Source organism: Malania oleifera, chromosome 4 (assembly GCF_029873635.1).
Source record: "Malania oleifera isolate guangnan ecotype guangnan chromosome 4, ASM2987363v1, whole genome shotgun sequence".
NCBI classification, from domain to species: domain Eukaryota; kingdom Viridiplantae; phylum Streptophyta; class Magnoliopsida; order Santalales; family Ximeniaceae; genus Malania; species Malania oleifera.
Genome location: NC_080420.1, coordinates 344986 through 405933, shown reverse-complemented (window position 1 = coordinate 405933; position 60948 = coordinate 344986). Strand labels below are relative to the sequence as shown.

The window sequence follows — 60948 nt, the reverse complement described above, 5'->3', positions numbered from 1 at the left end:
GATATTAATGAATTCAATAGAGTTATGGCATGTAAAACAACAAAGGAAATTTGGGATAAACTAGAAGTAACCTACAAAGGCACCGTAGATGTTAGAGACAATAGGATTGATATGTTGACAAGCGAATATGAGGCTTTCAAAGTGAACCCAAATGAAACCATCACTAATATGTAAACTAAATTCACACACATAATAAACTCCCTAAATGCCTTATGAAAAAAATACTCCACTTATGAGATGATCTGCAAAATCCATAGAGGACTTCCTCTAACATGAGAACCAAAAGCCATAACTATAACGGAAGGATGAAATCTTAAAAATACATCTCTAGATGAACTCATAGGATCCCTTCTCACCTATGAGATAGCCATGAATGAAAGAAGTGGTAAATCTAAAGCTCAAGAATCTATAGTCTTTAAAGCATCAAAAGAAAACTCTAGCAGTGAAGATGAAGAAGAAGAACTAGCCTTCATATCCAAGAAACTTGCAAGAATACTAAGAAGGAAGTTCAAAAGAAAAATCCAAAACTCAAGTTCAGATGAGGAAGAAACTAAGAAGAAAGAAACAAAGAAAGAACTACCTACATGCTATAATTGCAAGAAAGTAGGACACCTAAAACTGGATTGTCCAAAACTTAAGAAAGATTCTAAAAAGAAAAAGAAGAAGGCAATGAAAGTCACTACTTGGGACAATATGAGTACAAGTAGTTCCGATAACGAATCAAGTGACCAAGAGGTTGCTTATACTTGCTATATGACTTGGGATGATGAGGAAAGCGCCTCATCCAAATCTTTTAATAGTTCTTGTAGTGAGTCATCCGATGATGAAAGTATGCCTTCTTATGAAAAACTTCAAAATGAATTATTCAAAGTTCATAAGATCTTAGTTAATGTGACTAGATGATACACATCATTGAAAAATAAGAATGAAAGTGTGATGAAAGAATTAGAATCTTTAAAACTTGTTGAAAGTGAAAAAGATTTAAAAATCAATAAATTAGAAAGCAAGAATGAAAATGTGATAAAAGAACTAGAAGACCTAAGATCGCAAAATCATAAGAAAAACATATATATTTCTGAACTAGAAAATGAAATTACCAAGATGTCTCAAAACCAAGAAAAGCTACAAGAAAAGGGCAAAAATATACAAAATTCAGAAATCAGTGATCAAGCCAAAATAATTTACAATTTTTCACAAGAGGAAAAGAAAACTTTGATAGAATGATATGGAAATTAAAGTGCTGTAATTTAAATGAGATACGGTGAGAGAGACACACGATATTTGTTATTGAGGTTTGGCCAAACCAACCTACGTCCCTGCCTTGGGCATACCCCCAATGATTTTACAATCTTTGCTCATTTAAACGGGTGGAGCAGAAGCCGTTACAATCTTTCCTTATGGGGTAAGGTAAACCCTAACTCAATTATCAGGCTGAGCCCAATTAGTCTTCCTTACGGGGCGGAGACACCCCAGTTCAATGTTCGAGCTAAACCGAACTGGTCTCACTTACGGGGCTGAGACTCGCTAGTTCAATTTACGGGCTGAACCCAACTGGTATATTAAAAATATTTTTGTACAAGATAATGCTTCTGAAAATACAAGCAAAGATGTACACGTTAAAGTTTTACAATGCATTTTCTAATATGATATGAAATATGTTCAGTAGAGTAAGGGTGTTTTTCAAATAGTTAATGCACAAATAAAATATATGTGAATATTATAAATATGTTCTCTAGCAAAGATTTTGTGAATAAAAATATTTGGAGAATTTGGGATTTCAAGTTCAAGAAAATATTTGTGCTATAAATAATTTCTCCCAATAATATTTATCATGAAAATAATTGGGAGAAACCCAAGCAATCCTCTCAAAGATGATTTTCAAAATAAAAGCTAAGTGAGAGTAAAAGCTATGGATCAACAATACGAATGCCCAAAAATAAATGTACTCTCTTCAAAAATATTTTTGAAATAAAAGAATGGAAGAGAGTTGGAGAGATTTGTTTGAAAAAATTTTCCCCAAAGAAGAGATTTTTGTAATAAAAATGATTTGGAGGAACTTTGATTAACAAGAGATTTGAGAGAAAATTTAGGCTAATCAAAGTTGCTAATCTAAGTAAATGAAAGAGTATTTATAATTTTTCTGAAAAATATGACCGTTAGGGACATATTGGGGATTTTTGAAATTGTTTAATTAGAATTTATCCCCAATTACAGCGGTTAATTTTAGTGAACCCAAGAGGTTTGGTCACTCGGTTTATAAGATCGGTCGCCCGAACATACTCATAACCAAAGTTGGATTCGATTTGCCGTGGGAAGGACCAATTGGCTAAAGCTAAGGTGATTTTCCAATCATTCATGCTTTCGGTCGCTTGGTAAGTGGTTCGGTTTGCCGAACCTCACAATTCGGTCGCCCGGTGTGATTTTGAATTATAAGTTCGGTCGCCCGGGAACAGTGGAAAAGTGAATGACCAGGGTTTGGTGGATCGTGGAAGCTACATTCATTTTTGTTTCGGTCGCTCGAGGCTTTAGTCAACTATTTAACTTTTTAGCGAACAGTGTGTTCGGTCGACCAAGGGCTATAACACATAAATCAGTCGGTCGCCCAAGGCTTTTAATTAAGCCTAAAAACCCATTGTTGGTTGACTATTTTTGCCCAATTTAAGCCCTAAGGACATTTTAAAACCTTTGTATGATGTTAACTTTTATGAAAAAGGTTTTCGATGAAAAATTCAACGTCCTAAGGTCTGTCTATGGCCTTTGGTTCCCTACAGTCAGTCTACGGTTCTGTCTGAGCATTCAAATCATATAATGTAAGATGTATGCATTATTACAGACTAAATAATAAAAATTAAATGCAATTACAATAAGAAATAAACATTTTCTTCTTCTTTTTGCTCTTTTGACTTCATGGAATGCGTTTGATTGTATAGGCTTTAAGTCTTGTAAGCTTCCATCGCCGTTTTCTTATGTGTGGGTTGAATTAATGGGTCTGTTCACATGCTAAATACACACATAAGAAACATGTGCTTTGTTAGCATCAAAATAGGGATCAGACTCAAAAAGTCAACAGCTTCTGCAGTGGATTGAGCTATGACTTCTTGCTTCTTAAAACACCATGAAAAAAATTCCAGAACCAAAGCTAAAACAGTAACCTGAGGTGCTTCTCATATCATCATCACATCCAACCCAATCACTACCGAAATAACCACGGATACTAAAGTTTTTAACTTGACTGAATCTTATTCCATAATCAGTTGTGCCCTTAACATATCCAAGAATTCTTTTTGTTGTTTGAAAATGAATTTCACTAGCACAATGCATATACCTTGATAGCAAACTCACTGCATGCATGATATCTGGCCTGGTTGCAATTAAATACATTAGGCGGCCTATTAGGCTTTTGTACAACCTTTCATCCACCTTTTCAGCTCCATCATCTTTGCAAAACTTCTCCTTTTGATTCATTGGAGTCGTTGTTGGCTTGCACTCTTCCATATTGAATTTCTTGAGGACTTCCTGTAGAGACCCAGAGAATTATAGCAATTAGATAATAAAAGGAATGAGAGAAAAAGGGATTTCTAGAGGGGGACTCAGCAGGGTCTCATCGACGAATGCTCTAACGTTCATCGACGAACAGCCTTCTTGGGCATGTCGATGGGGACACATGTCTCGTAAACGAAAAGATACCGAGAGGGCTGATTTCAGGGCTTAAAGTTCGTCAACAAAGGTTTTGATATCGTCAATGAACCTCCTTTTTGGGTTTGTCGACGAGGCCATGTGTCTCGTCGACGAGGCAGCACTCTATAAATATGCCAAACTCGGGATTCAATGAGAATTTTTGCATGCAACCTCTCTCTCTCTCTCTCTCTCTAGAATCCGACTCTCTCAGACTTCTTTCTAAAATTCTGGCTTCGATTCTCGCCGGTTTGATGGTCGGAAGTCACCATGTTACTTCTGGGAAGATTCTTTACAATACTACCGGATCATAATTTTGATTTGGAGCATTTGGGCACCATCCCAAAATTTGGGTAAGTTGACTATTTTAAGTTTGATAAGTTATTGGGTATTTATGGACTGGGGGGAATGTGTAGAAAGGTATAATACTGGTGATTGTTGATTTGTTGGGAAATATAAATTCAGAGTGTTGAGCTGGGAACCCATAGGAGTAGGTTTGGTTAGATTTGTGAGCTCTCAGTAAGCTAGGTAAAGGGATAAATTAAGTCAGCATTTTTCATGAAATTATTTATTAATATAAAATAATTATTTTCAGAAATTATGTATGATATTGTATAATGTTTGAAAATACTACTATTGAACAGGATAATAAATTTAATACATTTTATCAGAAAATATGATTTTAAATCAGATTTTATGTTTAGAGTATTACTCACATTTGTGTGGCATGAGTATAAATTTTCATGAAAATTATGTTATATCAGAATAATATGATTTTTCTAGAATAAGCATGGTATGATAGTTTTCAGAAAAACCATAAAAATAGTACATGAACTATGGTTGAGAATATTATGTAAAACAATACATAAATTTTATGTTCAGTATGTTAAGATATGACCGATGCAAATGTCGTGATTTATATGTTATGATATGGCCGACGCAGATGCCGTGATTTATAAGTCGGCGCAGATGCCGTAATTATGCATGTTATGTCAGAAATCAGGAAAATAATATCAGGTAAGATATTACTTTGAAATATGAAACAATTATGTATCAGTAATATGAAATGTACTATATGTTATCAGAACTTGGATGACTTAGTCTAGATTTCAGAGCACGGTACCATAGCCATAAGTTTAAGTTCAAGTATAAGTTTATGTTAGTGCTACCACACATCTCAAATAGAGTGTGGGAGATGGCAGGTGATGTGGCTTTAGTGTAGTGTAGGTGTTCCCCTGGTAGTCCGGACCAGGTGGGGCAAGCCTATCGTACTTACAGACATATGTTTGACTTAGCGTGGTCAGCTAGCCATTGCTAGGTCCCGCCTATGGGCCGAACAACCCTGTCATGTGGGGGCTAACACATGACATCAGCTATCCATCCATCCTAAGTATTATTTCAGTATTGTACAATTATAAAAGATGTTTACATGATTATAGAATTTAGTACATTATTTATTATGATATGATGAATCATGTTTTACTCAAAATTTATATAGCCAGTTTTATCATATATATATATATATATACATATTATGTACAGTTCATGTTTAAGCACGATAAAACTCATATAACCACACACTGATATTAGTTTATCTCTCTTACTGAGAGGTGTCTCACCCTAGAATTACAAACATTTTAAGAAATTCATATAGAAAGGCGGATAGAGCTCCGCAGCAATAGAGGTTGACCAAACTACCCTATCAGAAAGGTAAGTAGTTGAGCTAGGGTCAGATTGATTTTTGGGTTATGACCCTAGGATGCTTTTTGGTCCATTTATGGATGTTTGTATATGTAAGAACCCAAATTTATGTTGTACAGGATAAGTATGTGAAGAGGGATAAAAATGGGAATTCTGTAGACTTCGTCGACGAAGCCAGAATTCGTCGATGAAGGTAGTGGATTTCTCGTCGACAAAATTTAGAGCCTCGTCGACAAGAAAAAGCCAAGAGGCGGTAAAAATTGGAAATATCAGGGCTCGTCGACAAGGCCACCGGTTCGTAGACGAATTTTGTGAAGACTTCATTGACGAGAAGACCAATTCGTCGGCGAAATCCTCCGGGTCAATGGTGTTATATAAAGATATTTTGAGTTTTCTTCATTCCTAAGTTTTGGAATTCTCCCTTTGTCTCTCTAAGATTCGAAGCTCTCTCTCTCTCTCTCTTTCTTCGATTCCTTCACCGTTTGTCGCCGGATTTACAAATCCAAATTGATAGCGAGGATCAGCGAAGGATTCTCTACGTTTCTACTGGATCGGAATCTCGATTCGAGCAATTTCGGGTTTCGGGCCAAAATCGAGGTAAGGTTTGGTTTTCATTTCTAATTCGGTATATGTGTAGTAGTACGGATTGTAAGTATGTTTAGTATTGTGGTTTGTAGATTTCAGAGTCTCGGTTCGTGGTTTTGAGGATCGTAGAGTTCGTAGTGGATTTCGGGTTCAGGTAAGGGGATTCTGTTTATGTCAGTACATTTTTGAAATCAGGATTGGTAAGCTTATAGGCTACGATCGTATGTATGTTTTGACTACTTATTTGGGGAAATCTATCGGATAAAAATACGGGATTTTCGGGTTACAGTTTTCGGGAAAGTTTGGGGATTTTAGGCATCATCTCTATTTTTGTTTGGAAAACTGTTGTTTGCGTTAAAATTGTATTATTGAGGTGACCGTAATCCATATTTGCATAAACTGTATACTTGGAATAGTAAACGATATGATTTTCCGTAAACCAAATAAGTGTGGTACGTATGAATGTATGTATGTTGTTCCAGATATTTGTGAAATAGCTATGTGGCGGTTTATTACTATACGCTGAAATGTATAGGGACGTGAGTTCCCAAAATGATTCCAGGTTGTGTGAAATTGGCTAGTGGCGGCTAATTACTGTACGCCAAGAGTGGCTGGCTTTATATCCAGGGTGTGAAATACCACCAGTATGGTTCGGCTGGTCACCGAAGGTGTGATCTACACCGTTTGTAGCAATGGATTCACAGTGGGCCTGGGTCGTCGCAGCGTAGTTGTCACATGGCAATGTAATCGGGGTGAGACTAGGTGACCTTGTGTAGTTGCGTATGTAACAATGGATTCACTATTGGGCTTGAGTCGTAGATCTTCGTAGTTGCATGTGTAGAAACGTAACCGCTGTGAGACTGGGTGACCTTGTGTAGTTGCGTATGATGCAATGAATTCACCATTGGGCCTTGATCGTCGCAGTGTAGTTGCGTATGTAGCAATGTAATCGTTGTGAGACGAGGTGACCTGGTGTAGTTGTGAACTAGTGTGACGACACTGACCGTATGTATGTATGTATGTATGTTGGGTATCGTATGAACTGGAATGAGTTTTTGTGAAAATACTAGAACTGTATGGAATTGTATGGAAACGTTTGAAACTGTACGAATTGTTTCAACTCTATCATATGTATAGTGTTGTGACGTATGTAAAATAACACTGGTATGCCACACACTGATATAAACTGGTTTCTTCCTTACTGAGAGGTGTCTCACCCCGAACGTACGTACAATATTTTTCAGGGCCTTCAGGTAGTGGTAAGTAGCATCCTAGCGTGTGGAAGCAAGGGTGTTGTAGCTACTGCTAGTACCTTCTAGGTACGAGTTTCGGTATCCAGGTTCTCAGGATGGTTTTTGTAGACACCTGGGGTATGTGTTGTAATTATGGGGATATATGTCCTAGTTTGTATAGACTATGGTATGAACTTATTTATTGTATGAAAGACCGTACTCCATTGCATATGTTGATGAGTATGGATGATTGTATGTGTGTATATGGGGCATCTTTATACCCCACGGGGTCGAATCCTCTTTGTATGATGTATCATGTATGTTTTAATTGATACAGAGACATGTTAGGTTCCTAAATTCACCTCCGGGTCCAGTTTCCGGGTTCGGGGCGTGACAGCTTGGTATAAGAGCAAACCCAGTTCTTAGGTCTTGTAGACTTGGTTAGGAGTGTTGTTGAGTACATACCAGAGTATAGGATGTAGGAAATGGGTAGTGTGGATCGAGGGTTGTTCTGTTGTTAGATTGGGATTTGTCGGCGGTATTCCGTGTTTTCCTAGGATGACGATTCCAGTAAAGGCAGGGCAGACCATTGATGACTTTCGTGTCGGTGTGATGGGACATGCTTAGATCTGTGGGAGTAGTAGTTGACATGATTAGGTCTATGATTTTGTTAACTGTGTACGATATAGGAATTCTAACCGATTCCTATTTTGTTTTCAGTATGGAGGCCAAGGATAACAACTTGGAGAGTGGTTCCGAGGAGACGGCTAGTGATGAGTCTCCTTTTGTGTCTCGCGGTTTGGCGAGACAGGTGATCCGAGAGATTGGGCGGAGTGTTAGGAGACACGAGAGTTCTCCTACTGATGCGGGGTATACCATCGAGAGGTTCACACGCATACACCGTCCGACATTTACGGGAGGATCTGATCCGATAGTGGCGGAGGAATGGGTCGAGAAGACCGAGAGGATTTTGGAAGTCCTCCACTACACTGAGAAGTAGAAGGTTTTGTATGCCATCTTCCAATTAACTGGGGAGGCTGGGTGATGGTGGACGGCGGTGAGCCTGCTGGAGAGGCCGAGAACTGGTCCATCTAGCATGAGGTGGGGCCGTTTCAAGGAGGTATTTTTCGAGAGATACTTTCCTGTCTCCACTCGGAATGCGAAGGCCGATGAGTTTTTTAGTCTTGGTACAGGGTACTTTGATGGTGTAGAAGTATGCTGCCAGATTTATCGATTTGTCTCGATTCGCACCATACTTGGTTACGAATGAGCACGAGAAGGCTCGGAGGTTCGAGAGGGGTCTGAGGAAAGATATCCGCCGTCTTGTGGGGATGTTGCAGTTCCGTGAGTTCTCTGTCCTGGTGGATAAAGCCACCATAGTTGAGACTGACCTTTAGGGAGATGAGGTAGTACAGGTTTAGGGGAAGAGGCCAGTTTCTTCTGGTCCTCAAAGTGGTCCTCGGCAGGGACGTTGGAAGAAGAAGAAGAGCTACGATTCTGGTTATCGGCAGAACACCGATCGGTTGAGTTCTCAGGGGGATCCATCCTCCGCACCGTGTGCTAAGTGCTGTAAATGGCACGAGGGCGAGTGTCGGCCCTTTTGGGGTGTTTGCTACAATTGTGGCGAGTCGGGCCACATGGCGAAGAATTGTCAGGAACCGAGGAGGATTATGCCTGCACCGAGTCAGAGCAGTGGAAGTAACCAGGTGCCTCGGGTGAATTACCATGCAACCACGGCTTCGGCGAGAGTATATTCACTTACTCCAGTAGATGCGGAACACGCTGGGAACGTGGTGACAGGTACCATGTTATTGTTTTCGAATAAAGTTGTTGTTTTATTTGATTCAGGGGCAACCCATTCGTTTATATCTTCTAGATTTGTGAAATTGTGTGGGGTTGAAACTGATGTGATGAATGAGATGTTGTCTGTGACTACGCCGACTGGGAGTATAACGATTTGTAGTAAATTGTTAGGAAACTGCCCAGTTGTGATTCAGGAGAGACTGTTACCGGCAAATCTTGTAGTATACGACATGTCAGGTTTTGATATCATACTGGGAATGGATTGGTTGTTCTCCAGCTATGCGGTAATTGATTGTCGTAGGAAGGTAGTAGTGTTCAGGTCTCCTGGGAAGCAAGAGTCTGAGTTCGCTGGATCGTGTGTGCGTTCTACGCCACAGATTCTATCAGCGTTACAGGCGAGGAGGTTACTCTTGCATGGTTGTCAGGGGTACCTAGCTTGTGTAAAGGAACCATCGCGGGATGAGTTGAGACTCGAGGACATTCGGGTGGTCAACGGTTTACCTCCGGATCGTGAGGTGGAGTTTACGATTGAGTTGCTGCCTAGTAAGGCACCGATCTCTAAAGCTCTGTACCGGATGGCTCTAGTAGAACTTCGAGAGTTAAAGGAGTAGTTGCAGGAACTACTGGATAGGGGATTCATTCGACCTAGTGTTTCGCCCTGGGGAGCTCTAGCATTATTTGTGAAGAAGAAGGACGAGTCGATGCGTATGTGCATTGATTACCGTGAGATCAATAAAGTGACGGTGAAGAACCGTTACCCTTTGCCTCGTATAGATGATCTTTTTGATCAGCTGCAGGGAATGCAGGTCTTTTCGAAGATTGACTTACGATCAGGATATCATCAGGTGAGGGTTAGAGCAGAGGATGTATCGAAGATGGCTTTCCGAACTAGATATGGCCACTACGAGTTTTTGGTCATGCCGTTTGGGTTAACCAATGCTCCGGCAGTGTTCATGGATTTGATGAACAGGGTTTTCCATGAGTACCTAGATCGATTTGTAGTGGTATTCATTGACGATATTCTGGTATACTCGAGGAGTACGGAAGAGCATGTGGAACATTTGAGGTTTGTATTACAGATTCTACGAAAGAAGAAGTTGTATACTAAGCTGAAGAAGTGTGAGTTCTGGTTGAACCAGGTCGCGTTCTTAGGCTATGTGAAGTCTGAGGGCGGTATTTCCGTTGATCCCAGTAAGATTGAAGCTGTGGTCGATTGGGCTAGACCGAAGAGTGTGCAGGAGGTTCGGACTTTTCTCAGACTGGCGGGTTACTATCGTCGGTTCGTAGAGGGTTTCTCTGAAGTTTGACTGGACTGGTGATTGCGAGCAGTACTTTCTTGAGTTGAAGCACCGGCTGGTTACTGCTCCAGTATTGACCATTCCTTCGGGAGATGGGGACTTTGTGATTTATAGCGACGCGTCTCTGAAAAGTTTGGGATGTATGCTTATGCAATAGGGTAAGGTGGCAGCTTATTCTTCTAGGCAACTTAAGGAGTATGAGAAGAATTACCTTATGCATGATCTGGAGTTGGCTGCTGTAGTTTATGCCCTAAAGATCTGGCGACACTACCTGTATGGTGTTCAGTATGAGATTTTCACTGACCACAAAAGCCTCAGGTACTTTTTCATGCATAAGGAGCTGAATATGAGGCAGAGGCGGTGGCTAGAGTTGATTAAAGACTACGATTGCACGATTAGTTATCACCTAGGAAAGGCTAATGTGGTAGCAGATGCGTTAAGTCGGAAGTCAGAACATGCAGCAGTATCCGTGGTTGTAGCTCAGCATCATGTTAGATGAGATTTGGAAAGCCTTGGCATGGAGTTGGTGTTTAGTGATCATCAAGCTTTTGTTGTTAGCTTGGTGATCCAGCCGACTTTGTTTGATCCTATTAAAGCCGCGCAGGCTAGTGATGCGGAGTTAGCTGAGATTGTGGAGAAAGTGCAGCAAGGTTTGGCTGCGGACTTTAACATCTCTGACAGAGGTGTGTTGAGATTTGGGACTAGGATGTGTGTTTCAAATGACGATGAGATCAGAAGGACGATTCTGGAAGAAGCGCATCGTTCTTTGTATACGGTACATCCGGGTAGTACGAAGATGTATCGAGATTTGCGCGAGTCCTTCTGGTGGTCTGGTATGAAGAGGGATATTGCCCGGTTTGTGGAGCAGTGTCTGACATGTCAACAGGTAAAAGCTGAACATCAGAGGCCAGCAGAGCCATTGTAGCCTTTGCCTATTCCTGTATGGAAGTGGGAGCACATTTCCATGGACTTTGTTACCGGATTACCGACAGTGCTTCACGGGCAGAATTCTATTTGGGTAATTGTGGACAGGTTGACAAAATCTGCTCACTTTGTACCCATGAAGGTTAGCTATCCATTGGGTAGGCTAGCTGAAATGTACGTGCGTGAGATTGTGAGAATGCACGGGGTACCAGTATCTATTATTTCAGATCGGGATCCGAGGTTTACTTCTCGATTTTCGAAGAGCTTGTAGGAAGCATTGGGAACGAAACTTACTTTTAGTACAACGTTCCACCCCCAGACTGATGGACAGTTGGAGAGGACAATACAGATCTTGGAAGACATGTTACGGGCGTGTGTATTGGAATTCGGTGGTAGTTGGATTCAGTTTCTGCCACTAGTAGAGTTTGCCTATAACAATAGCTTCCAAGCTAGTATAGGGATGGCACCGTTCTAGGTTTTGTATGGTCGTAGGTTTCAATCTCCTTTGTATTGGGATGAGGTCGGTGAACGTCAGGTTTTAGGACTTGAACTCGTGCAGCAAGCATCTGAGAAGGTAGGTTTGATCTGGGAGAGCATTAGATCGACTCAGAGTCGGTAAAAGAGTTACGCGGATGTTCGCCGCCGTGAGTTAAAGTTCGAGGTGGGGGGTAAGGTATTCCTTAGAATCGCTCCGATAAAGGGAGTGATAAGATTCTGAAGGAACGGCAAGCTGAGCCCGAGGTATATCGGACCATTCGAGGTACTTGAGCGAGTGGGTCCGGTAGCCTACAGAGTTGCACTACCCCTAACACTCTCGAGGGTCCACGATGTATTTCACGTATCTATGTTGAGGAGGTACATGTTGGATCCGTCGCATGTTATCAGTTACGAGTCTTTGGGACTTGAGGATACTTTAGCGTATGAGGAGATACCTGTTCATATTCTGGATCATAAAGTTCAGAAGCTTCGTACCAAAGAGATTCCGTTAGTGAAGGTATTGTGGCGGAACCATGAGGTTGAGGAAGCTTCTTGGGAACTAGAGATAGAAATACGCCGGAAGTATCCACAGTTGTTCGAGTAGTATTTGGATAGCAGGGCAATATGAGTATGTTTGTATGTTCGTAATCATTTGTTATCGTATTGTATTTAGTGGAGAGTCCTGTAGTATTGTGAGCTCCTGAGATTGTGTATGTATGTAACCACGGTATTCCTCTGCCATAAGTGAGGGCATGTATGTATGTATTGTACCGGGGCTGCGTATAAATGGCCACCGTATGCTTTAGAGAGTGTATGTATGTATTGTAACGGGGCTACGTATAAATGGCTGCCGTATTCTCTAGAGTGTGTATGTAGGTATGTATGGTGACAGGGCTGCGTATAAATGGCCGCTGTATCCTTTAGAGTGAGTATGTATGTATCGTACAGGGACTGTGTATAGATAGGCACCGTTTCATCTCAAAGAATGTACGTATGAGTAGAATGAACGTATTTGTAATGAAAGATTGCAAATTTCGAGGACGAAATTTTTGTAAGGAGGGGAGATTGTAAGAACCCAAATTTATGTTGTACAGGATAAGTATGTGAAGAGGGGTAAAAATGGGAATTCTGCAGACTTCATCGACGAAGCCAGAATTCGTCGACGAAGGTAGTGGATTTCTCGTCAACGAAATTCAGAGCCTCGTCGACGAGAAAAAGCCGAGAGGCGGTAAAAATTGGAAATATCAGGGTTTGTTGACGAGGCCAATGGTTCGTCGACGAATTTTGTGAAGACTTCGTTGACGAGAAAACCAATTCGTCGACGAAATCCTCCGGGTCAAAGGTGTTATAAAAGGATATTTTGAGTTTTCTTCATTCCTAAGTTTTGGAATTCTCTCTTTCTCTAAGATTCGAAGCTCTTTTTTTTCTCTCTTCGATTCCTTCACCTTTTGTCGCCGGATTTACAAATCCAAAGTGATAGCGAGGATCAGCAAAGGATTCTCTACGTTTCTACTGGATCGGAATCTCGATTCGAGCGATTTCGGGTTTCGGGCCAAAATCGAGGTAAGGCTCGGTTTTCATTTCTGATTCGGTATATGTTTAGTAGTACGGATTGTAAGTATGTTTAGTATTGTGGTTTGTAGATTTCGGAGTCTCGGTTCATGGTTTTGAGGAACGTAGAGTTCGTAGTGGATTTCGGGTACAGGTAAGGGGATTCTGTTTATGTCAGTACATTTTTGAAATTAGGATCGATAAGCTTATAGACTACGATCGTATGTATGTTTTGACTACTTATTTGGGGAAATCTATCGGGTAAAAATATGGGATTTTCACGTTACAGTTTTCGGGAAAGTTTGGGGATTTCGGGCATCATCTCTATTTTTGTTTGGAAAACTGTTGTTTGCGTTAAAACTGTATTATTGAGGTGACCGTAATCCATATTTGCATAAATTGTATACTTGGAATAGTAAACGATATGATTTTCCGTAAACCAAATAAGTGTGGTACGTATGAATGTATGTATGTTGTTCCAGATATTTGTGAAACAGCTATGTGGCGGTTTATTACTATACGCTGAAATGTATAGGGACGTGAGTTCCCAAAATGATTCCAGGTTGTGTGAAATTGGCTAGTGGCGGCTAATTACCGTACGCCAAGAGTGGCTGGCTTTATATCCAGGGTGTGAAATACCACCAGTATGGTTCGGCTGGTCACCGAAGATGTGATCTACACCGTTTGTAGCAATGGATTCACAGTGGGCCTGGGTCGTCGCAGCGTAGTTGTCACATGGCAATGTAATCGGGGTGAGAAAAGGTGACCTTGTGTAGTTGCGTATGTAACAATGGATTCACTATTGGGCTTGAGTCGTAGATCTTCGTAGTTGCATGTGTAGAAACGTAACCACTGTGAGACTGGGTGACCTTGTGTAGTTGCGTATGATGCAATGGATTCACCATTGGGCCTTGATCGTCGCAGTGTAGTTGCGTATGTAGCAATATAATCGCTGTGAGACAAGGTGACCTGGTGTACTTGTGAACTAGTGTGACGACACTGACCGTATGTATGTATCTATGTATGTTGGGTATCGTATGAACTGGAATGAGTTTTTGTGAAAATACTGGAACTGTATGGAATTGTATGGAAACGTTTGAAACTGTACGAATTGTTTCAATTGTATCGTATGTATAGTGTTATGACGTATGTAAAATAACACTGGTATGCCACACACTGATATAAACTGCTTTCTTTCTTACTGAGACGTGTCTCACCCCAAACGTACGTACAATATTTTTCAGGGCCTTTAGGAAGCGGTAAGTAGCATCCTAGCGTGTGGAAGCAAAGGTGTTGTAGCTACTGCTAGTACCTTCTAGGTACGAGTTTCGGTATCCAGGTTGTCAGGATGGTTTTTGTAGACACCTGGCGTATGTGTTGTAATTATGGGGATATATGTCCTAGTTTGTATAGACTCTGGTATGAACTTATTTATTGTATGAAAGACCATATTCCGTTGCATATGTTGATGAGTATGGATGATTGTATGTGTGTATATAGGGCATCTATATACTCCACGGGGTCGGATCCTCTTTGTATGATGTATCATGTATGTTTTAATTGATACAGAGACATGTTAGGTTCCTAAATTCACCTCCGGGTCCCGTTTCCGGGTTCGGGGTGTGACAGTATATATATATATATATATATATATATATATATGACAGATTCAATAGAGTTTTGGTATTGTGCCCATTGTTATATGATATGTATGAAATTTATATTTTCCGTTGCTTATGTATTAGAAATGTATGACAGGTATATCTCCGGTACCCATGGGTCCGGGTTGATCATGACTATATTAGTTTAGCAGGATATCAAAGTTATTATGAATGTTTTTATCTAAAAAAATAATGATAAATAAATATGAATATACGTATATAGTAAATGGGCAGGTTGTTACACTTCCTTTGCATATTTATGCTGGTATATAAATATTTCATTTTACTTTTGACATACCTACATATCAAGAAAGAATGTCATCCTCCCAAGGTCTGTCATTTCAAAGACATGTTTCATTTCTTCTTTAAACTTGTCATCAGCTCCTTGCTACTTCCTGTAACGAGTATATCATCAACATATAGAGATACCACAAGTATTTCATCATTAGTATTCTTGATATATAAAGTAGATTCACTTAGACTTTTTTCAAAGCCTAAGTTCACTAAGTGTGCATCAATTCTACTATACTAAGACCTTGGAGCCTATTTTAAACCATACATGGCTTTTTTCAGTCGATATACCTTCTCCTCGTGTCCTTGAAAAACAAACCCTTCAGGTTGCTCCACAAAAATTTCTTCCTCCAAGTATCCATTCAAAAAGGCTAACTTGACATCCATTTGGTGTATAACCCAACCTTTTGTGTATCAAGAACTAGCAACATCCTTATGGTATCCAACCTAACAACTAGGGCAAAAGTTTCAGAAAAATCTACCCCAAACATCTGGGCATATCCCTTGACAACAAGTCTTGCCTTGTACTTGTTTACAGAACCATCAGGATTGAGCTTGGTCCTGTAAACCCACTTGACTCCTATAGCTTTCTTGTGTTTAGGTCTATCTACCAACTCCCATATCTGGTTCTTTTCATTCATCTTTAGCTCCTCCTTCATTGCAACTATCCACTTCTAATTAGTTGCAGCTTCTTCATACCTTGTAGGCTCCATTACAGTAACATTACACCTTTGATAAATGTCAGAGAGTGATTTAGTTCCTCTAACAGGTTCATCATCCATATCATCATTCTCCTCCTGAACCTCAAGCTTCTTGTTATTCTCCCAACTCCAATTATCTAGCTCAAGGAATTGTATATCCCTACTGACAATTACTTTGTTGCTTTGTGGTATGTAAATCCTGTAGGCCTTTGAAATTGAGCTATAGCCTACAAAATCCTAGATTCTGCTTTTTTGTCCATTTTGTCTCTCTTAACTTGAGGGATATAAGAGAAACATAGGCAACCAAATGTCTTTAGATTAAGTAACTTTGGTTTATAGCCATACCATGCTTCAAATGGGGTCTTTTTCAGCAAAGTTTTTGTTGGCAATCTATTTAGTAGAAAAAACTGTTGTATTTATAGCCTCGGCTCAAAATTTCTTTGGCACCCCTTTGTCATGAAGCAAGCACCTTGTCATCTCCATAATTGTCCAGTTTTTCCTCTCCACAACACCATTCTGTTGAGGAGTGTAAGGTGCTATCAGCTGATGTTCGATGCTTGCATCTTCACAAAACTTGTTAAATTTTTTAGCGGTATATGCAGTTCCATTATCAGACCTAATCACCTGCATTTTGCATTCACTTTGAGTTTCAACCCAAGCTTTAAACTTCCCGAAGATGTCAGCAACCTCAGATTTAAGCTTCATAAAATAATTCTAGCACATTCTAGAGTAATCATTAATGAAAGTAATATAATACTTACTGCCATTCAATGATGGTGTTTTCATTGGTCCTCCCACATCTGTGTGTATTAATTACAGCCTCTGTGTAGCCCTCCAAGCCTTGTTTTGTTGAAAAGGAAGTCTAGTTTGCTTCCCATACTGATAAGTAGCACATTTAGGAGACTCCTCCTCTAATTTAGGCAAGCTTTTTACCAGATTGTTCTTCTTCATGAAAAGTAGAGCGGCATGGTGGAAATGCCCCAATCTCTTGCGCCAAGGCACTGTATTGCTATCTTCTTTGGGTACAGCAGCCTGCTCCTCTTTCATCAAATCCAAGGCAAAGCTTTTGCCTTTCATTTGAACATTGAACACCTCTATGCCTTTTGTATCTTTAATCACACAAATTTTTGTCTTCAAACAGCACCTTATTGCCTTTCTCCAACAACTGAGTAACACTCAAAAGATTTTGATTAATTTTAGGAACATATAAAACACTAGAAATTAATTTCAGACCTGTGTGGCCTTCAATTGCTACTGTTCCTTTGCCTTTTATTGCAATGTGTGCTCCATTTCCAATTCTAACTTTAGAAATAGTAGTCTTGTTAAGCTCTCTAAAGAGCTCTCAATCATAAGTCATGTGGTTTGTACAACCACTGTCTATAAGTCAGCTTTCTGTGGAGCTGTTGGTGGCAAAGCATGATACCACAAACAACTACTCCTCTTGAGGTTGATCCTCAGCAGCCTTGGCTTCTCCTTCTTGTTGTTGAGTCTTGCATATCCTTTTCATGTGCCTAGCTGACCACACTTGTGACATCTTACATCTGGCCTCCACCAACACTTATTCTGTGGATGATTGGTTTTTTTGCAGTAGGAGAAAGGTGGAAAGACTTAAGTGTTGCTACTTTGACTATTTTTGTTATTGCTTGCATAACCTCCAGGCTTGTTGTTTTTGTTATTTTTTTTTTTGCCACCATTGTTGTTCTATGATTTGGCTTGAAAAGCACCCTCCATAGATCCTTCTTGCCTCATAAGCCTCCTTTGTTCTTGTGCCTGTAGTGCATCTGTAAGAACCTGAATCGTGATATATGGATTAATTATATAAAAGAAGAGTAAATTAGTAATTGAGCAGAGTTCGTCGACGAAGTCTAGGTGCTGCTCATCAATGAAATTCAGAGGCTCGTCTATGAGGAGAAGCCGAGGGATTTCGGGAAATCGGTAATATCAGGTTCGTTGACGAGGTCCTTGTCTCATCAACGAGCTATCTATATGGCCTCGTCTACGAGGACGCCATTCGTCGACGAGGGCGGCCAAGTCAAAGGGGTTATAAATATTAGTTTCCTTACTTCCAGGCTAAGTAATCTAAAAAATTCTCTCCCTCTCTCTCTAGAACTTGAAGATCACTCTCTCTCTACATTTCTTCACCATTCCTCGCCTGATTTGTAAATTCGACGTTACCACATTGATCAGGGCAGGATTCTTTTCACAAATAGTGGATTGGAATCTCGTTTCGAGCAATTTCGGGTTTTGGTCTAAAATCGAGGTAAGACTCGGTTTCCATTTCTGTTTCGAAATATGTGTAGTAGTACGAATTGTAAGGAAGTATTGTTCTGCGTTGTTTAGGTTTTGGTGTCTCGATTCGTAGTTTTGAGAGCCGTAGAGTTTGTGATTCAATTTCGGGTTAAGGTAAGGGGATTCTGTTTATATCAGTTTATTTTTGAAATCGAGATCGATAAACCTGTGGGTTACGATCGTATGTATGTTTTGACTACTTATTTGGGAAATCTATCGAGTAAAAATACAGGATTTTCGGATTACAGTTTTCAGGAAAAACAGGGATATTGAGTATCATCTCTACTTTGTTTGGAAAATGGTGTGTTGTACTTAAACTATATTATTGAGGTGACCGTATCCATATTTTTATAAAACTGTATGCTTGAATTGGAAAACGATGTGATTTACAGTATACCAAATGAGTGTGGAATGTATGGTTGTATGTAATTGTTCTAGGTATTTTGTAAAACAGCTAGTGGCGGCTAATTACTGTACGCTGATGAGTATAAGAACATGAGTTCCAAAATGATTCCAGATTTTGTGAAATTAACTAGTGGCGGCTAATCATCGTACACTGAAACAGCTATGTGGTGGCTAATTATCGTACATTGCGCCATATACTAGTTCATTACTGTGGGCGAGAGTGTCTGACTCTATATCTGAGGGCGTGAAATATCGCTAGTATGTTCCGGTTGGTCATCAATGGGTGTGAGCTACATCGTATTGGCGACGTACCGCTGTGAGGCTTCGGTTATCACAAGGTTTCGGTTGCTTGAGTGTGACAAGTGTCACACTGACCGTATGTTTGGGTATCGTATGTACTGGAATGGATTTATGAAAATACTAGAACTGTATGGAAATGTTCGAAACTGTATCGTATTGTATGGTGTTATGTTTTAGGTAAAATAACATTAGTATGCTACACACTGATATAACCTACTTTCTTCCTTACTGAGCGGTGTCTCACCCCGAATGTATATACAAATGTTTTCAGGTCCTTCGGGTAGCCGAAACTAACATCCTAACATCTGGAAGCGGGGGTGTCATTTAGGTATAGTTAGTGCCTAGATAGGTACGAGTTTTGTAATCGGATTGTCGTGATGGTTTTTATAGACACCCGGAGTATATTTTGTAATTATAGGAACGTATATCCTAGTGTTGTATAGACTCTGGTATGGTATGTTACATGGATAGATTGAATAGTTTTTATTGTGTATTTGATGAGTATGGATGTGTATGTGTATGTTTTGTAGGGCTTCCATATACCCCACGGGGTCGGACCCTCTTTTAGTATTGTATCATGTATGTTTAATTGATACAGAGACAGGTTAGGTTACTATTTTCACACCTGGGTCCCATTTGCAGGTTCGGGTGTGACAGCATCAATAATTTTGCTAAGGTAATGCTTGACAGATCTTTTGAGTTTTCCAAAATTGAAATTGTAGCCTCAAACTTTTTAAGAATTGTGACTAGGACCTTTTGAACAATTCTAGAATAAAAAAAATCAAAACCAAGGAGTCTTACCTTGTTGACAATGTCAAAAAGTATGTCAGAATATTCCTTTACTGTTTCTGATTCTTTTATCTTTTGTATCTCAAATTCTCGGATCAAATTCAGCACTTGCATCCCTTTGACCTTTTCATTGCCTTCGTATTCTTGCTTCAAAAAATCCCAAATTTCCTTGGTTGTTTTCAATGTCATTATTTTGGTAAAAATGGTGGATGAGACTGCTGCAAACAAGGTTGTTCTTGCTTTTGATTTTCTTTGCTTCATCTCCTTTTGATTTTTGATTTGTGCAAGAGTTGGATTGTTTGGCAGGCGTGGAACTTCATATACCTGTTCAGTAGCTTCTATAGATCATTAGCATCAAGATAGGCTTCCATTCTAATAGTCCACATCTGATAATTTGTTCCATCAAACACTGGAGGTGCAATTGCAGTGAAAAAATTTTCTGAATTCATTATGAATATGTTGTTGTGTTTGCGCTCTCTCAACCTCACAGATCCCTCAAGACTATAGCTCTGATACCAATTTGTTGGATATTTAAAAAACTAAAGACTAAGGATAATAAGAGAAGGTGATTTAGAGACTACAGAAGGCTAAATTTTATTGAGCAACAAACTATATATTTATACAGCATAATGAAAACTAAATTGCAGAAAAATTTACGACTTGTTGAGCATAACAGTTAAGTGCCTAAAAGATAGCATGAATACATGGTTATAATCCTAAAGAATAACAACAAACTAATTTGTCTCCTAAAGAATAGTAACAAATAAAACTGATTCAATTCCTAAAGAATAGTAACAAATAAAACTGATTCATCTCCTAAAAAATAGCAACAAATAAAGTTGATTCAACTCTTAAAAAATAGCAACAAATAAAACTGATTCAACTTCATGAGTCACGCCAATCAACAGTCCTCTTGCTCTGCTAGCCGGGTTCTTGTTGCTTGAGTTGGTATTAAGTTGGACTGGCTCAATGCTGCATGTAGTTCAGTCTTGTGTGAATTGTTGGTGTCGTTCTTGACTGAATGTGGAAGGATTGTTCTAGTGGTTGATTTTTATATTCTGTTGTCGAAGGATTGGTCTGAGGTTGCTCTTCAGCTTTTGCACAGTTGGTGTGATAGGGCTATTTTTCTCTGCTATGGAGCCCATCTCTCAAGATTGGTGTTGTAACAAGCTTGAAACTGTTTTTCATAATTCAATTTCACCTTCAACTCATTTGGACAATTATTTGCAGCAACATTTGTATACTTACTAAAAAAAAATTAACATTTTCAGGGGGAAAAAAAAATCCTATTTTATCACTTTTTTCTCTAATTTCCCTAAATCAAAATTTTAGAACCGAGACTAAGGCGCCACTCCCGAAGTATTTTGTAGATGATGGCCTAGAAGATATTCCCCCAAAAAGTCCAGGACAATTTGAGGCATTCTGAGGTGTTTCTCTATGGTGGCTTGCAAGTCTAATCACGAGGCATCAAACATGGGGAAACAAAAAACACTCAACAATGTATCAAGAAGGGGGGAAAGGGGGCAATTAACAATTTAGAGGGGAAGAAAAATTGAAAAGAAAGGGAAAGAAGAAACCCAAAAGTCCCCTTTTTCTTTAAAATAACAAGCTAAAATCATCCTCAAATTAATCCTAGCCTCCTTTCATGATTTGTAAATGAATGAGTAAAAGACACTCCCCTCCCTTGAAGTTGACAAAAAACATAGAGACCTCACATTAGATTTCAAAAATCTCACATTCCTCTCTTGAGGTTTTAGAAATGTCACATACCTCCCTTGACATTTACCAAACACATAGATCTTTCTTTAAAACCACCTTGTCTTTTCTCCAAAATGAAAAAAAAAAAAAGCTTATCTTTTTGTCAAATATCAAAAAAGGTTCTTCAAATTCTTAAAATCTAAGGAAAGATTTTTGAAATTTTTGAAACCTCGGAAAAGGTTAGTGTCTTGTCCTAAATGAAATGGGAGTTGCAAGGAAATAAAATGAAAATTTGAATGAAATTCGTCATAATGATAAACTCAAATCCATTCCATTTCGTTCCTACATACGAAACATATAGTTATGACTAATCAAGTGCCCATCCTCATCGTTTGCTAAACAATATTTTGTCATTAAATTTTAATACTTTTACGTTAAAAATCGTAAGGGTGAAAAGGAACACACAAGGAAGATAAATTACCTTGGGGAAAATATGGGTCCATCCTCCCACTTTATTTTTGACTCGAGGTTAAGTTACAGCCATTACCAAACAAAAATAGTAACAAGAAATTGGCCCTGAAAGCAGGAACGTGGAAATCCAATTGCAACACCTAGAATACCCAAAGACAGCATTATTTTTTTATTAAAAAATGATAAAGAAAAAGAAAGAACAGCAACAGGAAGAATACTACTACAAGACAAGTATAATATACATGGGCCTAAAGAAGACATTATACACTTGCAACTACCTCCCAAGAAATACAAATGCATCTGCTGTTCCACAAATCAGCAACAACTGGATGCATCATATCATGAATTGTGGCACAAAATCTACAGTGCTCTTAAAAAGGAGAAAATAAAAGAAAAATGTTTACAGAAAGAATTGAACTCAAAAAGCTTCTTGCTTAACAAGAACTCACAGTGAATAGATGCAGAGCTCAAAAATATATAAATGGGCACAAAGGTACTTGGAAAGAAACATAATGATTAATGATACCACAAGGTTTGCATTATGGATTGATGTTGCACTCTTGCAGATACACGTGATCATAATCAACAAATCTTGCCCAGTAGTTTCTGAACTTGGGTATGCTGATCTCAAGCCAGGGTTTCATGTTTCCATTGTAATGTATCACAGCAGCACGTTCGATTTCCTTCTGACTAACATTTGGATTGTAACCAAGGCCCAGGACATGCCAAGATCGATCAAGAGGACAAGTGCGGTTCCAAAATGTTATGAGACCAGGGGGCAGTGTTCCAAGCTTCCACAACTGTCTATCATGATTCTGTGCAACAAAGCAATTTTGCTTCAAATTTTTAAACAAGATAGAGCACTCTGGGTCAAATTTTCTCACACAGCATTATATACTCCACTAACCAACGTACAGAAAATTTGTTCAGCAAGAGCAATGGACATGCTACCAATCAGACTGCAACAAGGTTAGCCAACCAGGACCTAAGTCACCCAACTCAAGTCCAACTTAGTCTCAGCATCCCTTGACAGGATTTCAATTTTCAAATGGCTTGGGTTAGAAAAAATCTTGTGTAGGGCTGGAATAATGGAATAAAGTGATTGGCAATCCAACCCAACTAGTGTGTGCATGTGCATGGCCAGGGTGTGTGTGGGTGCATGGGCGTGTGTGTGTGGGTGTGTGTGAGAGAGAGAGAGAGAGAGAGAGAGAGAGAGAGAGAGAGAGAGAGAGAGAGAGAGAATGGCTTGTCAACAGGAACACTCTAGATTTGAACACGCTAGGCATCAGTGAATCTCAACTATGTGATCAAGCTACAAAGCATTTGGGCATTCCTTAAAAGTCAATCAATTTTTCACGTAGATTCAAGATTATAATTAAATTTTAAAAAGTTAGTTTGTTTTTTTCCAGCATTCTAACATAAGAGCAAGACTATATTTATGGTAAATAACCCCATTTCTAAGTATTTAGTAACTATGAAAGCAAAGGGACTTATGCATTCAAAATGCCATGAAGAAACATAAAATGCTGCAGTCAACATTGATGGGACTTTCAGTGTTTAAATTTCTGAAAATGTTATGAATAACCAAAACTGTAACTGGATAAATCCAGTAGCTTCCTTAAGTAGCCAACACCCAATCAAAACCACTCTAAGCATAACATGTTCACAAAACACTAAATTGTGGTTTAAGATTTTAGTTGAGTTGAATAATGGTATTAGAGTGATGATGTGGCTTCTAAGATTAGCTTTATATTTCCTCTGTCAAACTCAGAGAGGCATAGTTTTGCTTACTGATAAGCATAAAGACACTTTCACGTAGTGATCCAAAAAAAAATCAGAATCAGAACAGGCACAAGACAATCCTACCAAAAAGAATCTTGAAGCATATTTCTTACCAGCTTTTGCCATTTGTGGTAGACCTCTGTGACTTTTTGCCTCTTCCATTCCTCCAAATCAAAAATATTCATCCCATAAGCCCATCCACAAGCATGAGCATTAAAATTCTTAGAAATGAGAGGATTTGAGAAGTTGAGATAACGGTCAAAGCGGTGAAAAATTTCTCCACAGGTCTCAACTGCACCATTAACATTCCCTTTTAGATCAAGAGACCAAAGGCCACTCAGATCCTTCCGCACTACTACATCATCATCCAAGAACAGCACTTTGTTGAGTTTGGGGAATATCTCTGGCAGGTAAAAACGAAGATGGTTCAGGATAGAAAGGTACTTTGGGTTCCGGAACTTCAAATTAGAATCAGAATTAGCACGATGAGCCTTGAAATAATAGTCTATCATGGATGGAGAGCTCAACTGCTTGAGCACTGGACTATAACTAGTATTCAACCATGTAAATTCTTCAACATTCTGAACCTGAATAGTGGCTTTTCCTGGTGGATTTGCAAGAAACCACATCCTCATCGCTGCATAATTGAGCCTATCGGTGACAATGTGAAAAACATGGTTTGATGGATCCTGCCAAGAATATCTTCCAATGTTGACATTAAGAGCTTCAGATGTTAACCAAAAAAAAAAAAAAAAACAGAAATCTCAAACTAAGAAGTTTGCTAAGAGAACAAACAAGGGGATTTCAGAGGGGAGTAAGGGACTGATCTTAGAACAGTCCATACAGATTTTTGCGCACTTTCTTCAGCCTCTTTTGTAACCAAAGGGAGCCTCAGATGTTAAGCAGACAGATTTACCTTAGCATGGGAAACAGTCGAGTTCACAACAACTGCTGCTGCCAATATATTATCCGAAAATAGTGCATAGTGATACAGCCTTGGGTCTTCTAAATTCTCTTGATTTGGAAAATGCTGTTGTGAAGAATTTAAGGCATAGTAGTCAGTTGAAAGGCGTAATGGGAGACAATGAAGACCTTTAGGAAGCGTTTTTGCAGTTAACTGTGTCAAAAACATGGTCTGCTTCTTATGCACTCGAAGCTGCTCTTCTGTTGAGTGAAGGATAGCACGGAGCTTCTTTACAACAGTAGCACAATCATCTTGAATTTGCTTGCCTTTAGCCAATGTTTGCTCCATTGCCTTTAATCTCTCATTGATACTGCATTTGAAACACATAATTGTAACTGGAGTAAATAAATATGTGAAAATGGAAAGTGGAAATGGCTTGATCCTCTGAAAATGATAAATTGCTGCATACCATAACGCATCAATATCAATTAGTGATATGAAAAGAAAGGAAATGACAGTATCAAAAACAGGCCTATATCATTATTATTATTATTATTAAAAACAAGACTTACTTCCTTGGTAGCTCAGGAGACTTGGTTGCATCATCAACTGTTCGTTGAACTTCCCTCATCCGTTGTCGGAGCTCCCTTATAAAGTGTGGATTGTTTTTTGTAGCTGCAAGAGAAAGGTACACCTTTGCTCTGATGAGCTGATCTTTGAGGCGTCGAACCAGTGCATCAGGCACAGCTGCATCACTCTGTTTCTCAGTTTTAGGCTTTATGGATTCTTTTGTATCAACTTTGCCCGAGGTTTGAGAAGATCGCAGATCATGTTTCATTTCCTGGAGGCAGAGGAAGAAAAGAAAATAAATACACACAAGAAATTGCACACGTCTGCGTGTATGTATATCTATACACAGACTAATCTGCATGCTATAGAAAAAATAAGAAAAAACCAATCCATTCAAGGAAGTGCATGATAATTGTGAAGATTCTGTGGCATAAATATATTTCAAAATACATACAACAGCCCATGCCATATGGGAGGATATAATGTACATTGTACACAACCTTAAATCCACACTGGGAGAAACTATTTTCAATTTTTCAAGACTTGAAACTATGGCCTTTAAATTTGAGACTAACATCCTTAGATTCGGTCAAGGCTCACTTTCATCAAAAAATACTCAGCTATTAATTTAAAAAACGAGAAGTCTGCAAAACTGAAAATTTCTTCAAAAATATTTCTCATGGTTAGAAAATAAATACCATTCATTCAGTTGAGCAACATAAATGTCTAAATCAGAGTTCAAAACAATGAAAGGAGGACAACCAATGTCTGGTTCAATTATATATGTTCTATAGCAAGAAAATCCAACACATTAAAATGGAATATATCAGCTTTAAGAATTTAGAGAAGAAATCTTAGATTAGAGGCAAATTGGTGTCAGTTAGAAGAAGAAGAAGAAGAAGAAGAGCAGAACCTGCAGGGGAGAGAGAGAGAGAGAGAAAGAGAGAGAGACAGACAGAGAAGGAAACTGCAATCTGTTTCAAAACAATAACTGTACAATAACTTACATGTCCAGCACTTATACCCACTACTAACTAGAACACATATTTACATAAAGGCCCCAACAAAACAAGAAGTTACAAAAATAAACCTAAAGTACTTAAATACAAAAAATAAACCTATATTGACTAAACTTCTAAAATAACAAGACTTTCCCAAACTAAAATATAAAAACCTAGATACAATATGAACATCTAAAATCCTCCATTGGTGGTTCTCCATCACTAAGTTTAAGCAATGGAATGAATAGTCAGACCCCTTCGAATATGAAGACTTTCAACACCACCACAAGCAATAGATTACTACAATAGAATTTACAAGAAAAAACATTATCAAAACTCTCTCAATCAACAAAAAAAAGACCTATGGCACAAATTAGTTATTTCTTAACACTGAGAGCCTAAAAGGAACCAATAAGGTTATGTTGATTAAGAGACTGTCTATTCCTACGATGGATCAATCATAATAGAAAGATATGACAGCTTACAAAAGAGGCTAGACACAATATGAACATCTAAAATCCTCCATTGGTGGCTCTCCATCACTAAGTCTAAGCAATGGAATGATTAGTCAGAAACCTTCGAATATGAAGACTTTCAACACCAACACAAGCAATAGATTTCTACAATAGAATGTACAAGAAAAAACATTATCAAAATTCCCTCAACCAACAGAAAAAAAAAAAAAAAAAAACTATGGCACAAATTAGTTATTTCTTTACACTAAGAGCATGAAAGGAACCAATACGGTTATTGTTGACTTTTTGAGTCCGAACCTTGTTTTGATTATGGCAAACCACAGTATCTCATTTGTTTGCTAAGTGTATGAATAGGTTCATTTTTCTAAGCACTGATGACAGATGAGAAATGGAAACCGAAAAGTATTTGAATGCGCACACCATTCGGCGCAATCCATGAAATTGCAAAGGAGCAAAGCATGAAGTTTCTTGTTTGTTTCAAGTTGTATTGTATTTCATTCTATTTTTCTTTGAGTCTGTAATAATCCTTAGTCTGTAATAATTAATGCATGACATGCATGGTAGGACTATAAGCTCAAATGACCATAGGAAAATCAATAACCATAGAAAAGACTGGTTGACCGATGCCAGATTTTTAGGCTAAATTAAAAAGCCTAAGTTGCAGACTGACCATAGGTCCCTACACACCACATGACAAATCCCCTCTATCCTTCAAATCATACCATGTGTATCAGGGGTAAATTCTAGCAATAATCTGGACCTAAAATAAAATTTGAATGGGGCTCGGTCGACCGAACCTAGCTGTGTATATTGAGCTCAGTTGACTGAACAAGTCAGAGGTCAAAAGTTTGACCAAGGTTCAACCGACCGAATGACTTTTGAATATATCTTTCACAGTCGACCGAACTGGCTCGTGTTTGACTCCCAACTATTCAGCCGACAAAACCTTTAGTTCATTTATCACTGAGTCGACCGAACTATATTTTTAGTAGACCGAACTTAGAATATAGTCGACCGAACCTCGAATACCTTCAAAATCGCCTTAATTCAATCGTCTATATCTGTAGTTCAAAAGTGCCTTAGTCAACCGAACTTGGCAATTGGGTCGACTGAACTTACAATATAGTCGACTAAAACTCTTGAGTTGCTAGAATTTTTAACCGCGGCAACTGAGATTAATTAAGGGTAAATTGGATTAAAAACTTATTAAACAAATTTAATAATTCCCTTTATGTCCCAACGGTCATTTTTTTGATAGCGTCTATATATATACCCTCATTTGCAAAAATTAAGAATTGATTAGCACTTTGATTAAGAAAATTTTTCTCTAAAATATTTTGAGCTACTCATTCCTATACAAGCCTATATACCTCACCTTTTACTCATTCCCTTGCAAAATCATATTGAGTGAGAGTATCTTGAGACTACCTACATTTCCATTGCAAGCTTATACTCTCTCGTGTGTGATTGTTTGTTGATTTTTTAAAGAGCGTTAAGCTCAAAAGGTTTTCCTCATAGATTTAATTCATAAATCCATTTCGTGGGGAAACTTTTATTAGCTTGTGAGTCTTCACATTTTTATCGCAAGACTCTTGAGCTTCTCTTGTGTTTTCTTTAAAGAAAATATTTTTGACAAGCTAGTGTTCTAAATATCTCTCGTGCTTGATTTTCTAGAAATCTTTTGAGATATTTGATTATAATGTTGAAATCTTTGAAATCCTATTTGTCGTTGATATACTTATACATATTGTTTCAAAGATATTATCATAACACACTCTCACACTTTGATTATCACACTGACATTAACTTGAGAGTAGTAATATTGTCTTCACTAAGCTTATAGATCTTATCATATTGAAGTGCATTGGTTATTGCTTGTGCGTATTTGTACAAATCTGCTTGTATTAGAAGCATCTTTATTTGTATGCAAATTTTATATTCATTATTGTATTTCAAGCGTGGCCTAAGGGGATGTTGATCTAGCCCGCAAGGATTAGTTGTTAGAGTCTTCCACGCCCTGTATGGAGAGTGTGTAAAGGTTGAGGTCAGTCCTGATAACTTGACCTAATTGTAACTGGTGCTGCTCTACCCGTTAAGTGAGCATTAGTAGCCTCAGGCTTGCGAGCTGAGGCGGGGACGTAGGCAGTATTGGCCGAACCCTGATAACATATCGTGCGTCTACTTTTAATTTCCAACACTTTATATTCCTTCGCATGTATGTTATATTTGATATATTGTGAATACTGTACATCATTTAATTTCCACATATTATTTTTATCTACGCAATTGGTATATGCTTAGAAAGACCCTAGGTTGAGGTATACTGCTGTTGGATTAGTTATATCTAGAAAGAAATAATTTTAAAATTTCAATTCATCTCCCCTCTTGGGGAATACACCAATTCCAACAGTTATGTTGATTTGCAGACTATCTATTCCTACGAATGGATCAATCATAATAGAAAGATTTGATAGCTTACAAAAAAAAGATGTGGAGTCATCATAATGCCAACGACAATCATAAATCTTTTTATGAACCATAACATGGACTAAATAATAAATGACTATTTCCAAATTCCACCAAAGGAATGTCTGTCCTAATCATATTCCATGTTGGATGTGTTAGGACAAAGGAGTCTATGCATGGGCTTGACATACATTAGTGAGCATCAACTTGACCCAAAAACTTAACCCTATCCATAAATATAAGCACTCATCCTCTACTCAAATTTTTCAATGTCGGACACACTCACAAGTGCAATTTTCAAATGGATGGAGTAACAAGTGATTCAGCACAGCTGACTTTTTTTTTATTTTAAAAAAAAAAAGTCTTTTTACATTTTCATCTTATTCTATTGTTTTCCTAGAAAATAGATAAAAACTGCAGTTCAATGACTTCCATCCATATGTTCATTATGTTTTGAAGAAGTGAAAATTGGTAATCTCACAAATCCAAAGAAAATTAAAAATAAAAGCATTAGTTTACCATATTTTCAGAGGCACTAAGGGATGTCTTCCAGGGTTTTTCTTTTTTTCTCTTGGAATATTTTTTTGCTTGACTGCTTCCATTTTCACCAGTTGATTGAGGTTTTTGCAAGAATCCACTCTGATCTGCTCGATGAACCCCATCAGTTACCTGCCTGATGGGGTGTTCCTTTTCAGATTGATCTTCATTGTCCGTTGTATATAATGCTCGGGATTTATGCTCTACAGATTTCTGTGATGGCAAATCTGAATAACAACAAAATCAAGAGGGGAATAAAAAAAAATGAAGCGAACGCGGTAAGTAAAGCTTTTTATTTTTTTGGATGACGTATGACTGCCAATGTTAAATTTCTTTAGCCAAAATTCAACATTTAGCATAATAAATAATGTATCTACAAAAGAAAAGGGGGGGGGGGGGGGGGGGGGGGGGAGAGATTTACCTTGAGCTGAATTCCTAGTATTGGTTGAGCCGTCGGAGTAGATAATCCGGATTGGCTCTTCTAGGGTTTTGAAGGATTCCTACGCGTTTAACGGAAATCCGAAGAGGTTCAAAATATAAAAATGATGATGACGATTATGATAATAGAAAAATTGAAGAAATTAAGATCTGATATTCAGTAATGCTGATCTCCAAAAAAAATACCTGCGGAAGCAGATTTAGTTGCCTGATATCACCCCCAAAAGCCTGAGCAAAGAGCACGAGAAACTTTCGGAGTTAGAAAAAAGGCAAAAAAATAGGTGTGAGTGTGTGGGTGTGTTTGGGGGGGGGGGGGGGGGGGGTGAGGGTTTGAACAGAGAAGAAAAAGGAAAAGGGAGGGGAGGAGAATTGTACTCACGAAGGTTGAAGCATCAGTGATGAAGTCGTTTCTGGCTGCATTAGATGAAAGAATTAGCAAGAAAATTGGGAGAAAATTAGGGTGATCTTGGGAAATGTAACGTAAAGAAAGAAACTCACAAGACCAGGCCTTGCTGAATCGTGCGAGTCGATCAGTGTAAAGAACGATTGGGGCAAGAACCGTGACGAGCAACATCAACATCACCCATTTTCTCAGCATCATCTTCTCCTCTTGTCCCAGAAATGTGTGTGTGTGTGTGTGTGTGTGTGAGAGAGAGAGAGAGAGAGAGAGAGAGAGAGAGAGAGAAGATGCAGTCTGAATTTAAAGAAAGAAAAAAGAGCAATTCAGTACAGATTAAATCTGTGATGGAGATCGGAGTCAGACGAGAGAGCTTCACATGTTTTTGTTGCCCAAAAGAAAAGAACAAAAAAAAAAAACGCAACTGGGGTTTCGGGTGGGGGAGAAGATGGAAGAAGAGAACAGACGTTGCTTGCTGCTTTGCTTTCGTCCAAAACAAAAATTTTAAAAACAAAAATTAGAACTAGAATAGACAGAGAAGAGAAGAGGCAGGAATGGAGGCCGGAGAGGAGCGGCGATTTGGATGGGAAAGAGAGCAAGACGAGAAGATGAGGAAAAAACAATAATGCGGATTGCTGTGGGGACAATTTAATAAACGTTCCTTCTTTCTTTCTTTCTCTTTTTATTTTTTTTAATATATATATATATATATATATATATATATATATATATATATATATATACATCTATACTTTACTCTCCTTCCATATCTTGTGTCGGTACGTGGTGTGGGACAATCCTGCTAATGTAGTCATTTCACTCATTATTATTATTTTATCTTTTATTATTAATTTCAAACGATATTAAGAAGAAAATAGTTAAGAGTCAAGAGTTTTTTTTCTTTTTGGATACAAGGTGTTTTAAGTAATTATGTAGTTATAAAACAACCATTGAAGTTTCTTAAAATATTTTAGCCATTTGAAAAATTCAATCTTAAATTTGAATCTTGAATTTGAGTTCAAGAATTATTACAATTCTTCATTATTTTAATATTTTTCGATTAATTTTAATTAGCATCAATTTTTTAGTGTCACGAAGTACTTAAGGAAATTTTTTCAATTGATCAATTATCATTCGCCTATCAAACAATGCATATTTTTTTTACAAGTGGTACGTAAGTGTAGCATTACTGTTACTTTTAACTTGAGATCTTTCATCTCTTATTATTTCTTTATATTAGTATTGTTGCAGGATAAAAATGGTAATGACCTGTGAGACTGCTCTCTGACTTTTGATGACCTAAAAAGGCTAAAAAAAAAAAACATGATTGGAGGACCTGGGGTGTACTCCGGGGGATCACTCTGATGCCTAAGTAAGGAGAATGTTTCAAAGAGATTGAACGTAACAGTAAGAGTGGGTTAAGAATGACTTACCTTGACCTTTTGCCCGAGTCCCTACTTATAGTGGTTGAAGTTGACCAGAAGGTGTATGATCATTTATTAATCAATTATGGCGCGAGTGTGAATCGCTCTGACCTTTAAGGAGCTAATGACAGCTGTCGGTGGTGCGGGCGTGGATTGCTCTAGCCTGCATGAGGTTGACTCCTTCATAACAGCTATCTTTAAGCGATAATGACCCCTATTGCAGCTGCTCCTTAATGCTCCTTTATGGCAAATGGATTGTTTTGAGCCTGATATATTTAGGGTATATCAGTTGTCCCCCCCTTAGTTTCGAATTTTCAAAAATTGTTCTTGAAAGTTCGATCTCTCTCTCTCTCTCTCTCTCTCTCTCTCTCTCTCTCTCTCTCTCTCTCTCTCTCTTTTATCAAGCTAAAGTGAAGAGAGATAGCTGATCCGAACTGATGCCGAGTTGAGTTCGGCTGATCCGAGCCAGGTTGGAGGGAAACGGCTGAACCGAGCTAATGCTGGGCTATGTTCGGCTGATCCAAGCCGATATTAAGACGCACCCAGCTTTGACAAGCCGAATTGGAGGAAAATGGTTTATCTGAGCCGATATTGGGATGCGTTCATCTTCGCCGAACCTGTCATGTGAGAATTTACCCTAAGCAGCTCTTCTCGAAAGTTTTACCGAGCAGCTTCCTAGTGTAATTTTTGAGTCATTACAGTTTGGTATCAAAGCCTAAGTTGTTAGGTTCTACAGTGTAATAACCTAGAAAGAAAATTAAAAATTATTAATTAATTAATTAGTTAAACATTATTAAATTAATGTATTAAATAAACAAGTAAAAAGAAATAGTATGAAAAAAAAGTTAAGAGTAATTATTAATTAATTAATTAATTAAACATTATTAAATTTATTAAATAAATAAACAAATAAAAGGGAATAGTATAAAAAAATTTGGAATAAAGATATATATAAATATATATATAAGTTTATTATAATATATTTATATAAGTTAAAGTATATATATATATAATATTTAATAATATAATAATATAATAATATATATTAAATGTAATAGGATGGATTGAATTCTTCTTCAGCCGCCACTCTGCATCTCTCTCACTTTCTCTTCTGCGTTCGTTCTCACTCCTCCGTCTTCTTTCTCTCTCTCCTCATTTTCTCGCCCAATATTCGGCTGATCGGAAAACGGAAGGTACCACTAGATTCCTAACTCCGCCACCGATATTTCTATTGGAGTGGATTTGTCGTGAGAGCGACGTAGGCACCACTCTTGGGGAAAGGTATATTTCCTTTAAATCCTTAATTTCTTTTTAAATTTGTCATTAAATCGACGATCGGACACCACTACGGGATCTTAGTCGCGATCGACGTCATTTTGACGTGAGTAAATTTTCAATTGTGATTTTCTAGGTCTCACTCCAAAGCGAGAGTGAGATTTGGGGAATTAAGTAAATTGGTTATATTCGAGGGTATAATTATTTATTTAGTATTTAAGGGCTTAGAAAATATTAAAATAGTATTTTATTTATGTTGATTTAATGAAATTAGGATTTTTGATTCAGGGTTCGGGTGAGTGCTACAGGTATTTTTTGGGGTCCTTGTTGGTGTAGTTCAAGAAACCAGGTAAGAGAAAAAACATATATTAAACCATAATTTTTATGAATTTAATGAAAAATGAATTGTGTTATATATACGTATATATGTTTCGATATGAGTTTAAAATGCCAACCATTTAAATTATATTTTTCCAAGTTTAGGGTTGTTTATTAGATACGTAAATGCGAAAATGAATTGATGAAAGTGAAAAATATTTTCATGATAATTATGTAAGAAATGAAAGGTATTTTCGGTATATAAACGTTAAATGTTGGTTGACTTATTTTACAGACAGTGTATGAATTTTATTACTAAATTGTGTGGCATGAGTAAATGTAAGTTCTATGCAAATGTACGTTATATGTATGAGATACAGGCTAAGTAAGTACTGCATTGAGAATAAAATATGAAATAAACTATGCTGCTTGTGTATGTTAATGCAACCATGTAAATGTATAACAGCTGAAAGCCGTATTAGCAGATTCTAGTTCATTTTTATGTGGACTTACTAATGATGGCTAAAGAGCGGCTGTAGTATGAATAGATGAAATAAAAATGGAATAAAAAGGCAATGAAATGTGAAATGTGAACGATGTAAATGGGAAAGAGCCACTTAAAGTGAAATGAAATGAAATGTTAAAGTTATGAACATGAACATATGTGAATGGTTGAATAATGACAGAAAGAATAATGTATTATGATATTAGAAGTATTTATGCTAATAGAATATGTTACAACTGAGGCGGCACATACTCTTCGCCCGTAGGCTTGCTGAGAAAGGTGAGTGCGCTAGTAGTATCATATGTAATAGTAGGCTGCATAACGCACTAGGGCAGAGGGAACCTAAGTAGATTTTCCTATCCTTAGGGCCTTCGCTGGTAAACCTTTGTTTGAACTGTATGAGTACTAGATCAATCTAACACTAGAGGACTTATTGAGTAAGGTAAGTACCCCGATATACTTCAGTAGTGACCTTCGAGTTGCCAAATGTATAAGAACAGAGGGGTGCTACTTGTATGGGTGGGTAATCACCCCTGTCCTTGGGTAATCTCGTGGGTTAAATATTTTGCATATGATTGATTAGGTTCAGAGAATGATTTTAGAAATTATGTTAACGATTTTCAAATGTTAAACATTATGTTGTTATATAAACTCATGTTAGCGACACGCTATTTTAATATATTATTTCTTCTCTTACTGAGATGTGTGTCCCCCAAATATAAATGTATCTTTTTTAGGATTTTCTCGAGATCGAGCTTAGAGAGCTCGAGGTTTTATAGCATTTTTGGAAAATAGAAAGAGAAAATGGTATATTTTTATGTTAATTTTGAGATGTATAAATTTATGTTTTATGTTTTATGTTTTAAGTTTTTTGAGATATGGATGGTTGAGAATATTGGTATTTGGGGATTATGTTTTGGAGGCATATATATATATATATATATATATATATATATATATGTGTGTGTGTGTGTGTGTGTGTGTGTGTGTGTGTGTGTGTGTGTGTGTGTGTGTGTGTGATTATAGGTGGTGAATAGTTAATTTGGATTATGGATAGGAACAATAAACTCCAGTATTATATTTGGGGAGATTATATTTATATTTTCCGCTGCGTACATGATGTTAGAATGTGGATTATTAGATAAATTAATGGATTAGTAGCACTCCAGGCCCACGTAGGGGGTCAGGGCGTTACAGATGGTATCAGAACAATGTCCAGCCGGAAGTGTGATTAATTTCACATCGCTTGGATATCAAAATGTTAGAGTATTAGGTTAGGAATGATTTATACTAGAGTATAGGATTGAGTTGCGATAATGATAGAGATGGGTAAATTAAGATACTGTTAGGAATTCTGATTTGTGTTTCGTAAGCTTGGGGGCAGAAATTCCTTGATGGTCTTCTGTATTTTTCTGAAGAAGTAGCTAACTTCAGAAAATCATGGTAAATCCATCGATGGAGATGTTTCCGAGTAAAGAAATTAGAACTTGGAATTTGAACTCGAAGGATAGGTTGGTTGATTTGTGTAGGAAAAAAAAAATCTTTGAAGGAGAATAATTTAGGTGATGTGATTAAATGGTTTGTGGTCAAGTTCGGTGTTTGATATTTAAATTGCAGTATATGGAAATGTGTGGTATAAGGTTGGTTAGTTGATTCTAGAGGTTATAGTATTAGGATAAACAAGTACCTCTAGGTAAAGGTAGACAAGCATGAGTGTACTCGTTGATTTCGATTGAGGCAGATGTTGTCAAAAGCGCAAGTATGGGTTTATGATTAAGATAATAATGATTTAATTTGGTTATGAATAATTGAGAAGTCTATATGATGATTTCATTTCATTGTAGATAATGTAGCCATTCATTGGATAGATATTGGGATGTGTGAGATGTGTTGAGTTATGAATCCCTGAAATGAGGAAATGATTGATTAGTAAAGAAATTTCGAGGACAAAATTTTCTAAAGGATGGAAGAATGTAATAACGCAGAAAAAAAATTAAAAAAATTAATTAATTAAAATTATTAATTAATTAATTAGTTAAACATTATTAAATTAATGTATTAAATAAACAAGTAAAAAGAAATAATATGAAAAAAAAAGTTAAGAGTAATTATTAATTAATTAATTAATTATTTATTTATTTATTATTAAATTAAATAAATAAATAAAAAGAAATAGTAAAAAAATTAGAATAAAGATATACATATATATAAGATTTAATAATATAATAATATATATTAAATGTAATAGGATGGATTGGATTTCAATTTGAAATCCAATTCCATCTTCTTCGGTCGCCTCTTAGAATCTCTCTCAGTTTCTCTTCTGTGTCCATTCTCACTCCTCCGTCTTCCTCCTCTCTCTCCTCATTTTCTCGACCAATATTCGGTCGATCGGAAAACGGAAGGTACCGTTGGATTTCTACCTCTGCCACTGACATTTCTACTACAACAGATTTGTTGTGGGAGCGGCGTAAGCACCACTCTTGGGGAAAGGTATATTTTCTCTAAGTCTTTAATTTCTCCTTAAATCTGTCGTTAAATCGACGATCAGGCACCACTACGGGATCCTAGTCGCGATCGTCGTCATTTTGGCGTGAGTAAATTTTCAATTGTGATTTTCTAGGTCCCACTCCAAAGCGAGAGTGAATTTGGGGAATTAAGTAAATTGGTTATATTTGAGGGTATAATTATTTATTTGGTATTTAAGGGCTTAGGAAATATTAAAACAGTATTTTATTTAGGGTTGATTTGATGAAATTAGGATTTTTGATTCAGGGTCCAGGTGAGCGCCACAGGTATTTTTTGGGGCCCCTATTGGCATAGTTCAAGAAACCAGATAAAGGGAAAAATATATATTAAACCATAATTTTTATGAATTTAATCGAAAATGAATTGTGTTATATATACGTGTATATGTTTCCGTACGGGTTTAAAATGCCAACCATTTAAATTATGTTTTGCCGAGTTTAGGGTTGTTTATTAGATACGTATATGCGAAAATGAAATGATTAAAGTGAAAAATATTTTCAGGATAATTATGTAAGAAATGAAAGGTATTTTCAGTATATAAACGTTAAATGTTGGTTGACTTATTTTATAAGCAATGAATGAATTTTATTGCTAAATTGTGTGGCATGAGTAAATGTAAGTTCTATGCAAATGTACGTTATATGTATGAGATGCAGGTTAAATAAGTAATGCATTGAGAATAAAATATGAAATGAACTATGTTGCTTGTATATGTTAATGCAACCATGTAAATGTATGACAGTTGAAAACCATGTTAGCAGATTCTAGTGCATTTTTATGTGAACTAATTGATGATGGCTAAAAGGAGCCATGTTAGAAGATTCTAACTCATTTTTATATGGACTAACTAATGACGGCTAAAGAGCAGCTGTAGTACGATGTAAATGGAATGAAAAGGCAATGAAATGACAATGGAATGAAATGTGAAATGTGAACGATGTAAATGGGAAAAAGTCACTTAAAGTGAAATGAAATGAAATGTTAAAACTATGAACATGAACATATGTGAATGGTTGAATAATGATAGAAAGAAAAATGTATTATGATATTAGAAGTATTTATGCTAATAGAATGTGTTACAACTAAGGTGGGGCATACTCTTCGCCCGAGGGCTTGCTGAGAAAGGCGAGTGCGCTAGTAGTATCAAATGTAGTAGTAGGCTACATAATGCACTAGGGCATAGGGAACCTACTTGTATGGGCGGGTAGATTTCTCTATCCTTGGGGCCTTCACTGGTAAACCTTTGTTTGAACTGTATGAGTATGAGATCAATTTAACATTAGAGGGCTTACAGAGTAAGGTGAGTGCCCTGATACGCTTCAGTAGTGATCTTCGAGTTGCCAAATGTATCAGAGCAGATGGGTGCTACTTGTATGGGCGGGTAATCACCCCTATCATTGGGTAATCTCAAGGGTTAAATATTTTACATGTGATTGATTAGGTTCAGAGAATGATTTTAGAAATTATGTTAACAATTTTCAAACGTTAAATATTATGTTGTTATGTAAACTCATGTTAGCGACACGCTATTTTAATATATTATTTCTTTCCTTACTGAGATGTGTGTCACCCGAATATAAATGTATCTTTTTTAGGATTTCCTCGAGATTGAGCTTATAAAGCTCGAGGTTTTATAGCATTTTTGGGAAATAGAAAGAGAAAATGGTATATTTTTATGTAAATTTTGATATGTATAAATTTATGTTTTATGTTCTATGTTTTAACTTTTCTGAGATATGGATGGTTGAGAATACTGGTATTTTGGGATTATGTTTTGGAGACATGTATATATGTGATTACAGGTGGTGAATAGTTAATTTGGATTATGGATAGTGTTGGCCTTACAAGGCTTAAAATCTTGTTATCTTGTTTTGATGCTAACAAACAAGTGAAATTTAATGTATTTGTGTGAGTAATGATATTTCAGGGCTTATATATGAAAAAGCAAAGGTCAAAGTGTTCAAGAGGATCAAATGACGCTTAAAAGAGTCCAAGCATGGATTTAAAGATGATATATTAAATCCTGAAGAATATGAAGACATGAATGAGTTGTTGAAAGCCAAGGAATACTAAAAGATCCAAAGAAAGGCAAAGTGATAAAGCTCAAAGAATATGAAAGCTTGAAGAAAAGATGGAAGCTTGAAGAAACAAAACATGAAGACTTAAGAATGAGAAAAATTTTAGAAGTTTTCATGTAAGTACTTTAAATGTTTAAAATATCGTTTGCAATATTTTGAAGCTCTTAGGTTAACTTCTTGGACCTAAATACCTTTTAAAATATCTGTAAAATAATGTTATAAAGTCAAAAATTATTTTAAAAGGGATAGAACATTTTTGGAATAAAAAGCACCAAAAAGGGTTTTTCTGTTTGTTGTCAATTTTTATACAGCTGTATTCAGGTGTATTTTTCACTATCAAAACTTCATTATTTTAAACAATAATGAACATGAAAGTTGTAGGATTTTATCTTAGATTTCATTTGACACCAAGAGCACCTAATTTGGAGTTATACAAAAAAAGTTATGGCTAAAACACTGAAGCGGGGTCACTATTGTCAGTCAGCTGAACACTGTTCACGAGAGGGACTTCAGATGACTGAACAAGTGACTTCAGTCGACTGAAGAATAAGTTGTGAGTTCAGTTAACTGAACTTGCGACATCAGTCATCTGAACTCTAACTTTAGTTGACTGACCCTGTATCTAGCTCTACTTTAAAGGGGTTTAAGGAACTTCAGTTGACTGACCACGACACTTCAGTCAACTGAACTCTGTTCAACGGGAAAATTTTTCAAATTCTAATATTTTAAAATATAGTCGCTTGAGCTCCAAACTTTCTATAATATAGGGAAACACTTAAAGGAAACTTTTGTAACATGGAAACAAGTTTGAAAGCCTATAAATACATGGTTTTGCAAATCAAAACTCATCCAAGAATTGAAAAATCTTCTTGTAAAACTGAAAGCACTCTTATTCTTCCAAAAGCTCTCTTGCTCACTCATTGCAAATCTATTTTGCTGAAAAATTCTGAAGTGCTAATTCTTCGTCCTTTGAATTTCTATTTCTAATCCTTATCTAAGAAGGATATTGGTGAATTCTACACTTGAGCTTCATTGTATTTCATATTGATATTCTACATTCAAAGTATATAGTGCTGAAATTGTACTAACTTGCTCTTTGAGAGAGTATACTTGTACGCAGATTATATCTTGTTTCTTATTGTTCTTTGACGTTCCAAGTGTTGTTTAGATCGTTGGCTAAGCAAGGAAATATTGCTTAGAGAGGCGGGCTCTAGCCTATGTAAGGAGTGACCGAACGAGGGAATATCGTTTGGAGAAGGCGGGCTCTAGCCTTAATCAAAGAGTGTTGTAATCGGTATTGTTCCACCCGTTAACGGAACTGAACTAGTGAATCATTTGGTGGTTTGCCAAAGGCGAGGACGTAGGCTGGGTATAAGCCGAACCTCGTAAAAATCTCCATCTCATTCTCTCTTTCCCTTACTCTTTATTTTCAGCATATTTAAATTGCGTGGAAGGTTTAAAATTTGGGAATCATATAAACTACATATATTTGGAAAATCAAACAAACATAAGGTTTAATTTTGATTTCGGTTGCGGAAACCGAAAAGGAGTACGTTGATGACACCATATCTTGTGGAAACCTTATGGGAGTACGTTACTTGGTTAACATCCTAAAGATAAATTTACCAAGAGTTTATTTGAGTTCTAAATATTTGGAAAGAGTGATTTGATTCATCTATACAGGGCTTTACATCAGCAAGCATAAATTTTCATTCATTACAGGGCTTGGTTCAAATTTGGCAAATATAAACAAACAACCATCTTGAGTTGTTATATTACCAAAGTGCTGAATACTTTATATCTTGGTTTGGTTGTTTGTTGTTTGACTTATACTTGGAAAATAAATTGATTGTTTGGTTTGAAGATTGTGTTTAATTGATTGGTTGTTTAATTAAGTTGTTGTGTGATTGGTGAGATTAAACAAATAAGTTAAAGAATTGGTTAAGTGTTTAAAGAAGTTAAGGATTCTTAAAAGTAAGTTAAAAGAAAGTTTTAAAAGCCAATTCACCCCCCTTCTTGGGAAGCTATTCCTAATTTCAGATAGGAATAGTAAACTCTGGTATTATATTTGGGGAGATTATATTTATGTTTTTCGCTGTGTACATGATGTTAGAATTTGGATTATCAAGTAAATGAATGGATTAGTAGCACTCCGGGCCCACGTAGGGGGTCAGGGCATTACATGCAGTCTCTAGAGTACAACGGAAAAAAAAATACCAGAATATAGAAATGGAATTTTAAGAAGAGTGGAATAAGATATCAGAGAGTTAATGTTAGGGAATTAGGATGAGAATTTAGGGTTCTGTTCTGTAGTTTGGAAGCAAGAATTTCAAGGTAGTTTCTGTGATTTTTCTGGGGTGATGATTTTAGGAAAACCATAGTAAACTATCGTCAATTTCTATTTCCATATGGTAGGGCTAGACCTTAAATTAGTGATAGGAAGTAAGAGGTATTTTTAGTTAGTATAACATTGTAAGATTCAAATTCTCAGAATAATTTGGTAGTATTGTAGGATGGACCCAGGAGGTAGTAGCGCTCACGCTAGAGGTGACGACAGAGCAGGGCCTTTTGGTGCAGGAGGCGGGGATTCAAATGTTGTGTTATGTAGTGTGACTCAGCAAGTCATGGCTGAGATTGCCCAGAGCTCTAGGGAGAAGGGAGGTCCATCTGCAGCTCAAGGATGCACGATAGAAAAATTTATGGTGATGAACCCACTAGCATTTTCAGGAGCGGCTGATCCTACAGTTGCGGAGAATGGATGCAGCAGATAGAGAAGATTTTGATGATACTCCACTGCACTGATGAGCAGAGGGTCCTCTATGCCATGTATAAGCTGATAGGAGAGGTTGAGAGGGTGTGGATGGCCACTAGATTACTGGAGGAGTAGAGATCCATTCCAGTACCGATGACCTAGGCTTGATTCAGGGACATATTCTTTGATAGATACTATCCTGCCTCGGTCAAAGAGGCTAAAGTACAAGAATTTCTAAGCTTGTCCCAGGGATCGATGACAGTCCAGCAGTACGCGGCGAAATTCATTGAGTTGTCGCACTTTGCCCTTATATTATCCTAGATGAAGCTAAGAAGGTTAGGATGTTTGATAGGAATTTGAGGCGGGACGTTTATAAACAAGTGGTAGTTCTTAAGATATATGACTTCTCAGAGTTAGTTGATAGGAACAGGATAGCAGAGGAGAGTGAGCAGGCAGATGTGGGAGTACCGAGCCAGAGGAAGAGGCCCACGCCTCTGAGTTTTCAGACCGGGCCTAATCAGGGTCCATGGAGAGGAGGCAGAGCTAGTGAGGGTCAGAGGCAGATGACAGGACATAGTGGGTATTAGGGTGGGCATACTTATCCCACTTGCCCCAGGTGTGGTCGGAGACATCCAGACGAGTGCCGGTTGGGTGAGAATGTTAGTTACTGATGTGGAGACCTAGCCATATGGCTCGATCATGTCAGGGACCATCGAACTATGTACCAGCTCTCAGACCATTTCGAGGTGGTTACTAGGCGCTCCGTGGAGGCTAACAAAGGAACATAGCACCGACGAGGGTTTATGCTTTAACACCGAGAGATTCTGAGGCTGCTGAAGATGTTGTTACAGGTATACTTATTGTTTTACCATATAAATTTGTTGTTTTATGTGTCACTCATTCCTTCATATCGGTGGGGTATGTTAGAGTAATTGGGGTAAAGACACAATTATTAGATGTTGAGTTGTCTGTAGTCATGTCGACGGGATCTATGGTGAGGTGTAGGAAGGTACTTTGGAACTTTTTAGTGAGCATTTAGGAGAAAGTAATACCAGCTGATCCCATGGTACTAGATATACAGGGGTTTGATGTAATACTGGGTATGGATTGGTTGGCAGCTAATCACGTCAGCATAGATTGCCATAAAAAAGAAGTGATTTCAGAACCCCCCGGGTGAGCAAAAATATATATTTGTGGGTTCATGTGTGCGTGCATCGCCACAACTAGTGTCAACTATTCAGGTGAGGAGATTGGTACAGGGTGGTTGCTAGGGGTATGTTGCCTATATAAAGGAATTACCAAAAGAAAAACTAAAATAGGCTGATATTTCAATAGTCAAAGAATTTCTAGATATTTTTCTAGTAGAATTGCATGGCTTACCACCAGACCGAGAGATTGAATTTATCGTGGATCTACTACCAGGGTCGGCACCGGTATCCAAAGCACCATACCGTATGGCTCCAGCCGAATTGAAGGAATTGAAAGATTAGTTGCAGGAGTTTCTAGATAAAGGATTTATCAGGCCCAGTGTGTTGTCATGGGGGGCCCCAATCCTGTTCGTGAAAAAGAAAGATGAGACTATGAGGATGTCTATATATCATAGGGAGATAAACAAATTAATAGACAAGAATAAATATCCTCTTCCCAGGATTGACGACTTATTTGATCAGCTCCAGGGGACCCGGGTTTACTTTAAAATTGATCTACGATTAGGTTATCATCAAGTAAAAGTTAAAGCAGAGGACATTTTGAAAACAGCATTCCGAACTAGATATGGGAATTACAAATTTTTGGTGATGTTGTTTGGGTTGACTAATGCATTAGAAGTATTTATGAATTTAATGAATCAGGTGTTCCGTCAGTACCTGGACTAGTTTGTTGTAGTATTCATTGATGATATACTAGTCTACTTGAGGAGTTTGGAGTAGCATGAGCATCATCTGAGGTTGGTGTTTTAGATATTGAAAGAAAGAAAGTTGTATGCAAAATTCAAGAAATGTGAATTATGGTTAAGGTAGGTAACTTTTCTTGGGCATGTGTTCTCCGAGGACGGTATATCAATTGACCCATAGCAACATAGAGACAATGGTGAGTTGGGTGAGGCCAGGAAATGTCCAAGAGGTCAAGAGTTTTTTGGGTTTGGCAGGCTACTACTGATGCTTCGTAGATGGTTTCTCCAAATTATCGGGTCCACTAACATAACTCACAAGGAAAAATGTGAAGTTTGATTGGACCGATGATTGTGAGTAGAGCTTCTAGGAGTTAAAGTGGCGGTTGGTTTCAGTACTGGTACTGGCTATTCCATTAGGGGAGGATGCATTTGTGATATATAGTGATGCATCTTTAAAGGGACTCAGATGTGTGTTAATGCAGCATGGAAGAGTCATCGCCTACGCATCTAGACAACTTAAAGAATATGAAAAGAACTACCTTGTGCACGATATAGAATTAGCAACAGTGGTGTATGCTCTGAAAATCTAAAGGTATTATCTTTATGGTGGGAAATGCGAGATTTTCACTGATCATAAAAGTTAAAAGTATTTCTTCACCCAGAAAGATTTGAATATACGATAGAGAAGATGGTTGGAGCTCATTAAGGACTATGATTGTACTATCAACTACCATCCAGGGAAAGCAAATGTGGTGGCTAATGCATTGAGCAGGAAAATGGTAGGAGCAGTGGTGTCAGCAGTGGAGGTTCAGCGCCCTATTCAGATGGATTTGGAGAGGCTAGGCATGGAGCTGATAGAGGGTGATCACCAAGCACTTATTTCCAACTTGATGTTACTGTAAGAACCCGAACTGTTATATGTGGAGTTGATTTTGTAAAAGAGGGGTAAAATGGAAATTCTATAGGCTTCGTCGACGAAGCCAGAATTTGTTGACGAAGGTAGTAGGATTTTCATCGACGAAATTCAGAGGTTCGTCGACGAAGGAAAGCCGAGAGGTGGAAATTTTTGAAATATCAAACTTCATCGATGAAGTAGCCGACTGCTCGACGAAATGCTTCGTCAACGAAATCCTCCGGGTCAAAGGCTTATAAAAGATCTTTTGGGCTTTCTTCTTGGTTGAGTTTAGCCATTTTCTCTCTCTCTCTCTAGAACTCTCCTTCCACTCTCTCTCTCTAGCTTTTGTTGTTGATCGATGCCTGGTTAGTAAATCCATCGTTACTACGAGGATCAGCGAAGGATTCTCTACGTTTCTAGTGGATCGGAATCTCGATTCGAGCGATTTCGGGTTTCAGGCCAAAATCGAGGTAAGGCTCGATTTTCATTTCTGATTCGGTATATGTGTAGTAGTATGAATTATAAGCATGTTTAGTATTGTGGTTTGTAGATTTTAGAGTCTCGGTTCGTAGTTTTGAGGACCGTAGAGTTCGTAATTGGAATTCGGGTTAAGGTAAGGGGATTCTGTTTATATCAGTCCATTATTTGAAATCAGGATCGGTGAGCTTGTAGGCTACGATCATTTATATGTTTTGACTACTTATTTGGGGAAATCTATCGAATAAAATGCAGGAATTTCGGGTTACAGTTTTTGAGAAAAATTGGGGATTTCGGGTATCATCTCTATTTTGTTTGGAAAACTGTTGGTTGTGTTTAAACTGCATTATTGAGGTGACCGTAATCCATATTTGCATAAAATGTATACTTGAATTAGTAAACGATATGATTTGTCGTAAACCAAGTAAGTGTGGTATGTATGGATATATGTATGTGTTCTAGGTATTTGTAAAACAGCTATGTGGCGGCTAATTACCCTACGCTGAAATGTATAGGAACGTGAGTTCCAAAATGATTCCAGGTTTTGTGAAATCGGCTAGGGGCGGCTAGTTACCGTACACCGAGAGTAGCCGACTCTATATCCGGGGTGTGAAATATCACCAGTATAGTTCAGCTGGTCCCCAAAAGGTGTGATTTACACCGTTTGTAGCAATGGATTCACAGTGGGCCTAGTTCGTTGCAGCGTAGTTTGCACGTGGTAATGTAATTGGGGTTAGACTAGATGACCTTGTGTAGTTGCGTATGTAGCAATGGATTCACTATTGGGCCTAAATTAGAGATCTTCGTAGTTTCATGTGTTGGAACGTAACCGCTGTGAGACTAGGTGACCTTGTGTAGTTGCGTATGTAGCAATGGATTCACCATTGGGCCTCAGTCGTCGCAGCGTAGTTGCTTGTGTAGCAATGTAATCGCTATGAGTCTGTGGTGACCTGGTGTAGTTGCAAACTAGTGCGACGACACTGAGCGTATGTATGTATGTATGTATATTGGGTATCGTATGAATTGGAATGGTTTTTGTGAAAATACTGGAACTGTATGACACTGTATGGAACTTTATGGAAAATGTTTTGAAATTGTACGAATTGTTTCAAAATGTATCGTATGTATGTGTTATGAAGTATGTAAAATAACACTGGTATGCCACACACTAATATAACTTGTTTTCTCCCTTACTGAGAGGTGTCTCACCCCAAATATATACAAATGTTTTTTTAGGTCCTTCAGGTAGTCGAAACTAGCATCCTAGCATTCGAAAGCAGGGGTGTGGTTTAGTTACTACTAGTTCCTGATAGGTACGAGTTTTGTAACCGGGCGGTCGTGATGGATTTTGTAGATGCTCGTAGTATGTATGGTATTTGTAGGGATGAATAACCTTGTATGGTATAGACTCTGGTATGGTAGAGTTTTATGTATAGAAAGACCGTATTCCACTGCGTGTATTGATGAGTATAGAGGATTGTATGCATGTATGTAGGGCATCCGTTCACCCCACGGGGTCGGACCCTCTTTGTATGTTGTATCATGTATGTTTTAATTGAAACAGAGACAGGTTAGGTTACTTAAATTCACCCCTGCGTCCCATTTTCAGGTTCGAGGCGTGACAGCTTGGTATCAGAGCTAACTAGGTTGTTAGGTCTTGTAGACTTGGTTAGGAGTATTGATGTGTACATACGAGAGTATAGGATGTAGGAAATGGGTAGTGTTGGTTGAGGGTTGTTCTGTTGCTAGATTAGAATGTGTCGGCGGTATTCCGTGTTGTTCCTAGAATGACGATTCCAGTAAAGGCAGGGAAGACTATTGATGGATTCGTGTCGATGTGATGGGACAGGCTTAGACCTGAGAGGGTAATAGTTGACATGATTAGGTCTATGATTGTGTTAACTGTGTATGATATAGGAATTCTAACCGATTCCTATTCTGTTTTTAGAATGGAGCCCAAGGATAATAACTTGGAGAGTGGTTCCGAGGAGACGGTAAGCGATGAGTCTCCTTTTGTGTCTCGTGGTTTGGCGAGACAAGTGATTCGAGAGATTGGGCGGAGTGTTAGGAGACGCGAGAGTTCTCCTACTGATGTGGGGTGTACCATTGAGAGGTTCACACGCATGCACCCTCCGACGTTTACAGGAGGACCCGATCCGATTATAGCGAAAGACTGGGTCGAGGAGGCTGAGAGGATTTTGGAAGTCCTCCACTGCACTGAGAAGCAGAAGGTCTTATACGCTATCTTCCAGTTGACTGGGGAGGCAGGGCAATGGTGGACGACAGTGAGCCTACTGGAGAGGTAGAGAGCTGGTCCATCTGATATGACGTGGGGTCGTTTCAAGGAGGTATTTTTTGAGAGATATTTTTCGGTCTCCACTCGAGATGCGAAGGTTGATGAGTTTTCAGGCCTGACGCAAGGGACTTTGACGGTGCAGAGATATACTTCCAGATATATCGAGTTATCTCGATTTGCACGATATTTGGTTCCGAATGAGCACAAGAAGGCTCGGAGGTTCGAGAAGGGTCTGAGGAAAGACATCCGCCATCTGGTGGGGATGCTGCAGATCCATGAATTCTCTATCCTGGTGGATAAAGCCACCATAGTTGAGACTGACCTTCGGGGAGATGAGGTAGTACAGATTCAAGGGAAGGGGCCAGTATCTTCTGGTCCTCAAAGTGGTCCTCGCCAAGGACCATGGAAGAAGAGGAAGAATTATAGCTTCGGGTATCGACAAAACACGGAGCGGCTGAGTTCTCAGGGGGATCCATCCACCATGCACGAAGTGCCGTAAATGGCACGATGGCAAGTGTCAGCCATTCTGGGGTGTTTGCTTCAACTGTGGTTAGTCAGGCCACATGGCAAAGTACTGTCCGGAATAGAGGAGGATTATGCCTGCACAGAGTCAGACTCGTGGGAGTAATTAGATGCCACGAGGGAACCATCAGGCAGCCATGGCTTCGGCGAGAGTATATTCACTTACTCCAGAAGATGCGGAACACGCTGGGAACGTGGTGACATGTACCATGTTATTGCTTTCGAATAGGGCTATTGTTTTATTTGATTCAGGGCAACCCATTCGTTCATATCTGCTAGATTTGTGAAGTTGTGTGAGGTGGAAACCTGTATGATGGATGAGATGTTGTCTGTGACTATGCCGGTTGGGAATGTAACTATTTGTAGTAAGATGTTAGGAAACTGCCCAATTGTGATTTAGGAGAGGCCGCTACCGGCAAATCTTGTAGTATACGACATGTTGGGTTTTGACGTCATACTGGGAATGGATTGGTTGTTTTCCAGTTATGCAGTGATTGACTGTCGAAAGAAGGTAGTAGTGTTTAGACCTCCTGGGAAACAGAAGTATGAGTTTGTGGGATCGTGTGTGCGTTCGACGCCATAGATTTTATCAGCGTTACAGGCAAGGAGGTTACTCTTGGATGGTTATCAGGGGTACCTAGCTTGTGTAAAGGAACCGTTACGGATGAGTTGAGACTCGAGGACATTCGAGTGGTCAACGAGTTTCCAGATGTGTTTCCAGATGATTTACCTGGTTTACCTCCGGATCTTGAGGTGCAGTTTACGATTGAATTGCTTCCTGGTAAGGCACCGATTTCTAAAGCTCCGTACCCGATGGCTTCAATAGAACTTCGAGAGTTGAAAGAGCAGTTGTAGGAATTACTAGACAGGGGTTTTATTTAACCGAGTGTCTCACCCTGGGGAGCTCTAGTATTATTTGTGAAGAAGATGGTTGGGTCGATGTGTATGTGTATTGACTACCGTGAGATCAACAAAGTGATGGTAAAGAACCATTACCCTTTGCCTCGTATAGATGATCTTTTTGACCAGTTGTAGGGAACGCAGGTCTTTTCAAAGATCGACCTATGGTCAGGATATCATTAGGTGAGGGTTAGGTCTGAGGATGTAGTGAAGACCGCTTTCCGAACCCGATATGGCCACTACGAGTTCTTAGTCATGGCTTTTGGGTTAACGAATGCTCCAGCGGTGTTCATGGATCTAATGAACAGGGTTTTCCATGAGTACCTGGATCAGTTCATGGTGGTGTTCATTGATGATATTCTGGTATACTCGAAGAGTTCGGAAGAGCATGAGTACCATTTGAGGTTGGTACTACAAAGGTTGCGAGAGAAGAGGCTGTATGCTAAGCTAAAGAAGTGTGAGTTTTGGCTGGATTAGGTCGCGTTCTTAGGTCATGTGGTGTCTGAGGGCGGTATTTCAGTTGATCCTAGTAAGATTGAAGTTGTGATCGACTGGGCTAGACCAAAGAGTGTGCAGGAGGTTCAGAGTTTTCTGGGACTGACAGGTTACTATAGTCGGTTCGTGGAAGGATTCTCTAAATTGTCTGGACCTCTGACACGATTGACTAAGAAGGAAGTGAAGTTTGACTGGACTAGTGATTGCGAGCAGTGCTTTCTCGAGTTGAAGCACCGGCTAGTTACTGCTCCAATATTGACCGTTCCTTCGGGGAATGGTGGGTTTGTGATTTATAGCAATGCGTATCTGAAAGGTTTGGGATGTGTGCTTATGCAACAGGGTAAGGAGATAGCTTATGCTTCTCGGCAACTTAAGGAGTATGAGAAGAATTACCCTACGCATGACCTAGAATTAGCTGTGGTTGTTTATGCCTTGAAGATCTGTCGACACTATTTGTACGGTGTTCAGTGTGAGATTTTCACTAACCATAAGAGCCTCAGATATTTATTTACGCAGAAGGAACTAAATATGAGGCAGAGGCGGTGGCTAGAATTGATTAAGGACTACGATTGCATGATTAGTTACCATTCGGGGAAGGCTAACGTTGTAGCTGATGCATTGAGTCAGAAGTCAGAACATGCAGCAGTATCTGCAATTGTAGCTCAGCATCATGTCAAGCGAGATCTGGAAAACCTTGGCGTGGAAATGGTGTTCGGTGATCATCAGGCTTTCATTGCTAGCTTGGTGATTCAGCCGACTTTGTTTGAGTGTATTAAAGTCGCGTAGGCTAGTGATGCGAAGTTGGTTGAGATTGTGGAAAAAGTGCAGTAGGATTTGGCTGTGGATTTTAACATCTCTAATAGAGGTGTGTTGAAGTTTGGGACCAGACTGTGTGTTCCAAATGACGATGAGATCAGAAAGACGATTCTGGAGGAAGCGCATCGTTTTTTGTATACAGTACATCCGAGTGATACGAAAATGTATCGAGATTTGCGCGAGTCTTTCTGGTGGAGTGGTATGAAGAGAGATATTGCCCGATTTGTGGAGCAGTGTCTGACGTGTCAGCAGGTGAAAGCTAAACATCAGAGGCCGGCAGGGCCATTGCAGCCTTTGCCTATTCCGGTATGGAAGTGGGAGCACATTTCCATGGACTTTGTTACCGGATTACCGACAGCGCTTCACGGATAGAATGCTATCTGGGTAATTATGGACAGGTTGACAAAATCTACTCATTTCATACCGATGAAGGTTAGCTATCCTTTGAGTAGGCTAGCTGATATGTACGTGTATGAGATTGTGAGAATGCATGGGGTACTAGTGTCCATTGTTTCATATCGGGATGCGAGGTTTACTTATCGATTTTGGAAGAGCTTGTAGGAAGCATTGGGGACAAAACTTACATTCAGTACAGCGTTCCACCCCCAGACCGATGGACAGTTAGAGAGGACAATACAAATCTTGGAAGATATGTTACGGGCTTGTGTATTGGATTTTGGTGGTAGTTGGATTCAGTTTCTGCCACTTGTGGAGTTTGCCTATAACAATAGCTTCCAGACTAGTATAGGGATGGCACCGTTCGAGGCTTTGTATGGTCGGAGGTGTCGATCTCCTTTGTATTGGGATGAGGTCGATGAACGTCAGGTTTTAGGACCTGAACTTGTGCAGCAGGCAGCTGAGAAGGTAGGTTTGATCCGGGAGAGAATTAGAACAACTCAGAGTCAGCAGAAGAGTTACGCGGATGTTCACCACCCTGAGTTGGAGTTTGAGGTGGGGGGTAAGGTATTCCTTAGAATCGCTCCGATGAAGGGAGTAATGAGATTTGGAAGGAAGGGAAAGTTAAGCCCGAGGTATATCGGACCATTTGAGATACTTGAGCGAGTGGGTCCGGTAGCCTACAAAGTTGCACTACCCCCAGCGCTCTTAAGGGTCTATGATGTGTTTCACGTATTTATGCTGAGAAGGTATGTGTTGGATCCATCACATGTTATCAGTTACGAGTCCTTGGGGCTTGAGGATACTTTAGCGTATGAGGAGATACCTATTCAGGTTTTGGATCATAAAGTTCAGAAGCTTCGTACCAAAGAGATACCGTTAGTGAAGGTATTGTGGTGGAACCACGCGGTTGAGGAAGCTTCTTGGAAACTAGAGACGGAAATATGCCGGAAGTATCCGCAGTTGTTTTGAGTAGCATTTCGATAGCAGAGTCGGTATGAGTATGTATGTAATACTCTGTTATCGTATTGTATTAGTGGGTAGTCTCTGGGAGGGTCTGTGTAGTATTGTAAGCTCCCGAAACTATGTATGTATTTAACCACGGTATTCCTCCACCATAAGGGAGGGAATGTATGTATGTATTGTAATGGGGCAGCGTATAAATGGCCGCCGTATTCTTTAGAGCATGTATGTATGTATTGTAATGGGGCTGCGTATGAATGGCCGCTGTATTCTCTAGAGTATGTATGTATGTATTGTGATGGGGCTGCGTATAAATGGCCGCCGTATCCTCTAGAGTACGTATGTGTCTATCGTGATAGTTTGGTTTCATTTTAGAGTGAGTATGTATGTAGTAGTATGAATGTTGTAATGAGAAATTGCAAATTTCGAGGACGAAATTTTTATAAAGAGGGGAGATTGTAAGAACCCAACTGTTATATGTGGAGTTGATTTTGTAAAAGAGGGGTAAAATGGAAATTCTGCAGGCTTCGTTGACAAAGCCAGAATTCGTCGACGAAGTGACTCACTCGAAAAATGAGCAGCTTGAAAGCTATCCCAAGTATAGGAGTTACATCGTGTAATATTAAGCCCAAGGGCTAGATCGTCTCCTCAGAGAATGCGTTTTAATCTCAGATTTTACGTTCTTCCAATCAAAATTAAAAATGCACTGAACTCAGTTCAGATTCGGGTTTTTCAAGATGGTTCAATTTCACTTTTGACAAATTAAATGACACACAATTTAAAACCCTAAACTAACATGCACTAAATAAAAGAAAACAAGAATAGAAACCCTAGCTTACTTAAGGGAACATTGGGACACGCGTTAATAAAAACTGGAAACCTAGAACATGGAACTAAAACATGCAAGAATGGAAACTCTAATCTACCTAAGGAAACATCGAAACACGCTCTAATTAAAAATGGTAACATTAATCATGGAATTAAAGCATGTAATGGAAACTCAATTAGATTCAAAGCATACAATAAAAACCAAGACTTTAACACAAATCAAGAACCCGAACCAAAATGTAAATACATAAAAAAAATCTAAGCTTGAGCGATACCAAAAAGTAAAAATATGAACTTTAACAAAAAGGAACCTAACTAATCAATCTTTAAAAAAAAACTAGATTTTTGGAAAAAAACTTCAAAACAAGAACACTTTTTTTCTTTTCCTTTTTTTTATATTTTATAAAATTTTTCTTTTTCTTTATTACTATTTTTCAAGAAGTAAAGCGGAATTTAAATTGAAAGAACGATAAAAAAAACCACTAATTTAAATATAATAATAACTTGAATTAAAAACAAGATAAGTAAACAAAAAGAGAATTAAACTTCAAAAGAAATTAAAACCACTTGAACAATATTCAAATAAACTCTTCAAGAATTTAATAAATAACTAAACAAATAAAAAAAACAAAACATTAAGTTGCAATTGAAATTAAACGGAAGAAAAGAAAAGAAGAAAGAGGAGAGAGAAAGAGAGAGTATAAAACAGAGTAGCAGGTTGTGTGTGGCAGGTATGGCAGCAGCATAGGGGCTCTGTGCTTCACGACAGCAATGGTGCTGTGATGGTGTGGACAGCAGGAGGTTGGCCGAGAAGGTGCTGTGGCCGGATGCTCACGGGTTGCTGTGGAGGAACAGGGGGCTGCTGTTGTAGAGTTGCTGCTACACTGGCCGGCCAAGAAGCTGCTAGAGGAGAAGAGGATGCTAGTCGGAGTCCTGCTGTGGCTGCGGTGCTGTTATGTGGAAGGCCAAGAGTGCTACGACAGTAGGTTGTTGCTGTGTATATCTCCAGGACAGCAGCAGAGATTGTATGGTGGCTGAGGGTACAAGGAGACAAGGGAAGATAAAACAGAGAGCAAGAGAGAGAGAGAGAGGGAACTGTAAATAAGAGATTAGAAGGGAGAGAGCGAGAGATTAAATAAAACAGAGAGAAGAAAGAGAGGGAAACAGAGAATGGCAACGCAGCAATTGAAAGGAAAAAAAACAAAACCAAAGGAGAAGAAGAGAAGAGGAGAAAAAGAAGAACAAGAAGAGAGGAGCAGAGGCAGCGTGAGAGGAGGCTGCGCTGGGGGAGTTTAAAAAGAAAAGAAAAAGAAGCCCTACCCAGATTAGCCAACCCGACCCGGCTATGCATGGCCGGGTCACATCAACTATCCATTCAAGTATGTATTTTTTAATTTTTTTCATTTTATTTATTCTCTGTTCGTTGCAAATTCTGCTCTTCTGGAGCCCGTATCTCACAAAACTCAAAACACAAAAGTTGTAGATAATCCTTTCCTTTTTCTTTATAAATTTGAATCGTCTCGATTGGAGCTTGAACGGAAAAGTTATGCACAAAATACGAACAGGTATCGGTTTTGATTCTCGGGAATTTTCCTGCGACAAAAAATTACCAAAATCTCATAAATAGTGCAATAAAGTTCAAAAATGATGATTTTGGCATTTTATTAAAATATTGAATAAATTTGGACATTTAATTAAAAATATAAACGGTAAAGCCCGGGTTAAACGTCCAATTACGCAGTTTCGGCGCGTAATCACGAAGGTAGTAGGATTTTTGTCGATGATATTCAGAGGTTCGCCGACGAAGGAAAGCCGAGAGGCGGAAAATTTTGAAATATCAGACTTTGTTGATGAGGTCACCGACTGCTCAAAGAAATGCAGGATTTTTCGTCGACGAAGACACCTTTTCGTTGACGAAATCCTCCGGGTCAAAGGCTTATAAAAGATCTTTTGGGCTTTCTTCTTGGCTACGTTCAGCCTTTTTTTTTTTCTCTCTCTCTAGAACTCTCCCTCCACTCTCTCTCTCTCTCTCTCTCTCTCTCTCTCTCTCTCTTTAGATTTTGTTGCTGATTGATGCCCGGTTCATAAATCCATCGTTACTGCGAGGATCAGCGAAGGATTCTCTATGTTTCTAGTGGATCGGAATCTCGATTCCAGCAATTTCGGGTTTTGGGCCAAAATAGAGGTAAGGCTCGGTTTTCATTTCTGATTCGGTATATGTGTAGTAGTACGGATTATAAGCATGTTTAGTATTGTGGTTTGTAGATTTCGAAGTCTCGGTTTGTAGTTTTGAGGACCGTAGAGTTCGTAGTTGGAATTCGTGTTAAGGTAAGGGGATTCTGTTTATATCAGTCCATTTTTTGAAATCAGGATCGGTGAGCTTGTAGGCTACGATCATATGTATGTTTTGACTACTTATTTGGGGAAATCTATCAGGTAAAATGCGGGATTTTCGGGTTATAGTTTTTGAGAAAAATTAGGAATTTCGGGTATCATCTCTATTTTGTTTGAAAAACCGTTGGTTGTGTTTAAACTGTATTATTGAGGTGACCGTAATCCATATTTGCATAAACTGTATACTTGAATTAGTAAATGATATGATTTGCCGTAAACCAAATGAGTGTGGTATGTATGGATGTATGTATGTGTTCTAGGTATTTGTAAAACAGTTATGTGGCGGCTAATTACCGTACGCTGAAATGTATAGGAACGTGAGTTCCAAAATGATTCCAGGTTTTGTGAAATTGGCTAGGGGCGGCTAATTACCGCATGCCGAGAGTGGCCGACTCTATATCCGGGGTGTGAAATATCACCAGTATGGTTCGGCTGGTCACCGAAAGGTGTGATCTACACCGTTTGTAGCAATGGATTCACAGTGGGCCTAGGTTGTCGCAGCGTAGTTTGCACGTGGTAATGTAATCGGGGTTAGACCAGGTGACCTTGTGTAGTTGCGTATGTAGCAATGGATTCACTATTGGGCCTGAATCAAAGATCTTTGTAGTTTCATATGTTGGAACGTAACTGCTGTGAGACTAGGTGACCTTATGTAGTTGCGTATGTAGCAATGGATTCACCATTGGGCCTCAGTCGTCGAAGCGTAGTTGCATGTGTAGCAATGTAATCGCTATGAGTCTGTGGTGACCTGGTGTAGTTGCAAACTAGTGTGATGACACTGACCGTATGTATGTATGTATGTTGGGTATCGTATGAACTGGAATGGTTTTTGTGAAAATACTGGAACTTTATGACACTGTATGGAACTGTATGGAAATGTATGGAAAATGTTTTGAAACTGTACGAATTGTTTCAAACTGTATCGTATGTATGTGTTATGAAGTATGTAAAATAACACTGGTATGCCACACACTGATATAACTTGTTTTCTCCCTTACTGAGAGGTGTCTCACCACAAATATATATAAATGTTTTTTCAGGTCCTTCAGGTAGCCGAAACTAGCACCCTAACATCGGGAAGCGGGGGTGTGGTTTAGTTACTACTAGTACCTGATAAGTACGAGTTTTGTAACTGGGTGGTTGTGATGGATTTTGTAGATGCCCGTAGTATGTATGGTATTTGTAGGGATGAATAACCTTGTATGGTAGACTCTGGTATGGTAGAGTTTTATATATAGAAAGACCGTATTCCACTGCATGTATTGATGAGTATAGAGGATTGTATGTATGTATGTAGGGCATCCGTTCACCACACGGGGTCGGACCCTCTTTGTATGTTGTATCATATATATTTTAATTGAAACAGAGACAGGTTAGGTTACTTAAATTCACCCTTGGGTCCCATTTCTCGGTTCGAGGCATGACAGTTACAGCCTACATTGCAAAAGAGGATTAAAGCTGCCCAGAGAACTAATCCAGAGTTAGCAAAGTTGATAGAGAAAGTGCAAGCTGGCTTGGAGAAGGAGTTCAGCATATCAGATCATGGAGCTATGCGATTCCGTACTAGATTATGTGTCACGACCTGCTTAATTTCCACATTTTTTTTATAATAATAAAATCAAAATCACCCATCTCAGCATATCATAGTCCACCTGGACCCGTAGGTACCAGGGAAATATCAGAACATATAACAGAAGCCTAAGTAGTAGGAAACATACAATCATAAACATCTCATCACATCATACATCTCAATACCAGAGCTACTACAATCATTGTATCTTAGTATATACAACCAAAAATCAGATCTAGGGACATTCCCCACAAAATCTAAATGTCCCTACAAAACTTACCCTTCAAAAAGTGCTGATAAACAGTACTATATCAGCGGGGCTTTTCCCACTCTCATATCCGGGGCTCCTAAAAAGTTTATAAAATTTAGGGGTCAGACACCTCTTAGTAAGGGAAATAAACTAATACCAGTGTGTGCCAATATGAGTATTCTGTGTTATACACATATCATACATAACATATTCAGTAACTGTTTGTCAAATCTGGAAAAACATATATATATATATATATCAAATCATGGCATAACATACTGCATTTTCAGAAACATATCTCATCTCATATCATAATAATAACATAAAAACATTCCTGATAGGTTAGCTGGCTGTTGTCATGTATTACCCCCACATGACTGGGTTGTATGGCCCGAAGGTAGGACCTGACAATGGTTGGCCGACCACTGCCAAGTCAAACATACAGTTTGTAAGTCTGATGGGTCTGCCAAACCTGGTCCGTACACTAGGGGCGATCACAGCACACTTCTTTAACAACCACATCGACCATCCAATCTCACACCACTCCGTACAGCGGCGTTAACACAAATATCATGATCACGAAGACCATGGACACATAGCAACGGTACCGTGCAAGTGCTAGCCTAGACCAAGCCAACCAGGTTCTGATATCATATAACATATACTGAAATCGTGATACATGGATATCTTATATCATTAATTATCAACGCAATCATATCATTTTGCACATATACGTATATCATGGAAATCATCAGCTCGTACGCCGGTATTACAAATTTTATCATAGCTCGGCTCGTACACCTGCAAATCATAGCACAGCCCGTACGCAGGGAAATCACATCCACATAGCACGGCCCGTACGCTAGCTAATCATAGCACAACCCATACGCTGGCAAATCACATCCACATAGCACGGCCCGTACGCCGGCAAATCATAGCACAACCCGTACGCTGGCAAACCACAGTCACATAGCACGGCCCATACGCCGACAAAACATATAAAAATCTCAGCCCGTACGCCGGTTTTCCATTTCATTACCACATTTCCAGAAAACAATAATTTGTATCATTTATACTCATGCCACACTAACAGATTTTTCACATATTCAATATACCATCCTTTTAGCAGTATTTTCTCAAATATAACTCATATATAAATATATTCATTTTCCGTAAATCAAATGTTAAATATATATAGACAAACATTTTCTAAAAACAAAGCTAACTTAGTTTATCCCCTTACCTGATTCCTGAAAAGCCCCTAAGAAAATCTTCCCCAGACCTGTAGGGTTCCCAACTCAGCACCCTGAAAACAGAATTTCCCAGAATTAAAGTTCAGTATTTCTACACGTATTTCACTTTCTACAACTGTCACAACTCCAAATATTGAGTAGAAAGCCTTATCCTGGATTTGGGATGATATCCAACTTCGTTTTCCTAACCATCCACTCTGGCAGACTCGTAGAGAACTCTGCTAGAAGCGTCGTGGTAGCTTCGGATCGTCAATACGACGACTGGTGGAGCCGGAATCGAAGAGAGAAGGGAGAGGAAGATGTAGAGAGAGAGAGAGAGAGGCATTAAATTGTGATAAAGATCCATTTTTTGGCTATTTATAGGGTCAGATTTGTCGACGAGACACGTCACTTCGTCAACGAATCCTTCAATAAATTAGTCGACGAAACCCTATATTCGTCGACAAAATTCAAAGTAGCCCAAACTGTCTCTCGGTATTTCTTCATTGATGAGTCCTCTATATTTGTCGACGAATTCTCTTAAGCCTTCGTTGATGAATCCCCTGTATTCGTTGACGAAGCCTTGATGATTTCCCCTTTGGTTTTTCCTTCAAAAATGCAATGTTGTCGACGAACGCAAAGCGTTCGTTGACGAAGTCGACTGCCTCCTTCTGTCTCTGGTTTCCGTTTCCCTTTCTTTTATCATTTAAATTCCATTTTTATTCGGGTCATTACATTATGTGTTCCTGAAGATGCTGTGATCATGAGATTATCTTAGAGGAGGTAGATAGATTTCTATATACCGTGCCAGCAAATAAAGGCTGAGCACTAGAGACCAGCAGGGCAGTTGCAGCCACTTTACATTCTTGAGTGGAAATGGGATCACGTCTCCATGGATTTCATGACAAGACTATCACCGGCGCGACAGGGACAAAATGTTATTTGGGTGGTTATAGATCAATTGATGAAGACCGCCCACTTTATCCCTATTAAAGTCAACTATATTATGGACAGGCTAGCAGAGTTGTACATTTAGGAGATAGTTCGCTCCCATGGAGTGCCGGTATCCATAGCCTCAGACCGTGACCCCCGATTTATGTTACGATATTGGAAGAGTTTTCAAGAGGCATTGGGGTCACAGCTAGCATTTAGCACAACATTTCATCCTTAGACTGATGGGCAGACCAAGAGGATGATTCAGATACTTGAGGATATGCTGTGAGTTTGTGTGCTGGATTTTAGGGGTAGCTGGACCTAATATCTGCCACTAGTTGAGTTCGTATATAATAATAGCTATCAGGTCAGCATTGCCATGACACCATATGAGATGTTGTATGGTAAGAGGTACCATTCTCCACTGTACTGGGATGAAGTAGGTGAGAGGCGAGTTTTGGGACTAGAATTGGTGCAACAGACATACGATAAAGTCCGACGAATTAAAGACAAAATTAGTGCAACTCAGAGTCGACAAAAAAGCTACGTAGATACTTGCCACTGGGAGTTAGAGTTTGACGTGGGAGGTCGGGTATTTTTGAAGGTAGCTCCACTGAGAGGAGTTATGAGATTTGGAAAGAAGGGTAAACTGAGCCCTAGGTACATTGGCCTATTTGAGATACTTAAGAGAGTCGGGTTAGTTGCTTACAGGCTAGTTGTAACAACAACCCGCCACATGGGCCCGGAGTACTACTTTAGTGACGTTAGTGTACCTGGTACCTTATTCATCAAATATAAAACACACATACGTAGCGAAAATAAATATAAAATCCTCAAATTACATTACCAAAGTTCTAACTATCTTTATACACAAATATATCCATTTTCACATAATTACATCTCATAAAACTAAACAAAAATAAAATCTCTATCTACACAGTACCTACATAAATTAACACCTCTAACTCGGCTCCTCTAGCCCACTAGACCCGATCTTTAAGATTTCCTAAAAAGATAGTTTGTAAAGTAGGGGTGAAACACAACTCAGTAAGGGAAAGACTAAGTTAATGTTAGTGTGTGGCCAGTATGGATTTAGTGTACAAAAAATAACCAGTTCACTAAGCAGATAAACACATTTATGAAAACATTCTAATTTTACACTCACGCACACAATTAGCTGAGGATAGGGAAGATTACCCGCCTATACAACTAGTTTCCCTCTGCTCTAGTACCATTACAGCTACCAGGGCACTCACCTTTCTCAGTAAGCCCTCGAAGTTATCTTATTAATTAACTGTATTCACATAAATTAAAAGATATGTATATAAGACACTCCTTGTGACAAACACATCATTTACTTCCCCATGGCACGGGTTGTGCGGCCCGAAGGCTGGACTATTGTTCTAGGGGATCCACCCAGACAATAGTCATCTGTGCTCTCCCTAACATACTCCGCGGGTCTATGCAGCTCCAACTGCTGGTCCGATTGCCCTCACCCAAAGGGGGTGCATTCACTTCACGTAGGCAAATCAGATAAGGCCACCCTGTATCTCTCAGCACAGGTATGGGCGCACATGTCCACATAACAAATCTCTAGCAATGGTACAATGCTCACAATACATTGGTCCCCAGGGTTCCTAAAGCATATCATGCAATTTAGATAATAGAAAATACCATTTAAAATATTAATTCACATATATTCCTTGTTATTCCAAAATCTAGCCCTCGGCCACAAAATACAACCTAGCTCAAAGCCGTTTAAACAAAACCATGGCCCTCGGCTGTCAAATCAAAGTCATGCATTTTTCACAAGCAGTTCCAGTATTTTTCACAACCATTCCAGTATTTCTCAAACAATCTAATATTTCAAAATCACAAATCTAGATATACAATAATCCATACAAATTAAATCATCCGCCACATAATTTTTCCACATTTTAACATATCCATATAAACAAAAAAGTTTTCCACCGTTCAATTTATTCAAAAATATCATACCATATATCCTAGGTTTGTAAAATCCATTTTGAACGGCTATTTTTCAAAATAACTTTTAAATTCCCAAATCAATAAATTAATATATATATATATATTTATATAAACATAACAATTAAATGGATTTAAATTTTATAAAATTACTGACTTAACTTAATCCCCTTACCCGATTCCTAAAAAAACCCGATAACACCCCGACCTATGCCCCAGGCGTTCAAAAAACCCCTGAAACCCTAAAATTCAAACTTCACTACATTACTCATCACAATCCCTAGAATAATTTTTCCTAAAATTACTCTAAACTCTTAATACTCTAAATAGCCTAATAAAGCCTAAATTATTAAACTTACCCCTGATTTAGGATTGGTACCCCGGAACTCCAATTCGAAAATTCGCTCCGATTAGATTGTAGAGAATCTCCCCACGAATCTCCTAAAAATTTTCGTTCGTTAATTAGGCTTACAGTTTAAGAGAAATTAAGGTAAGTTTAAGAATTGGCCTTACCCTAAGAGATATGCCTACGCCACTCCCCCAACAGATCCGCTCTAGTAGAAGTGTCGGTGGCGGCGAATAGACCCCAACGATATTTCTGAATTTTCGATCGGCCGAATATCGGAGATGAGATGGAGGAAAGTGGGAGAGAGGATACGAAGGAACTAAACAAAGTGGGAGAGGTGGCGCGTCTGAGATTTCAATTTCAATGTGAACTCAATCCTGAGATTGGTTGATTACTTTATATATATTATATATTATTAAAATATTATATTATTTAATTAATAATTATTATTATTT

At 38.5% G+C, this 60948-nt stretch overlaps 1 protein-coding gene across 1 annotated transcript; it reads right to left on the bottom strand.

Moving 5' to 3' along the window:
- Positions 1-21997: 21997 nt before the first annotated feature.
- On the bottom strand, positions 21998-31099 carry LOC131152939 (probable galacturonosyltransferase 4). The gene is made up of 9 exons (XM_058104906.1): positions 30524-31099; positions 30405-30439; positions 30212-30253; positions 30009-30087; positions 29570-29814; positions 25110-25378; positions 24550-24907; positions 23747-24322; positions 21998-22666 (listed from the first exon to the last, which is right to left on the bottom strand). Exons 1-9 carry the CDS (start codon positions 30624-30626, stop codon positions 22391-22393), a joined length of 1983 nt encoding a protein of 660 aa, XP_057960889.1. The 5' UTR covers positions 30627-31099; the 3' UTR covers positions 21998-22390.
- Between the last annotated feature and the right edge of the window lie 29849 nt (positions 31100-60948).

Bases quoted from the DNA above. Each gene is read 5' to 3' on its own strand.
- LOC131152939 (XM_058104906.1), bottom strand. From the start codon at position 30,626: ATGATGCTGAGAAAATGGGTGATGTTGATGTTGCTCGTCACGGTTCTT. The intron at 30,440-30,523 runs GTGAGTTTCTTT...CATCTAATGCAG, and splicing joins ATTCAGCAAGGCCTGGTCTT to CCAGAAACGACTTCATCACT. The intron at 22,667-23,746 runs GTAAGAAATATG...TTTGTTGCACAG, and splicing joins ACCACAAATGGCAAAAGCTG to AATCATGATAGACAGTTGTG.